The 70,735-nt window shown below is 47.8% G+C and overlaps 2 protein-coding genes and 1 pseudogene across 3 annotated transcripts; 2 read left to right on the top strand and 1 right to left on the bottom strand.

Moving 5' to 3' along the window:
* The window catches only part of LOC138070727 (heat shock transcription factor, X-linked member 3-like), a 1,467-nt pseudogene extending 1,323 nt beyond the window's left edge, over nucleotides 1-144 (top strand).
* A 913-nt stretch (nucleotides 145-1,057) lies between these two features.
* LOC138071674 (protein EOLA1-like) lies at nucleotides 1,058-2,550 on the bottom strand. The gene is made up of 3 exons (XM_068963140.1): nucleotides 2,298-2,550; nucleotides 1,299-1,545; nucleotides 1,058-1,136 (listed from the first exon to the last, which is right to left on the bottom strand). Exons 1-3 carry the CDS (start codon nucleotides 2,548-2,550, stop codon nucleotides 1,058-1,060), a joined length of 579 nt encoding a protein of 192 aa, XP_068819241.1.
* Nucleotides 2,551-25,550: 23,000 nt separating this feature from the next.
* Nucleotides 25,551-44,654, top strand: IDS (iduronate 2-sulfatase). 2 transcript variants are annotated; one of them, XM_068962057.1, is made up of 9 exons: nucleotides 25,551-25,666; nucleotides 26,082-26,218; nucleotides 26,785-26,962; nucleotides 29,647-29,735; nucleotides 31,399-31,599; nucleotides 33,002-33,172; nucleotides 35,298-35,424; nucleotides 37,242-37,415; nucleotides 40,067-44,654. In XM_068962057.1, the coding sequence occupies exons 1-9, from the start codon at nucleotides 25,573-25,575 to the stop codon at nucleotides 40,537-40,539; spliced, it is 1,644 nt and encodes a 547-aa protein (XP_068818158.1). In that variant the 5' UTR covers nucleotides 25,551-25,572; the 3' UTR covers nucleotides 40,540-44,654. The 2 variants fall into 2 exon arrangements, with proteins under 2 accessions (XP_068818158.1, XP_068818159.1); XM_068962058.1 differs by lacking the exon at nucleotides 25,551-25,666 and having other exon boundaries at nucleotides 26,205-26,218; nucleotides 26,829-26,962.
* Nucleotides 44,655-70,735: the final 26,081 nt, after the last annotated feature.

Genomic DNA, 70,735 nt, shown 5'->3' with positions numbered 1-70,735 from the left:
CACAACACCTGTTACTCCATCCTGATGGCGGGCCTTTTAGTCATGGCCCCAAATGAGGCCCTTGAGGTGGAGGAGGAGCAGGAAGAGTCCTCAGATTACAAGTGTGCCCTCTGTGAGCAGTTCAAGGACAACCCCAATCCCTGAGCTGCCAGGTCCCTAGGGCCACTCAAAAGCACTCTCGTAATAAAAAATATATTTCTGGCTCTAATAAAGTACAGCAAAATTTCACAGGAGTAAATAAAGAAGCAAAAGAGAGCTGCAAGTCTGTTCTTTCTGTCTGTCCATGCTATTCACACGACACTGGGTGAGCCAGATGAGGCTGGAAGCCCACTCCCCAGGCAAGCTTTGGTCCAGTCCACATGGTCCCTTTTCATCTGAAGCAGCAGCATTTCACACACAGCCAAGGGTGCATGCAGCTCATGAGCCATGAGGCCAGCTCAGCTCAGGCTTGTCCCTGGCTGAGAGATGGTTTGCCCTGGGCCTTGGCTGTCCCTCAGCAGACGGCTCAACCGGGCTCCTGACCTTGGGGTTGTCACCTTCCATGAGTCATGCACCCTGAAGCAGAAGGGACTCCTCTTGGGTTCCCCGATGATGCCACAAGTTTCTTATCAGCAGCTGAGCATCTCCAGCTCCCGATCCAGGGCTGGCTCACTGGAAAGCAGTGTCACCTCACCCGCCAACGGCCTTACAAGCACATGACCCCAAAGACAAGTACAAGGTTTCCCCAAGGTGAACACCAGCCCTTGCCACTCTGCCCTCACAGGTGTATTTTGGAGCCTGTCTTTGGATGCAGAGCGGCCAGGCACTGTGTTCAACACACACATTTTGTGAGCCAAGGGACACTTTACAGCAGGGTAAGGGTCACCTGCAAGGACAAACCACGGCTTGTTTCTGGGCCTGTGGGCCTCTCTGCCTGACAGAGTCCTCGCCGGCTGCTGATGCTCAGCCCAGCCCCCAGCCTTCCCCCATCACCCCTGGACACTGTTCCAACATTGGGGAGTTTGAACCAAAACAGAGAGGGAAAAACACTAACCGGTTTCCTAACAACACATTTCTCTCAACCGCCCAGACCCAGCAGGGCCAAAACGAGTGGCGACATCATGTTTTCGTAAAGGTCAAAGCCCTGGAGACTCTCGCTGAGGCCAGAGCAGCACGGCATGAGGGAAGTCCTGGCCCCAGACCCCATACCAAGTGGGCAGTGCACCCCAGGGTGGGGCCGATTCAGACTGAACCAGACAGGCACGTCCAGGGCCTGGTGGCAACTGGATAGTGTCACTATGAGCTGGTCTCTTGGTCACCTTCCTCTTAAGAACCCAGTCTGGACAGGCCTCCTGACAAAGGGGATCAGGTGCTCGGGGATGTCCACCTGGAACATGTCCTTTCCAGCCCACCCCAGGATGGGCTGCAGCAGCCAGCAGGGGTTGGTAAGCACAGTCAGGTACTTCTGTCCCAGAGCTGGTAGCAGGGCTTGATTCTCCAGCTCCTTCACCTCGTCATGACCTATGTTTTCTGGGCACAGCAAAGTGTCCCCAATGTCCACCAGACCTGTGTGCAAAGACAGGACACAGAAAGAGAACAAGGTGATTCAAAGTCATGCCTGCTAGAGAGTAAGACCGTATCATGGAGAGGAACCAGGGTGAACTGGGTCCTCTGGCTCAGCATTTCAGATGGGCTCAGCTCAGCAAAGGGAATTTGGGGTGAGGCCAAGCAAGAGAGAGAGCCAAATGAAAGGAAGAGGTCTGGTGCTCCACGAACCCACCAGGACATGGGCAGCTCTCGGTCTGCCCACTGAAGGCTGCAGGGACAGAGCAGGAGGGCCCCGGTGGGGAGCTTGTGGACATCAGGTTCCCAAGCAATTCACCAAAAGACAGGTGTTGCTGTGGGGCCTCACCCCTGGGGAGTCAGGGGACTTGCTCAGGCCTGGCTGCAGGCAGTGGGGTTAGGGAACCCAGGCTGGGTGCTGTGGTGCCTCTCATGGTCTCTGCTGGGCACACAGATACACATGGGGACACACACACACAGACATATGTACAGTCACAGAGACAAGTGCCATGTGCAGATATGGACCCACCTCTGCCTTTCAGAGCACAAATGGGGACTGAGGCCCAAAGTGGTGATCAGGCACCTGGGGCCACTGTTTCCCAGTCCAGGAACCCTCGCTGCCCCTCTGAAGAAACCCCAGCCCCACCCCACTCCCCCACCAAATGGTTCAACAGAAAACAAATGAGCACAACCCAGCTGAGATCCAGGGCAGCACCGGGGGCCGTGCAGGCAGCACGGGGCAGGGAATCAGTTGCCCATGATCACTCCATGGCCGAACTTGTCCCCATCCCACAGCAAGGCCTGTATCTGGGCGGGGCTCATCCCCAGCATCTGCTCCAGCAGCTCCCGCCAGGATGCGTCCTCCCAGTCCCGGTGTGCGATGTGGGCTGCCAGGATACAGTGCCAGTGGCTGCATAGGATGGGCTGCCACCACATTTCCAGGATCTTGACACTGTTTAAGACGAAACCCGTGGAAGGCTGTCGGGAGGACAGACAGCTGAACTTCATCTCCCCAGGCTCCCATGGCCTCATGTGGCTGCAGAAACACAGAACCACAAAGGCCAGGAACCTGACACAGAGGCCTCCAAGCTCACAGCCCTGGGCCAGACATCAGCCTCATGTGTCCGAGCATCCTCCAAGCCTGCTGACACAGAGGGGAGGGTCCCAGAGGGCTGGCTCCTTCCATCCATCTCCATGTGGTCTGCTGACAGGGGGTGGTGACCCAGAGGACCCAGCCATCACATGCAGTCCGTGGGGAGGTCAGGAAGGAGGGCAGGACAGTGGGAGAGAGGCACGAGGTGAGTTCCAAGACAGAGGGGATTCGAAACTCTGGGAGCACTGAGGAGGGAGCGTGGGTCCCCTGGCTTCACAGCCCAGTGGCCAGGCTCTGGTCCTCTCCCAGCACAGTAGACAGACACAGTCCTCTTGACAGACACAGTCCTGGGCTTGGCTTCCCCCACTCCCAGCCTCCACCTCACCCCTCAGCTCCCCAGCCCCCAACCCTGCCCATGCTCTGCAGATATCCCTTCAGCCCAGGGCTACTGAGTGCAGATCCATGCTAACCAATCTGGCCTTGGCCCTGGGTCCCACACCTTTGGGAGCCACCTTCTTCCCAGCCATTCCCATACCACGGTCTCCACTGTCAGCAGATGCCCCAGCCCCTGCACAGAGCTAGAGAAAGAATGAAGGAGAGCAGGAACTAATGGGACAGGTGAGCTCCATGTCCTTGCCAGGGCCTGGGACAGTGCCATGCAGGGATCACAGAATTCAAACCTCAAATAACCCGCTAGATTACAGTCCTCTTGTTCAATGACTGAGGAGGCCCAAGGGATAGAGAGATAGCCCATGAATGCAGGGGATCTGACCACATGCACCTCCATCCTCACTTCTATCCCTGTACCTAGAGGGGGGTCACTGTTTACTGGACAAGGGGCAGGCAGAGGAGCAGAGCCACAGGCCTGAACCTCAGCAGGGTTTCAGCACCTCGCAGGGAGCCTCCATTTCCATGTGGCTGTGAGGACAGGGGAAAGTCTCAGAGGAATCAGCCTAGGGCCTCCTAGGCCTTCCCTTCCCCGAGCACAGCAGAGCCACAGTGTTCACAGGCCCACGAGGCCCCACGTGATCTGGCTCCTGCCCTGGCGGCCTGCTCCTCGCCCCTGGATTCACCCCCAGGAACTATAAAGGCCATCCTTCCATCCTTGGAACATTCCAGTGTGTTCCTACCTCAGAGCCTTTGTAGGGTGTGAGGAAAACATTGCGTCCCCTCAGATTCAGGTGCTGGAGTCTCAATGCCAAGTACCTCAGCGTGACCTTACAGATGAAGGAAAGGTCTTCACAGAGCTGATGGAGGTCCAGTGAGCTCATTAGGATGGTCCCTCCTCTAACAGGACGGCTGTCCCCATACAAAAGACAGATTTAGAGACAGACAGGCACACAGAAGAACTGGGTTGAAGAGGAAGGTGGAGCTCTTCTGGGTTGAAGAGGAAGGTGGAGCTCTTCAAGCTCAGACACACCCACCGTGGCCAGCAATGCCCCCGGAAATGATGGGGGAGAGATGGGACAGACTCTCTCCACAGCCCTCATGAAAGCCAACGTCAGTTGACACCTCAGCCTCAGCTGCCGGTCTCCTGAACCAGCATGGTTCATAGTTTGAGCCAACCAGCTTGTGTGATCCTGACGCAACTGCCGGAAAATGAAGACAGAGGGTCAGCTCTGTCCAGACATCTCTTCCCAGTGGCAAGAGGGGAGTGGGAGGATGACTTTTACACTCCCAGCACCTCAGGCACACTCCTCCATGTTTGCACAACTTCATATGTCTGTTTTCAACCTTACATGGTGTCTGTTTATACCTCCCAGTGTTGGGGGTCCCACAAGTTACTGACACCTCCCTCCTGATAGAAGGGAAGGGAAAAATTCTGCCGATACAAGTACTTGATGTGACCACACACTCACTGACTGAAGGGCCATGCAGGAGGAGGCCCAGGGCCCAGGGCACACACCCGAGGTGCTGACACACACCAGCAAATGGCCTTCTGCAAAGGCTCCCCTGTGTCCACTCCCCCAACCACAGGCAAAGGTGCCATGTCCTCATGCACTGGCTGGCCCCGAGCATCATCATCCTGCTGAACCTTTCCCCACCTGCTGGGTGACAAAGGGTCACCCTCTTTACTGGGTCTGGGTGAGTTACCAGGGAGCCTGGTCGACCCTTGGGGCTTGGCCACTACTATGTTCTTCTACTGGGGTATGTGACTGGATCCCAATTTCCGTCATTCAGTTTCTCAGCCAACCCAACCCCTTCCTCCTGGGCGCCACTGAATCTCAGCTGTGTAGGTGGGATCCCTGAGCAAGAAGGGGCTGCAAGCGCTCCTACCTCTCAAAGCAGAGGGTGCCTGCTTGGTGGCCAGGGGAGAAAACACTCTTCTGCCTGCTTGTCTGGGTGTCTTCACCTGCACAAGGAGGAGAGGAACAGGGAGAAAATCACCTGTGACAAGACGTTTTGAACACCAAGTCACCAGTCTTCTCCTCTGCAGGCACCTGAGACCACAGGGATCCAGGAGGGCCCAACTGATGAGAAACACACGTGTAGATTCCGTCAGGGTGGGTTCTGCTCATCACAGCAGCTGGCCTGTCCTCACAAGGCTGGGACAGAGACTCCATGATGCCTTAGCACGCAGCACAGAAACCCATCCCCCAGGAGTGATAGTGATTTACAGACCAGGAGACCCCACAGGGAACAAGAGAAAATGACTCCTCCCCTCACACTGCCACTCTGGAAGGATCCACGGGCCGCCACAGTCAGTCAGCCGCCCTCCATGAACTTGCGGTTGGGCCCCACCAGGAGGGGAACCACGGACAAGCAGCTGAACCGTGCAGGGTCAGAGCCTGGTGGGGGTGGCTCGCAGGGGGCAGGTGGGGCTCATGTGAGGTCACAGCCCAGGGGCAGAGCAGTTCTGCCCCTAGACCACTGGCTCCTCTTTCCCTGACAACCTACTGTCCTCCTTCCAGGCACGACTGAAACATCCATTCCTCCATCTGCCCGAGTGTCAGGTGCTCTCATGTGGGAGCTCTGGGGCACCCTGCATCTTCCTGCTGCCTCCTGTCTCCCCCTCTTCCTCTCAGGCTGTGGCTGCTGTACACGAGTCTGGGCCCCCGAGGGTCGCCGAGTATCAGGAAGGCAAGGTTGGTGTCTCATTGGTTCCTGTTAGCCGGGTACCCACACAGCTGTTGCCATGGGAATGTTGAGTCAGAGCAGAGCTTTTTTTTCCAGCATGCAGCCAGCTCTCTCCTTGCAGAAGCCTCCCAGACACGAGTTGAGGGGAAAAGGCTGCCTCCTGGATTTGAGGCCTCAGCACTGCAGGGACACAAGCGATCACCACACCCAACTCCCTCGTGCTGGTATCCCGCTCTTCACCTGAAGAGTGGTTACCAGCTGCCTCCAGAAACCTCAGAACCTCCTGGCAGTGGTTTCAGATCATGAGGGAGAGTCCTGTGAACAGATTGTGGGCTTCTGCTGTTCCTCCCAAGTCCTGGTTTTGAACGAGACCTCGCCCAGTGAACTGGAGACCTATGACGTGTGGCTGCTGATGGGGAAGCTGTGAAGCCCTGCTCCGTGGCATTTCTCCACACGTGTCCCTTCCTTGCTGCTGGCCCCAGCTCTCCTCACATGCCCAGATGTGAGGACCGAGCCATGGGGAGTGCTGCCTCCCACCCCACCTGGGTCTCTGAGGCTTGGTGAGGGTTCCACGTTGCTCCTGCTGTGTATTTGCGGGCAGCACTGACCTGGGACGAGCTTGACCCAGATTCTCGGTTTCCCTCATGTCCTCCTTGGCCGATGTGGTTTCCTCTCTGAAATGCCTGTTGCCCATCTCTCCACTGAGCTGTGTGTCCTTTTTGTGCCGAGTTGTGGGCATTCTTTTGGGGTCTGGGTGCTCATCCTGCCCTGGTTGTTTGTGATACAGATTCGTCCTTTTCTGTTTGCAGGCTAGTGGCAGACTCAGTAGTCACCTGGTCTCTTGGAGCTTTAAGTGCCCCAAAGGTCAGTGCATGTCCCTCAGGCCCTCCCGTTGGGGGCTGCCATCCACCCCCAGGCTTGGCACCTGGGGTGAGCAGTCCTCAAGGAGACACTTCCCTGGCGTCCAGCACTCTGCCCCTGAGAGGGCTCCTTCACGTCCGTGTCAGTCCCTCGGTCCCTGCCTAGCTTCAGTTCTGGGCCTTGGACTTCCGCATGCTGGACAAGCCCAGGGACAGCTGTGTAGCTCTGGGAAGTCAGCCAGACTTACTTCCCCTCTGTCCCCAGGGCAGCTCCCATTGACCGCACCTCTCTCCATATGGCCCAGATGGAGGGGCCAGCCTGAGAACTGGATGTGTTTCTAATTTCATCTAATTTCATCTCAGTTCCTCTGCGGTTCTTTGAGAGGATGCGGCACACATGGGACCTGCGGACACGGGTGACCACTCTGCTGCCGCTGCTCGGGTGCTGACTGCCCAGGGGATAGAGTCCCGCCCAGAGGGACCTCAGGAGCTTCTGTGAGCCTCTGGTGCTACCCCACTTGCATTCATGTCACAGGCCTTTATATCACATCTGACCTGGGAGCGGGAGATGCTGGTTTGCGCATCTCCATCACTCCCGAGCTCTGGGGTCTACGTGCTCTTCACTGTCTTCTGTCTGTGCAGGTTGTCCATGACCCGGGCGCCAGGCACCCCAGCACTGGAGGGGGCTTCCGGACAGCAGGCTGAGGCCCACTGAACCGATCCAACTGTTTAATTTGCAAGATTGAGGAGCAAGGAGGGCGGTCTGGAGTGTGCATTGCCATCCCATATCCATGGTTAGAGGACTTCAGTGAGTGGACTGATGCTCTGGGCGGGAGCCCTGTCTAGCTACCCTTTGAGTACTTGCATGCCCACCGTGGTGACTTGGCCAAGCACAGAGAGGGTGTGAGGAGTCAGAAGCAGAGAATGCCCATGAGGCGCCACCAGAGGTGAGAAGGTTCTCCAGTTCATGAGTGGGGCGTGTATCCCCTCTATTTTCTCTGTGTTTCTCTTTTACTCACTGGAGTTTACACGGGGTTTCCATTTGGCCTTACTGTCTTTCCCTCACATCACATGTTCCCCCAGGTTCTGAAGGACTCCTCGACAGACGTCTCACTAAGCCCTGCACCTGGCTCTAGGGGATACTGCATTCCAGGCCCTCTCAGTTCAAGACTGACTCACAAATCCTCAGGACTGGCCCTGTGTCCCTTGCCCCTTGATCCCCTCTAGTCAGAAAGCCCAGCCCAGGGGGTCTTCCCAGAGTGGCTGCAGAGTCAGAGTTAACCGGGTCTCTCACATCAGTGTCAGGTTGTCCCTGTGTCTGGCAACCTCCACCCCTCTGTTGTCCCACCTCCCTGATGTGGGGTCACCAATGCAGAGCCCGAGGTCCCTTTGGGAGGGACTGGGGTCGTTCCTGTGTCTGTCTGCTGTGGTGTGGCAGCGTCCTTCCCCCGGGGACCCAGCCCACCCATGCTCCTCAGTTCCAGGTCTGAGAACTGCCTTGGGGGCTGAACCTGGGAGAGGGACCTTGACCCATTTACTGGGGTGGCTGCCCTTGGTCTCACTGTCACTTTGGACTGTACCTTGGTCTGTTGCCCATCCATCGAGCCCCCAGGAGGCCATGTTGTACTGACCACCTGCCCCGCTCTGTGAGTTTGGCGTCCTAGGCAGTGGCAGCACTCGTCATGGCCCCTGGCTCCTGACCACTCAGTGCAAGCCCACGACCTCTGCTGCAATCCCTGGGCAGCGGGGATGGGGGGAGGGGTGTTGTCCATCCCCTCGATCACCAGGCCCGGTGAGCCTGGCCAGTGTTGTGCGGTGACTTTGCTCTGCTTGGTGGCCGGGCAGTAGGTGACCAGCTCTCTCCATGGTTCCTGGGCTCTCCTGCTGGTAGTGCTGTGTGTCCCACAGCAGATCAGGGTGGCCAGCTCCTCTGCTTCCTGGGACAGAGGCTACCTGGGCACCCTTGAGGGAGGGCTCCAGTGCCATTTGCTCCCTTGGGAGTGGAGGTAGGGGGTCACCAGCTCTTTATGGGGGTGGGTGGCTGGGCTGCTGCCACAGGCTTAGAAGTTCAGAGATGTCTGGGGAGTCCCAGTCTTCATGGGCCTGCCTCCCGGTCTCCCTGGCCCTCATGTCAGGGATGCAAGTTTTCCCAAGAGGACCTCTGATGCCAGCAGGTCAGGCCTGATTTGGCAGAACGTTCAGTGTCTTTGAGGTTCAGCCACTCCTGTCGAATTCTGGGCCAGTGTTTTTTCACTGCCTGAGGTTTTGTCAGCTACCAGGGAGACCCTGGGCCCCACCTTTGTTCTTACTGTTCTTCACCCTGAGCTGCTCATCCTCCTGCGGGCAGCAAAGCAGTCACTTCCCTCTATTGCCCCCACGTTCCACACACCTGGATCTTCTCACCTGCCAGGGAATTCCTCTCCCCCTGCAAGCCCAGCACAAGTTCTAGCAGCTGGGCTGTGGCCTTGAGCCCAGGGCTGAGTGTACAGGATGGGTCCTCATAATCAGTGAGGCAGGGGACGTCAACCCCTTACCAAAGCCCCATCTCACCACCTCTCCTCAGACCACTCCAGGGCCAGCCTCCTCGGGATGGGTCCTTCGTGAAGCTATTCCTGGGGGTGGGGTAGGGGGGAGTTGGTGCCGGAGGCTGGCTGGGGACCTACCACCAAGGGGACAAGGAGCAGGCAGGGGTGGGCAGGGCATCCCTGCACCTGCAATGTTGACCTGACAGTTCCTGCCAGCCCGTCGGGAGGTGCAGAGCACAGACAGGCATTGGAGGTGTCCACGGTGGGCCCCGGTGGCCGGGCCCTCACAGTGCCTGAGGCTCGTGATCACTATTGACTGAGAAGGAGAACTGACAAAAGGAATTGGTGCCTGAGCGGTGGCTGTGTGTACACACAGGACTCCAAGTGCCTTTGACTGGGTGGCACCACGCTCTGCCCTGCACGCAGCCTGGTGGGAGGGACTCTTGGCATCTTTTGCAGCAGACAACTGCTGGGTTGGGCAGCAGAACTGTATCCAGTGCTCTGGCCATCCAGCCATCTGCTAGCTCTGGTGTAAGCACAGCATGATGGGAGAGGGCAAGTCTGGGTGCCATACTTCACAAGGCAAAATGCATTCAAGTCCAAGGACACCTGACCTACAAGAGGCTCCTCCACCGTGCAGGGCATCAGGTGTCCACTCACCCCTGCATCACTCAGGGCTGGGAGATGGGGAGCCTGGAGTGCATCTTCTAGGCAGACGTGTGAAGGGCAGAGGTTGGGGAGCATGAAAAGTGGGAACCAACCACTGACTCACATCAAAGGACTATGGTGGGCTTTTTAGATGGGAGGGCCATCTGAGCTGTCTGGGCTGGGTCTTGTAGTGAAGAGGGTCTCGTTGGCTGGGAAATGAGGAAGGGCCCCCAGAAGTGTCAGACCCATGGAGGGAACTGAGCCCAGGTGTGTAGCTGGAGCAGGTGAGTTTGTGGAGGGCCCCCAGCCTGACACCATCAGTTCAGGTCCCCACAGGGAGCTTTGGCAAAGGATTTCTAGAGACTCTGATGTGCTGTGAAGTTTCATCCATTGCTTGCAGAGGCAAGGCTGCGTGCTGGTATGTGTAATGCTACCCAGGTAGGCTGGGCAGACTCTGGTCCTCCCAGAGGCACTGTGAGAGGAAACACACACTCTGCTCTGCCATCTCAAACCTGGATTGATCCGCAGCACCACCACTGCCGGAGTGTGAGTCTCAGCAAATCACTCCCTCTCTGAGTCTCCATTTCTTTATCTGAAGGATGAGCACAGTGTGAAATGTCCCCATTAGGAGTAATCCTATTTGTCAGTGTATGTGATGGGAGTGAGGAGGTCACCAGATGGTTCACATGAAAGCAATCTGTAAACCAGAAAGCACCTACTGTGAATAGTGGTTGAAAAGGCATCTTTTTTCCCAAGAGAGCTTTCCCCAGAATGAGTGGGAATGCAGGCTTGCGCCTTGAAGCCTGCAGCTGGGAGACAGGCAGACAGTGAAGAACCTCCAACTTGGAAAGGAGGAGAACATGAATACCATCAGCCCCCAGTCCCAAAGGTCCTATAGGATGTGGCCTGGGTTGGGACTTGAGGGCCATTGGTGGATTTTGAGCAAAGATGTATATAGTGGCCCCTGGGGACAGAAGGCAGTGTGAGCTGAGTCAAACTGACAGGCTTTGTGAACTGCGGGCTGTAGCATGACCAAGAATCCATAAAGCTGGGAGCTTCTTCCCTGAACTGCAGGAGTTCAACATCTGCATGTTGCCTCAGGTCCATGATCTGCTTTCCACCATTCCGTCTCCCAGAACACTTCAGCAGCCAAGTGTTTTCACCAGCTTGACCTAAACACTTTTGTTAGTAAATCCAAAAGTGGATGATATGAAGAAACTATTTATAGTATGCTGAGTTTTCCCTATGTAGCCCACTTGGTATTAACAGTCTCATTGTTCACTGCAGCCATGTCAGTGTTTGCCAGCCCCTGCCAGGGTGTTGATGATCTCTGCCTCCCTGTTAATGATTTCTAAATCCCTAAACTCTTGTGGCCCCCAAGGCTTTTGGACAGCATTAGGCACAAGTGATCCTAGCCCCAGTAAGAGCCAACATTTTCAGAGGACTGACGGAGGCCCAGGGGTACTGCATGTATTACCTTCCTCCAGCCTTCGGCCTGCAGGGGTGCCCTTCCTGGGACAGGCAGGACTGAGGGCCAGCCCCAGGTCAACCTGGGTGACTACACACCCCACCATCTGCCAAACTGCCTCAGGATGTGAAATCTTTTGGTGCCAGCCGTGGTCTTCTGTGGTAGAAATGGGAGGAACCTAGAGCTAAAAAGAGGAAGGAGCCTTGGCAAGCACATGTATTCACTAGTTTGTAATTCTGGGCACCTGTCCACCATCTTGTTTCAGGACATCCGGAGCCTGGTGCGGTCTCCCAGTACAGACCCACAAAACCTGGGTCCACCCACACAATTCTGGGGTGTTAACATGATTCAGGAGTCTCTGGTTTGGGGATACAGGCAATGACACCGGAAGCTCAGCAGCATTAGGCTCACCTTGTTGACTTGCTTTCATAGCACACTTCTCAAGCACCGACAGGAAAAGCAGGTAGAGGAGACGAGCAGAAAGGGCATTGTGCTGCTGCTGGTGCTGCTTGCCCTGCTGGGCGGCCCCCTCTGTCTCGGAGAAGCCTGTGCGTTAACTTTGGACAGGATGGAAAGCTGCCTTCAGGGAGTGGCACCCGGGCCTCACTTGCAACATGCTTGGTAGCTAGTCATATTCTTAGGATTAACTTGGACCCTAAATTACAAAGACCATGTTTTCCCTGAGCAAAATTGTGGTTTTCCATCAGCCCATAATCAGGAAGCTGTTTCTTGAATGCCCACCCTGGCTTCTGTGCCCTGGTGACCCTCCAGGTACCCCAGTTATCTGTGAGGGTGTATGGCCATCAGCCTCCCAGCACAGGGCTGAGCAGCTCAGATCAGTGTCCTTGCCTGGGTTTGTCCTTTGCATTGTGGCGTTGTGGCTCAGAGGCCAGGGTTTAAGATCTTGAGCCAGTGATGACCCTTTTCCAGCCTCAGTTTTCACATCTCTATGCTTGGTACAGTAACAGTGCACAGTTGCTAGGACAGCAGGGAGGGTTCTATGAGTTGAAAGGCTGGGATAATTTGGTGCTCAAAGATATTATGGGGAAGAGAACCAGGAAAATTATGCCAGGGTCTTTCATCTGCTTTCGGTACCTACTACTGGCTGACAAGGGCAAAAAAAAAAAAAAAAGTGTTCCATGCCACCTTGCCTCCAGCCTGCTATCCTGTCCCTCTGGAGTTCTGGGAACTGTTTTTAAGCAGCTTGCTGTTTACACAGCAACATTGCCAGGAGAAATAACAGTAACCTCAGATATGCAGATGACACCACCCTTCTGGCAGAAAGTGAAGAGGAACTGTGGAGCTTCTTGATGAAACTGAAAGAAAAGACTGAAAAAGCTGGCTTAAAACGCAACATTCAAAAAACTGAGATCATGGCATCTGGTCCCATCATTTCATGGCAAATAGATGGGTAAACAATGGAAACAGTGACAGATTTTATCTTGGGGAGGGCTCCAAAATCACTGCAGATGGTGACTGCAGCCATGAAATTAAAGACACTTGCTCATTGGAAGAAAAGCTATGACCAACTTAGACAGCATATTAAAAAGCAGAAACATTACTTTGCCGAAAAAGGTCCGTCTAGTCAAAGCTATGGTTTTTCCAGTCATCATGTATGGATGTGAGAGTGAGAACGTAAAGAAAGCTGAGCACCAAAGGATTGATGCTTTCGAACTGTGGTGTTGGAGAAGATTCTTTAGAGTCCCCTGGACTGCAAGGAGATCAAACCAGTCAATCCTAAAGGAAATCAGTCTTGAATATTCACTGGAAGGACTGATGCAGAAGTTGAAATTCCAATACTTTGGCCACCTGATGCGAAGAACTGACTCATTGGAAAAGACCCTCATGCTGTGAAAGATTGAAGGCAGGAGGAGAAGGGGGTGACAGAGGATGAGATGGTTGGGTGGGTGGCATCACTGACTCGATGGACATGAGTTTGAGCAAGCTCCAAGAGTTGGTGATGGACAAGGAAGCCTGATGTGCTGCAGTCCATGGGGTCACAAAGAGTTGGACACAACTGAGCAGCTGAACTGACTGGCATAGAAGACAAGTGACACTGGAAATGGGAGACCAGAGTTCCTCTGCTCATAGTTAGAAGCACCCCATGCTACAGGCTGTGGCTTCAGAACCAGAAACATTTCACTGGCCCAGCTGGCACCATCGCTGCAGCTGTGCCCCAGGGAGGCTGGAGCTCGGGTAGGCCAGGGTCTGGAACTCCACTGGCTAATGTCTGCTCAGGTGAACAGAGCCTTCTCCCCACACTCCCTGCTTATTGAGTACCTGTTGGATGCTGGGAGCAGACCCTTAGGTCATCTCTTTGTGGGAATTCATATTTCCTGATGCAGCAAGGGAAGTTTAGCAGTGGGTCAGGAGCACCCTGGGGAGCTAAGATTGAAATCACATCTATTTGAAGGCAGAGCCAACAATCATTGCCCCATCAGTGCCCACCTCATGTGCCATCACTCACAGAGGTGGGATACAGGCAACTAGCTGGAAGCAAACAGGCAATCAGGGACAGTCACATTTGTCAGTGGGTGGTTTCTGCCCAGGGCAAAAGGTCAAGGCTAGGACTGGGAGTTTCAACTTTTTGCTCCTTTCCGGGGTTCAAAGGCAACACTTGGCTTCCAAAATTCAACAGAGAGAAATGCCAGCTTTGAGAACTTTTGCAAGCTGCATTTTGCCTGTGAACACATATGCCCTTTAGTGAGAATCCTCTCTGGTATGCCTTCCACCCAAGTGCTTTTTTTGTGTCTTTGTTTTTTGGTCCCTTAGAGATTCTTAGAGAAGTTTCCAATGTTGATAGACTTTAAATGATGTTGCAGAAATGTCATGTTGCACCGCTTACACAAGGGATAATATCGGCTGCTTCCTTAGTGCCCCATTTCTTCAAGTAAAACACAGACAACAGCATGCAGTATATAAGGAAATCATGTCCTGGTGAAGACAATTTAAATTCTTGATATTTTTAGTATTCATACTGCCATAGAAAATGAGGGCTTTCTTTTTCTCACCAAGCCATTTGTTCCCCTTGCTACCTTTCTGGCATAAACTACTAACCACAGGAGGACACCTGGTTGACGAGGCACGTAATAATTTGCTGTATGGCTGAAGAATTCTTCCACACTTCAGTTTTTCCCCTGAAAAGTGCTGCCTTTCAAGCTGTCTTTAGCTGTTCCTTCTGTGGATGGACCCATTTGCACCTGAGGTGTGTTGCATGGCACACCTATGAGAGGGGCCCCAAAGGAACGTTAACCCAGGCCTCACGCTAACCTCCCACTTTCATTGGAGAGGGGCAGAAGGAGTGGGGGTTGCCCTGGCCATCCTGCTGTGGGATCCCCTTTGCAAGAAACACCCAGATGTCAGCAGCTGACAGTGCAGGTGTGCAATGCCCCTAGACTGTCCTGGGGCTGACCTACAGCCCTTCCCTTCAAGCAGGAAGCCCCCCACCCCCCGACTGTGAGACTCCTCCCTCCTTGAGACCTCCTTATTTCCCTTCCCTGAGGCTCTTTGTAAAGCTCTATCTAAGGTAATATGTAGAAATCCTCCCTAGATGGAAGAGGAACGAGGAAAACCAGGAGGAAGGGGGTGACCAAATAGAACCTCCATGTTCCCATGCATGCAGGGCAAATGTGGGGGAAAAAGCAGTCATACTTCACTCTATGCAATACGTGATTAGGCTTTTCTGTTTTGTCTGAAGTTTGTGTCTTCGTCTGTAATCAGCAGTCCCCAAATTTTTTGGCACCAGGGACCGGTTTTGTGGGAGACAATTTTTCCACCGATGGTTGGGGGTGGAGTGGGAGGTGGGGGAAGTGATGATTTCAGGATGATTCAAGCACATTACATGTACTATGCACTTTATTTCTATTATTACTATTACATCAGCTCCACCTCAGATCATCAGGCATTAGATCCCAAGGTTGGGGACCCTGGTCTTTATGTTGTTGTAAGGAAGTGAATCACCACTGAAGCCAGAGCTTGGGCAGCCCCTGGTGGAGGCTTTTAGAAATACTCCACTTCCTGACTGACTGTACTAGGGTTGCCTGCTCCAAGCCTGTCTGCGCATCCAGAACTGAGCTGGCCAAGTCAGTGAATGGCAGGATTAAAAGGTCTGGGTTTGAGCAGAAAGGAAGGAAGAGGAGAGGAGAGGAAGGGGAGAGAATGGAAGGGAAGGGAAAATTCATTCAGGATGCTGCAAGGTGTCCAGAAACAAACAGGACTGGGACCAACTTGTTCTGTGATGAGCTGATCATCTCCCCTTATACAGGCCTTGGTGGAGCATGTGACTTAGGGCAGTGAAAGTCGCTCAGTCGTGTCCAACTCTTTGCGACCCCATGAACTATACAGTATACAGTCCATGGAATTGTACAGGCCAGAATACTGGAATGGGTAGCCATTCCCTTCTCCAGGGGATCTTCTCAATCCAGGGATTGAACCGCACTGCAGGCAGATTCTTTACAAGCTGCACCACCAGGAAAGCCTGGAGCTCAGCAAATGTCAAGGCTGCAGTGATGCCCAGTCCTTCTTCTGAGTCTTCATGTTCCACTTTACTTCAACATCATCAGGTTCTGGTTGTACTTCAATTCACTTTCACTCCCCCCAGGAGTCCCCAGCTAGAAACCAGGCTGCGTGCATGCTAAGCCACTACAGTCCTGTCCTACTGTTTTTGACCCCATGGACTATATAGCCCACCAGGTTCCTCTGTCCATGGTATTCTCCAGGCAAGAATACTGGAGCAAGTTGCCATTTCCTACCATGGGGGATCTTCCTGACCCAGGAATCAAACCTGTGTCTCTCATGTCTCCTGCATTGGCAGATGGGTTCTTCACCACTAGCACCACCTGGGAAGCCACAGAAACCAGGCTAGTCCTGCTATATCATCCACCTCCTGGCAGCCCAGATCCAGGTCCATGCACCAGCCACTCCCCAGGCAGTTAGAGACCTGTCTGGCACATCCTGAGACAGCCACTGCCTGGAGCGGGGCCCTCGGTGCCCAGCACTTGCAGTAGCAATTGCAGTCCACATCGGGCTCCTCCATTCCGCTCACATGCCCAGAGACAAGGGTGCTGCCTGCTGCTCTGTGCAGGGTGAGAGCCCTCACTGGCAGCACGCTGAGCACAACCTGGGCTGCTCTGCCTTCTCACTCAAGTACTTCTGATTGTGCTGCTCATCCCAGTGATTCCTCGAAATCCAACAAATCGTGCCAGACCTGCTCATACAGCAGTGAATGGAAGGGGCAGAGGCTGACTTTGAGGAGTACCCATCTGAGGACCCCAGACTGGGAATTAAACAAGCCTTGAATTCTCCCCGAATCCTCATCCTTCTGCTGTGGCAGGATATTTGGGGATGTTGACCAACAGATGTATGTGTTCTATCCTCACACCCAGGAGTTAGGTGGTGTTCCTCCATACTGCCTTTGGTTGCTAGAATGCACCCTTAAGTAACCTTTTACTAAAGGATCAAGTAGGAGATAACTTTTTGAATTCTTGTATGTCTGAAAAACTTTATTCAGTTCTCATACTTACTTGATAGTTTGGCTGTATATAAAACTTAATGCTGAAACTTTGTATACTTTTTTTTTTTTTAATCTGTACACGCTTTTGGAATCTTTTCCTATCCTTGGTGTTCTGAACTTTCACAAATTATGCATAAACTTGGGTGTGTGTTCATTCATTATGCTAGATACTTAATAAACCTTTTCAGTATGAACTGGTTTTTCTTTAGCTCTAAAGTCAAGATTGCGGGGAAAAATATGAATAACCTCAGATATGCAGATGACACCACCCTTATGGCACAAAGTGAGGGGGAACTAAAAAGCCTCTTGATGAAAGTGAAAGAAGAGAGTGAAAAAGTTAGCTTAAAGCTGAACATTCAGAAAACTAAGATCATGGCATCTGGTCCCATCACTTCATGGGGAAACTGTGGAAACACTGTCAGACTTTATTTTGGGGGGGCTCCAAAATCACTACCGATGGTGATTGCAGCCATGAAATTAAAAGACACTTACTCCTTGGAAGGAAAGTTATGACAAATCTAGGTAGCATATTCAAAAGCAGAGACATTACTTTGCCAACAAAGGTCCATCTAGTCAAGGCTATAGTTTTTCCAGTGGTCATGTATGGATGTGAGAGCTGGACTGTGAAGAAAGCTGAGTGCTGAAGAATTGATGCTTTTGAACTGTGGTGTTGGAGAAGACTCTTGAGAGTCCCTTGGACTGCAAGGAGATCCAACCAGTCCATTCTGAAGAAGACCAGCCTTGGGATTTCTTTGGAAGAAATGATGCTAACGCTGAAACTCCAATACTTTGGCCACCTCATGCGAAGAGTTGACTCATTGGAAAAGACCCTGATGCTGGGAGGGATTGGGGGCAGGAGGAGAAGGGGATGACAGAGGATGAGATGGCTGGATGGCATCACCAACTCGATGGACATGAGTTTGGGTAAACTCCAGGAGTTGGCGATGGACAGGGAGGCCTGGCATGCTGTGGTTCATGGGGTCGCAAAGAGTCGGACACAACTGAGCGACTGAACTGAACTGAACTGCAAGTTATTTTTCTAATATGCCTTTAATTTCTTTCCCTCTATGCCTTTCTTCCCATTTCTAGAACTTAGTAAGATATTGCTCTTCCTAACTATCTCATATTTTATTGCACACTCCCTAGATTTTGTTTGCCTATGTTACTGAGGTATAACTTACATATAGTAAAGTGCACAAATCTTAGGCGTACAGCTTAATTTTTTTCATATGTACTCACCCATGTAATCACTAATCAGATAATATACTAGAACATTTCCAGCACTCCTGAAGATTTCTTCATGGCTCACTCCTGTTCCATACCTTCCTCCAAAGACAACCACTATTCTGACCTTATCACCACAGATTTGTTTTGCTCTTCCAGAACATCCTATAAATGTCATTGCACACTATATACTCTTTGATGTCTGGTTTCTTGCAATCAATGCTATGTTTTTGGAATTTAATTATGTTTTGCATGTATCAGTAGTTTGTTGTTTTTATTACAGCATTGTATTCCATTTTGTGATGATACATCACAGTTTGTCTACTCAAATTATTGGATACAATCAAAGGACCTCTGGGTTGCTTCCAGTTGAGGGCTGTTCTGAATAATACTTTGAACATTTTTCTCTGTTTATTTTGGTGGCCAGAAGTCTCACATCTGTTGGGCATATGCCTTGGAGTAGAGTTGCCAGTTCATAAGGTAGGCATATGTTTAACTTTAGCTTTTGGTAAATTCTGCCACAGTTTTCCAAAATGGCTGTATCAATGAACACTCTTACAATCAATGTGAAAGTTTGAATCGCTCTATATTCTTGCCAGCCCTTGATGGTGTCCTTTACTGTATTTCTGCTCAACATTGTAAAAGTTTCTCTCAACTTGACTTTTCAATTCTTTTATTGAATGTTGAATTTTGCAACTATAGTTTTAATTTCCAAGTGTTCTTTCATGTGCTGTTGGAATTTTTCCACAGCAATCTATTCTTGTTCCATATATTCAATTGCTTCTTAAATCTTTCTGATGATGTTTACAAAAGGTATTTTTGTTTGTCCTTTCAAAATTATACTTGGAGGGACTTCCCTGGTGGTCCAGTAGTTAAGACGTGGCACTTACACTCCAGGGGGCTTGGGTTCGATCCCTGGTCAGAAAACTAAGATCCTGCATGCTGCACGGCATGGTCAAAAAACAAATAAATAAATACAATTATTTTCTGTGTCTTAGTCCTCTAGGGACAGCTTTGCTGTTTGTTCTTCTTGGTATTTCTCTGTCACCTTGTATGCCATCCTCAAATGTTTGACCTCTCTTTGTCACCTGATTACACTGAAGAATGAGGATGGCTGGAAGCTCTGTGTACAGCGTGGGAACTATTCATTTGCAGGCTTTGTTTTAACATGAAGAGGCAGTGCGCTGATAGTTTTGTTGTGGGTCTGCAAAATGTCATAATATGGAGAGATTTTTTTTTTTTGTGGTGGTGTTTTCAACACTCATTCCAGCTTTCCTAGCCTTCCCCCAGAGAATTTATTCAATTTCTTTAGAGAAGAGCCCTTCTTTTTTTCTTTTTTATGCTTGGGTTAAAGACTGATTTGGGTGCTTTCTGGGGGAGGTTATCATCCATATAGAAACCTTCAATTAATCTCTCTGGTTTATGTCCCATGTCTTACCGTGCCCAGTATCATATCTGCTCTCTTGGAGTTGGGAGACTGTCCAGGCTAAGCTTGTTCCTCATTTGTTGAAATCCCTTTGTAGGTATTCTAGGCTGTGGCTTCATTAGTCTCCATTGTGGCAGCTTCTAGAAACTTGGTGAAATTTTTAAGCCATTGCAGGTCCCCTCCTGTTTTGTTTTTACTTTTTAAAAATTGAGATAAATTCACATAATGTGAAATTAACCATTTTAAAGTAAACAGTCTAGTGCATTCACAACTGTTGTACAACCACTGCCTCTGTCTAGTTCTAGAACACTTTTACCATCCTGGAAGGAAACTCAGTACCCATTAAGCAGTTGCTCCCCATCCCCTCTCCCCCAATCGGTGGCAACCACCAATTTCCATTCTGTCTCTACAGATTTATCTATTTCAAATATATTTTAGGGAAATGGAATCATACAATACATGACCCTTTGTGTTTGGATTCTTTCAACTAGCAGGATGCTTTCAAAAGTCATCCATGGTGTAGCATGCATCAGTATTTCATTCTTTTTATATGTCTACGTGATATTCCATTGTATGTATCTCCCACAATTCATTTATCTGTTCATCTGCTGATGGGTAGTGAAAGTGAAAGTCACTCAGTTGTGTCCGACTCTTTGCAACCTCATGGACTATACAGTCCATGGAATTCTCCAGGCCAGACTACTGGAGTGGGTAGCCATTCCCTTCTCCAGGGGATCTTCCCAACCCAGGGGTTGAACCCATCTCTCCCTCACTGCAGGCAGATTCTTTACCGACTGGGTCACCAGGGATATTTTCGCTTATTCTGCTTTTGGCTATTGGATGTGCTGCATGAACATGTGTGTGTTAAGTTGCTTCAGTCATGTCTGACTCTTTGCCACTTCATAGACTGTAACCCGCCAGGCTCCTTTGTCCATGGGATTCTCCAGTCAAGAATCCTGGAGTACCAGGGTGCCATGCTCTCGTCCAGGGGATCTTCCCGACCCAGGAATCAAACCCAGGTCTCTTACATCTACTGCATTGGCAGGCAGGCTCTTTAACACTAGCGCCACCTGGGAACATGCATGTACTTGCATATATATGTTTGGGTACCAGTTTAAGCTGGAATCAAGATTGCCAGGAGAAATATCAATAACCTCAGATATGTAGATGACACAACCCTAATGGCAGAAAGCAAAGAGGAACTAAAGAGCTTCTTTTTTTTTTTTTTAAAGAGCTTCTTGATGAAGGCAAAAGAGGGGAGTGAAAAAGCTGGCTCAAAACTCAACAGTCAAAAAAAACCAAAGATCGTGGCATCCAGTCCCATCAATTAATGGCAAATAGATGGGGAAACGATGGAAACAGCGACAGACTTTATTTTCTTGAGCTTCAAAATCACTGCAGATGGTGATTGTAGCCATGAAATTAAAAGACGATCCTTGGAAGAAAAGCTGTAACAATCCTAGATAGTGAATTAAAAAGCAGAGACTTTGCTGACCAAGGTCTGTATAGTCAAACTATGTTCTCCCAGTAGTCATGTATGGATGTGAGAGCTGGATAATAAAAAAGGCTGAGCACTGAAGAATTGACGCTTTTGAACTATGGTGTTGGAGAAGACTCTTGAGAGTCCCTTGGACTGCAAGGATATCAAACCAGTCAATGCTAAAGGATATCAACCCTGAATATTCATTGGAAGGACTGATACTGAAGCTGAAGCTCCAATACTTTGGCCACCTGTTGAGCTGACTCATTGGAAAAGATCCCAATGCAGCGAAAGATTGAAGGCAGGAGGAGAAGGGGATGGCAGAGGGCAAGACGGTTGGATGTCAACACAGACTCAGCTGACATGAGTTTGAGTGAGCTCCGGGAGATGGTGAAGGACAGAGGAGCTTGCTGTGCTGTAGTCCATGGGGTCACAAAGAGTTGGACACAACTGAGCAACTGAACGACAACCAGTTTTCAGATCTTCAAATCTTCTACCAAAGAGTCATATGGTCATTCCATTTAATTTTTGAGGAACTGAAATCTGTTTTCCACAGCAGCTGAATCATTTGACATTCCTAAGGGCAATGTATAAGGGTTCCAATTTTTCCACATCCTCATCAACACTTGTTAGTTTTAGTTTTTTTTTTTGGGGGGGGGCATATTAATCAGCCTAGTGAGTATAAAGTGCTATTTCACTGTGGTTTTGAGGTGCATTTCCCCAATAACGAATGATTTTGAGCATTTCTCCCATTCTATCTCACTGTTAGGTTATATTATTTTGTTGTTTCATGATGATTTCGAAGGGCAGAAGAGATATGAATACAGATATGTGCAACCTAAGCCCCCTCTCAGTGGAAGCCTTCTTGCCCCAGTAGCTGAGAGGGTGGCACTTCAGGGACATATGCACCTTCAGGGCTTGCCTCAATTACAGAGAACCTCCTTGCCCAAGGTCACAGCCCTCCGAGGGTAACCACATTCAATGACTTCTCAAAGTGATGTACAAATACTTGGCCATCTGGCCGTAGTTTGAGACAACTCTGAAGGCCAGTCCTAGCTCTATACTGCCCCGTGATATTTGCCCAGGCCTGTATCACTGCTCGATTGATCTTTCTGTCCACTCTTGCTGCCTTCTCACCCTTTCCACAGGTATTTTTCCTAAAAGCACTAAACATCCTGCACACTTAACTCTATTTTAGAGTCAGCTTTCTGATGAACCCATCCCATGCATGTTCAGTCACTTTAGTTGTGTCTGACTCTTTGTGACCCCATGGACTGTAGCCCACCAGGTTCCTCTGTCCATGGGATTCTCCAGGCAAGGATATTGGTGTGGGTTGCCATGCTCCCCTCCAGGGGATCTTCCCAACCCAGGGATCGAACCCACATCTCCTGCATCTCCTACGTTAAAGGTGAATTCTTTACCCACAGAGCCACCTGGGAAGCCCAAACCCAACCCATAAAAGACAATAAATGCATGTGTCTGGTTAATTAATTTAGTTAATTTAATTTGATGGTGGTACCAATAATTATTTCTTTAATATTCCAGAAATGTATTTAAGATGTGCTTGTATAAACTATTTTATATAGAAAGATTTGGGGCTGCGTGCTTTGAATGCCCTTATGAAATCTCATGAGCTACAAAGTAGTGCCAATCTTGATACACCCAAGCTCTGATTTTATGTTTCCACCTAAATATTTTAATTTTTATGGAAACTAAGTTCAGTTCAGTTTCTCAGTCATGTCCAACTCTTTGTGAAACTAAGTCATTCCCTTAAAAATTGCTCAATGAATTGGAGCCAGTGTATGAGTGCAGCTGATATGGAGGAGGGCATTTCACATTCTGGTCTGTTGGGGTGTTTAAGTACTTAAAAAATTAGTTTTGAAATTTTAAGTCATGAGAATCATTAAAATCAAGGGTGTCTACAGCAATGAAGGCTGCTTTGTGTTCCTGAAATTGGATTATGTGTTCAACAATGTCCGTCTTCAGCATTTGCTTTCACTTTCCTCCACTATCATCTCCCTTTACTTCTGCATTTCATTTTTCAAAGCTCTTCCACATCTGCTTGAGTTTTGTTAGGGTCTCCCTAGGAAGGAAGCTGACCTTGCAGTCAAAGGGCCTATTCATTATATGAATGAAGAATGTTGTATTCATCTTGTATTGTTTCACAAGTTACTGAAAATTTAGTGACTTAACACAACACACATTGGACTTCCCTGGCAGGTGAGTGGTAAAGAATCTGCCTTCTAATGCAGGAGACATGGGTTTGATCCTAGATCTGGGAGGATCCCACATGCTGCAGAGCAACTAAGCTCATATACCACAACTACTGAGCCTGTGCTTCAGATCTTGGGAGCCACACTACTGAGCCCATACGTCCTAGAGCCTGTGCTCCACAACAAGAGAAGCCAAGATGATGGGAAGCCCACATACCACAACTAGAAAGTAGCCCTCACTTTCTACAACTAGAGAAAGCCCATGCAGCAACCAAGACCCAGCAGAGCCACACATAAAATTTAAAATAAACAAATAAAAATTTTTTAAAAACACCCCACATTTATTAGTTCACAGTTTCTATGGATCAGGAGTTCAGGCACAGCTTAGCTGGATCCTCTGCTCAGGGTCTCACAAGGCTGCGTTCCCTTGTGGAGTGCAGAGTCCTCTGTCAGGCTCACGTGGTTATTAGCCAAATCCATTTCCCTGTGGTCCTATGACTGAGTTCTTTTGGCTTCTTAATGAATGTTGCCTGGAGACAGCCCTCAGGTGGCAATTTTCTAAATAGACACTGGGGTCCTTGGGTCAGCTCAGAGCTTCCTGAAATGAAGGGGCCAGACTTTGGGGAGGGAAAAGGCAGCCACCAATGCAAGGGCTAGAAGGAGATCAAACCAGTCAATCCTAAAGGAAATCAGCCCTGTATTCATTGGAAGGACTGATGCTAAAGCTGAAACTCTAATACTTTGACCACCTGATGCAAAGAACTGACTCATTGGAAAAGACCCTGATGCTGGGAAAGATTGAAGGCTGGAGGAAAAGGGGACGACAGAGGATGAGATGGTTGGATGGCATCGCTGACTTTATGGACATGAGTTTGTGTAAGCTCCGGGAGTTGGTGATGGTCAGGGAAGCCTGGCATGCTGCAGTCCACGGTGTTGCAAAGAGTTGGACACAACTATGCGACTGAACTGAACTGAATGCAAGTGTAATGTCAGCATGTGGAGGGACAGCTGAGATGCCACCTCAAGCCTGGCAGCTTGGGCACTTGGCTGGGCTGGTCCATCCCAAAGGATTCAACATGGTCTAGTCTGGTGAGTGCAGGTGGAAGCTGGCCCTTCCTGGGCAGGGCCGGCAAGGGAATGCCAGCCGGGCTGCAGTGTGAACAGCCACCCTGCGGGGACCTGAGGAAACAGCAAAGCAGGTGCTGCGGCAATGGTAGCAGGCCTCCTGCTATGACTGCATTGTGGCTACCAACAGATTAGGTTCCTTATCATGGAAGTTCACCCTGCGCCTCCACTTCCTGGCTGTGTGATAGAGTGAGTGATTTAGCCCCTCTGAATTGCAATTTCTGGATCTGTGAAATGGGAATGATAGTAGCATCTAGCTCACAGTGTTCATGTGAGGAGAAAATTAGCATGTGGTCTGGTATAGGAAACCCTCAATGACAATACTAACATGTATGGATTATTGTATGCAAGAAAAGATCTCCAATCTGCCTGGCAATCTGCTAGGTTCTTATACTGGGAGAGGTGAGTCAGAGACAGAGAGAGGATTGTGACATCCTTCTCAACTCTAAGCCCAGGCACACACTGAATGATTTTTGCCGTCAAAGAGTTGTGACCTTCACTTCTCTCACCTCTTACCTGGCCCCCATCTCCTGTTTCCCCTCCGGCCACACCAACCACTGTGCCATTGGCCCACACTGTCAGCATGCTCTCCACAATGAATGGTCCCTCACTTCCTTGTTTTTGTTCAAATGAGACTTTACTATTGAGGCTTTGCCTGGTCACCCCATAGAAAATAACATGAAACTCCCCATGCCCCCCACCCCACATTATTTGGTCGTTTATTGTCCACAAGCTCCACCACGGTAGGGACTTAGAACTCACAAGCCACCAACAGTGCTCGGGATACATATCTGGTGTACTTAATAAGTGTTGAACAAATGCATAGGAGAAGAGTCCTTTTAGATGGAGCAAGGTGGGCTCTCAAAGGACACCATGGAAGGAGAATGGCATGCGGGCTGATCTGCAGGGAAAAGTATGACTTTTATAGACAGAAGAGGGAAGGGAAGGGAAGGGCTTCTAGGTGAAAAGCATTGCAGGAGCAAAGGCAAAGAGGCGGGAAACTGCTGGTTGAGGACAGTGGTTGCAACGGATATCTTTGAGGACACCTGGAAAAAGCCACTGTGCTCCTGTCTTACAGGGGCGGTAGGCCACCGCGAGACGCTCGAACAGGTGGGCGGAGCCACCACTCCCCGCGAGGAGGTCGGCCAGGTGGGCGGGGCCGCGGGGCGGGGCGGCCGCTGCGCTAGAGTCAGGGCTCCGCCCACTGTGGCCCGGATCTCGCGCAGGCGTACTCGCGCTCGCCCCGGTGCCAGCTTGTGCGGCGGCTACAACCGCCTCGCTGTTCTCCTGGGTTTCCGATGAGGGACAGGCGGCGGGGGCGGCCCGGCCCTGCCGAAACCTGTCGCCGTCGCCCTGGAGCGGATGCTCTGGGGCAGAAATGCCGCCACCCAGTCGTTCTCTACTATGGCTTGGCCTGGTCCTGGGTGCTGTCTGTGCCTCCCGCGGACCCACGGCGCCAGGCAACGCCACAGGTGCGTCCTTCGTCCCCATTGCGCGGCTCCGTCTCTCGTCCCCTGGCTACGTTCCTCCTTAACTCCCTTGCTCCTTCTCTCCTACCATTCCGGTCCATCCTGCCTCCCCTCCCTCGTACGGACCATCGCTTCTCCCCTCCCTTCTGCCCTCCCTCCCTTCTGCCCTCCCTCCCTGTTCTTTCTCTCCTTCCTTCCCTCCCTCTCTCATCCAGGCTTGAGGCCACAGCCAGAGCCTAACCTTGCCACCCAGGACTGGGGCTTCCACTGTGCGTCCGCTTCCACTCTCCCTGGCTTGGCTGGCTGGGCTGTCAAGGCTTTGGTGCCAGCTTTAGGCCTCTTGGTACCGTAGCATCTGCCACTGGTGGGGGTTAGGTGTCAGTCCAGGTGATCTCACTGCAGCCCCTCCCCCATGCAGATCCTCTGAATGTCCTTCTCATCATCGTGGATGATCTACGCCCCTCGCTGGGCTGTTACGGGAACAAGCTCATAAGGTCCCCAAACATCGACCAACTGGCCTCCCGCAGCCTTCTCTTCCAGAATGCCTTTGCCCAGGTATGTCTGGGCACCTCTGGGTGTGCCCCCCTCCCACTGTGCACTGAGGGTTGTGGGATGGCATCTCTTTATTAAAGGGGAAGGAACATGGTCTGGAAAATGGTGGTTGAGAAAACCTGGTTGTCCACTGGCAAGACATCTGGTTGCCTTCAAGGGGTACTTCTCCTGGGGTGGAGGGTGTGCCCTGGTCCTGTCGTGCTCAGGCCAGCCCTGCTCAGCTTTCTTCCCCACATTGGAGATTGCCTGGTGCTGAGAAGGAGGGGGTGCTGCCATGGTGGTCCTCCCCCCTGTGCCCCCCAAGACCCTGCCTGTTCCAGGCCCCTGAGAGACGCCATCAGGCAGAAGGACACAGTCATCTGCTGGATGGAGGGGCTAAGGCCTTCCGCTCCTCTCGGGAAAGACTTCTTTCTGGCATAAGGCCCAAATCCAGCTTGTTGGCTTTGAGATCTGGATGACTCAGCCAACAAGCTGTTAGCTGAGGACCCGGGAGGTTGCCTAGTTACCTTTTAGCTGCCAGACGTTGTTTTCCTCTGAGGACGTGTCCTTCTGCTTCTGCTCCCTACCAGCAAGCTGTGTGCGCCCCGAGCCGCGTGTCCTTCCTCACTGGGAGAAGACCAGACACTACCCGCCTGTATGACTTCAACTCCTACTGGAGGGTGCATGCTGGAAACTTCTCCACCATCCCCCAGTACTTCAAGGAGAACGGCTACGTGACCATGTCGGTTGGAAAAGTCTTTCACCCTGGTACTGCTTGCCCTGCAGAGTCTGGGCTCTCTCTTCTTTCGTGCCTGGGGACTGGAAACCCCTCCTGGGATTGGAGCTCTCTCTGTAGAGGCCTTTTTGGGCTCGGTGGACACCTTGTTAGTCACTGACGTCTTTGTCCAAACTAGCACTTCTCACCTTGACTTTGTGTTCTCACCCAAAGTGAGAAATGGTAGAAGAGCTTTTTCTTCCTTTCGGATACTGGTGATAGGGGGAAGGAAGCGGGGGCCAGCTGCCCGTGAGTCCAGCTCTGCACCTGACCCCCTGTACCCCAGGCTCCCTAGCAGTAAAGTAAGATAAGGGCAGCTCTGTTGACTTGCCCAGTGAAGAGGCTGCAGTTTTGTGGGGGTTGTCTGCCTACTGTCTGTGAGTTAGGTCAGAAAGAGGAGAGTGAGCTGGTACCAGGGTCTCTGACCTTCAACACTACCGGGTAACTGGCTCTCTTTAATGCCAAAATGAGAAGGATGAAGCACATACTTTAATTTTCTTTCTTTTTTTTTTTTTTTTACCTTGAAGTAATTCATGGTTATTTTGCAAAAAGTTGGGTGGAAAAGAAGGAAAGTATAAACTACTGCTGCTGCTACTGCTAAGTCACTTCAGTCGTGTCTGACTCTGTGCGAGCCCATAGATGGCAGCCCACCAGGCTCCCCTGTCTCTGGGATTCTCCAGGCAAGAGTACTGGAGTGGGGTGCCATTGCCTTCTCTGAGTATAAACTAAAGAGTATAAATTACCTGTACTTGTGGCACATGGAGAAGAGCTGTATTTTGATGACTGCATTATTTTTCTGATTTGAGATTTGCCTGTATGTACAGTTATATACTGTGAGTGTTTTAAGCACAAGCATTTCCCCACGTAGTGACTCTTGACGCCATCGTTTTTAATGGCAGCACGGTGGTAACAGAGACATGTACAGTAGTTTAGTCCTTGTTTTCAGGCTCTCTCACTTCCGCCTTCCATGGGATGGGCATCTCTGGAGGCAGAGTGAACTGCTGATGAGCAGTAGCACTGGGGTGCGGGCCCCTGGCTTCCAGTCCCAGCTCTGCCACTGCTTTGTTGTTGTTCCCTCATCCAGTTGGGTCCAGATCTTTGTGACCCCATGGATTGCAGCACGCGGGGCTCACCAGCGTGAGCCAACGTGCATCACCAACTCCCGGAGCTTGCTCAAGCTCATGTCCATTGAATCGGTGCTGCCATCCAACCATCTCATCCTCTGTCGTCCCCTTCTCCTCCTGCCCCCAGTCCTGCCACTGCTTAGCTGTGCAGCTGACCTTGGGCAAATCTTCATCATCTTTGATCCTCCCATTCTTCCTCTGGGAAGCTGGAGTGGCAGCTGCCTTGATTCCCTTCCCAGGGAAGCATGGGGGTGCATTGTGAGCCCAAGCTCTGTCTCCAACGGAGCACTTATCAGGAGGGGCTGCAAACTTGGGCCCAGTTTTGAAGGCGGATCTGCCAGGAGTCATGTTGCGTGGCCAAAAGGCTGGCAGCACTAGAACTGTCTGCTCCCATCTTGACACCTTCGCCTGAGCACCACTGGAGGGAGAGCCAGGGAAAGGAGACACAGTGGAGGGGAGATGGTGCTTCAGGAAGGGGGCCTCCTTCCTCCCAAGAATGAGCTCATGGAATTGTCTTAGTGGGGACGACAAATGCAGCACTGCAGCCCTTGTGGAGATACATTTTTCAAGAGGGTCTTTGTTCTCAAGAACCGGTTCTGTCAGGGAGGGGCCTGCCCGAGGCTGACTTGGCCTCCTTGACTGAGTGCCTGGCCACTGCCCTGATCCTCTGGCAGGCTGGGGGTGGGGTTTTCTCATGGGTGTGACTTCCCCAGGGAGGAAACTAAGGCTGGGTAGGTCAGGTCACTTGCCCAAGGTTGCATGGGCACGGAGGCCAGTGTTGGGGTTTGGAGCAGGTCTGAGCCACGTCTTGGTGCCTGGGGTGTTGAGAAGCCCTCTGCCTGCTGCCCCTTTGCCTCAGGCCCACCTTGCCCAGCTCGTCATGGCAGTCCCCTTGTGTGCCTGTGCTGCCCTGTCACCTCCTCCCCGCTGAGCCACACAGGCTTTCCCTCCCTCCCTCCCTCCGTCCAGGGCCCTCACTACGCCCCCTGCCTGGACCCATGTCCCCTCTGTGCCCAGGGCTCCCCGCTTCCACAGTGCTTCTCCTCCCCAGATGCCTGCTGTCCTTCCTGGGTGTTGCACGTTGTTATTTTGTTTTCCCAAATAGACTGTGGACTACTGAGCTTGGGTGGGTTTCTGCGTCATGAATGAGCACTGGACCTGACGTCCTAAGGCAGGGGTTCAAGTCCCATTCCCCTCGCTTCCTGTCTGGTTGGCATCCAACAAGGCACCCCTTTCGTGGAACCTCCCCTGGCCTAGCCATCCCTGGTTGTGCCCATGCCTCTGCTGCCTTCCTCGTCGGGTGGGGAGAGGTGCCAGCAAGGGGTCATCGGGGCCAGGTCCAGTGCTCAGTGCTCAGGAAGAAGCCTAGAGGGACAGCTCTTGTGGAGACTTCTTGTCATCTGGCCTAGCTCCTGATCTTATAGATAAGGAGACTGAGGCCAGAAGAAGGGTTTGGCCCTTGCCCAGTTGTGTGCAAAGTGTACATTTTGGGTGGGGAGGGCATTGAGGGACTCGCTATGCTATATTTAATGACTTTTCCTTTTCCCCCCAAGGCATATCTTCCAATCATAGTGATGATTCTCCATATAGCTGGTCTGTTCCACCTTATCATCCCTCCTCTGAAAAGTATGAAAACACCAAGGTGAGGCTCTGAAAGGGGTACTGTTCTGAAGAGGAACCTCTTGTTCTCTGTCTAACAAATTAAAGTCAACTATTGCATGTATTCTATGTTCTTTCTAGCTGGTTCTATGGTGAGCTTTGTGGCTTTGGTTTGTGATCATGAATTGACAGAGACAAGTGTTAGGATCTTTAGCATTAGGTCCAGTGGAGAGGTGGCTGAGTTTTTAGAAGCTGGCTGGGATGTGTCGCTCTAGAAGCTTCTGCTCTAATGTGTATGACTTATTTAATGGCTCTTTTGTGTTCCTGGATAAAGCTCTGTGCAGAGGGTTAGAGGAGATGCTGAGACATGGAAGGGAGAAGACAGACCTGTGCTCTGAGCGCCTCAGCCCAGATGGGGAGAAAGGCTTTCCAACTGTCTGTCTCTCTGTCTTGGGCCTAATGGATGTGTTCTGGTGCTGAGACCTTTGATAGGGGCTTTAAAGTTTTAGAGCATTATGAAAAAAAGGACTCTATAAGGTAACTTAATGATGGTTCAGAGGAACACCCCCCAATGTATAAATGCAACTAAAATTCACATTTAAGAAATTCAGAACACCAGCTAGAGCACTGAGAAATTACATGTTTCTCGGAGGTTTCTAGAGCCACCATGTGGGGGAAGGGTGTGGATTGGGGGAGGTTGGTGGGGTGCAGAAGAATTTTCTAAATTTGTGGCAATTTTCATTTCAGAATACAGTGAAAGCCAGAGGGCTCTGACCTTTGGCCGGTGGCTTGAGTGTTAACAGAATGAGGTTGGAAGACTGCATCTCAAGCCTTCTGTTCCCTGAGATCATCTCCCTACTTTTAGTGGCCTCACAAATGCCAGGTCCCTGAAGCCATCCCTCATGTCATTCTCAAAGCGATGAGTCTGACTGCACTGCATCCCCAGGGGTGCTGGGGACCATGTGAGCAAGGCGGCTGAGTGGGTGCTGAGAGGCAGGTGCTGGCTTCCTGGCAGGGCGGCGTGGGCAAGGCAGGTCTCTGAAAGGATGCTCCCCAGCGAGATATGGCAGCAGCTGCCACTGCCTCTGCATGTTTGTGAGGCAGAAACCATGGTCCAAACTGAAATTGGCCTTGTGGCCGACGTGTCCACTTTAGGAAATGAAGCATTAGGTTCAGTTCCATCCTGTGCATGATGTACATGAGGACCTTGAAATTCTACTGACTATCACTTTATCCAGTTAACTGCAGCCCTGTCACTTAGAAGCTTTAGTCTGGCTTTGAAATTGAAAACATTTTTTTTTTTCATTTCCCTAATGACATTAAGTATCTCTACATGTAATTATTGGCCATCTGTCTATCTTCTTTGGGGAAATATGTATTCAAGTCCTTTGTCTATTTCTTTTTTTGTTGAGTTGGAGACAGCTATTTTTTTTTTAATCATTAGTTTACTTGGGTTTCCTTTAATTAATTATGACATAGAGGCAGAAGATACACAACAGGAAGCTAAGTGCTGATGGACTTCTGGCCTCTGTCTGGAAAACAAGAAACACTTCTGTGTTTCGGTACTGCTTCCTGTGTGCCTGTCTAGTCTGGATGACTAATACTTAATGTTCTGGAGGTGAAAAAGCTGAATTGGTTGTGTGAAACTCTCACGGCTTCTGTTTCTTGCATTTAAAAAGCTGATTTTATATGTTTTGTTTTGAAAGACCTGTAGGGGACCGGATGGAGAACTCCATGCCAACCTGCTGTGCCCCGTGGATGTGGTGGATGTGCCTGAGGGCACCCTGCCTGATAAGCAGAGCACTGAGCAAGCTATACAGTTGTTGGGAAAGATGAAAACATCGGCCAGTCCTTTCTTCCTGGCTGTGGGGTACCATAAGCCACACATCCCCTTCAGATACCCCAAGGTGAAGAGCTGGCTGAGGGCTGATCCAGCACAGCTGTGATAGCTGGGTCATCATAAAAGTGGCCACATCTGGCTGACCCCAGTCACCAGGGCTGCCAGATGACACTGGTGTACTCAGTGGTGGGATGCTGGGTTTCAGAGGTCAAGGGTAAGAAGTAAACTTAGGATAGTAATCTAGTTGGAAACGCTGGGTTTTCTGCTTCCTCCACTGGAGGGTTTTTTCCTTGGATACAGTGAGTCGTGTAGTGGTGGATGGTGAAATCATCATGGAGAAGGGCGGTAGAGCTGGCCACCCTAGCTCACGGTAAATGATGGTCCTTGAGACACCCCTCCAGGGGCTATGCAGCCCTAGTCAACTTAACTGCCTTTCCCCCGAGCTTTGAAACACAGGCCCCTGTATGGCTTGTTCGAGCCTCAAATCCTGTGCTTACATGCATATTATTTAGAGTATGTAGTCACTTCTTTTGCAGACTATTTTTCAGTTTTCCCTATCATGTTTTCCCCGGGCCTAAGCAGCCCATCCTTTTGGTTTCACAAAGCATGCCCATCGTTAGCGATGGGAGTGGAGACCAGAGGCCGCTCTCTGATGCTGTGGTTGTCTGCCTTTGACTGGCCCAGGGCATCAGGCCTTCCTCGCAGGACCTGTCAGCCCCCTTGCCAGAGGGGGACTCACTTCTGTGTCCCATGCAGAAGGAGTTAGCCTACCCCTGGGCCTGCTCATGAGGTTGGACCTTGGCCCAGCTTTGGGGAACCTGGCTCCTGGGAGTGAGTGTTCTCCCCTCTCCCAGAACTGCCGAGTTGCTCCCTAGGCCTGGACTGTCCACAGAAACCCCTGCTTTCCTGCCTCAAGTCTGGGATTTTGATCTGTGCAGGCAGAGGGTACCTGGGTGACCAGCCTCGTCAAGGCCTTGGGCCCTGAGGCTTTCATGAGCCTCCGCTTCCCAGCTGGCAGTGTGGCATAAATGTCAAACAACTTATTGCTGGGGGAATGACTCACATCCTGTGTGACTGCACTGGGGCTGTTCCTGGTGTCCCCCAGACTGTCCCCTTTGCTGTGTCTCGTATGCTTTCACTGTTATAATCGTAGCCTGTGAGCTCTCCAGTGACTCTCTGAACACGAGAGTGGTTCGAGGAGCTGGCAACACCTCTCCGCATGTTTTCTAGTTGGAGGGGAGGTGGTGACAGAAATAGGAAGGCCTCAGTCCCTGTGAGGGAAGAGAGCTGTCACTGATTGGTTTGCAGGAAACCAGTTGAGTGATTGCATTAGCACTGGCGTCTCAGGACAGTGACTTTCAGAGGGGGAGACACCTGTGTCAGTGCATCACAGATTGAGAGAAGAGGTCCAGCACGTGTCTTTGCCAGAAGAGTGACATCCTGGTGGCTTTGTGTGCTTTTCCCCCAAGGAATTTCAGAAGCTGTATCCCTTGGAGAATGTCAGCCTGGCTCCTGACCCCCAGGTCCCCGCTGGCCTTCCTCTGGTGGCTTACAACCCCTGGATGGACCTCAGGCAGCGGGAAGACGTCCAAGCCTTAAATCTCAGTGTGCCCTATGGCCCAATTCCTGCTGACTTTCAGGTACCAAGTTTCTATGTGTGAGGAATCCTGTGGAGCACAGGGGTTGGGGGTGGATGTGCTGGGTGGATCGAGAAATCTCCCCTTCAGCATCCCCATTCCAAAGAAGGGGATTTTCAGGAGACTTGGGAACTCACTGGCTGGGGCCCCAGAGTGGAGGTGAGGCCTGGGTGACCCTCACTGATGGGAGATGATGTTGAATCCAGGTGACAGTCTGTCAGGTGGAGGGTGGTTGGCGACTCCTGTGCCAGCTGAAACTCTGGGTTTGCTGGTCCTGGTGAGTCCCCTCTGTGGGAAAGCTGACACTTGCACCTGTTGGTGTCAGGAGTGGCTTAGTGAGTGGGGCCTTGGTGCAGAGCGTGCGGGACACATACATGGCCAGTGCTGTCCAGCTGCTGTGTCTGGGGTCCATTTGTCATGATGTGGGGGTAGAGCAATTCCAGAGTTGGAATCCTTATGCTGACTTGCCAGCCCCCCTTCCCTGAAGTGCAAAGCAGATGTTGAGGACACTCTTTCTGGAATATTCCATATGTGGCCCTGCCCTTCTGTTACCACATGAACACTCCAACCGGGCCCTCTACATGGGAAGGCAAACAACAGTGTTTTCACACTGTCTTCCTGTTGGAATCGCCAGGTGTGCTTTGTGGGAAATGCAGGTTCTCGGACTCTACTCCCAGCTTCGAGCTTTCTGAGTCAAAGTGGGGCCAGGACACCATGCAGCCCACAAGTCTTCATGGGGATACTGATGCAGGCGGCCCAGGGAGACACTGAAAACACGATCTCCTTCCTTCCCGTGAAAAAGGCAGGGGCAGAGTCAGGACAGCAGGCAGCTTCTGCTCCAGGAGCCACTCGGGCTGAGAGTCTGGGGAGGGTGCACTGTAGGCAGCTTGTTGGAGAGAACGTGGCTATGATCTCCTGCCAGGTGACAAACAGCCCAGAGGAGAGGCCTGCTCATGGCCGCCCTTAGGGTTGAGTTGTATCCCTCAGGAAGATCCATGACAGTCCTGACCCCCAGGGCTTCACATTGTGACCTTGTTTGGAAAATGTGACATGAGTGAGCTCATGCTGCCATAAGCCGGGCCCACATCCACTGTGACTGGGGTTCTCATGAGAAGAGAGAGACAGCAGAAGGACTCCACGGGTGGCTGGGGCAGAGGCTGGAGCCCTAGAGATTGCAGCCACCACCCTAAACTAGAACATCCTTCTCCTAGAGCCTTCAGAGAGAGTCCAGCCCTTCCTACACGTTCAGTTTAGACTTCTGGCCTTCACAACTGGGAGACAATCCGTTTCTGTTGTTTTAAGCCACCAAGTATGTCATACTTTGTTAGAGCAGCCCAGGATATGAATACAGCTTTATGGCATCTTTGGCGTGACTCTCAGAGTTTGGGACGGTAAAGCGTCTGCCTATAATGTGGGAGACCTGGGTTCAATCCCTGGGTTGGGAAGATCTCCTGGAGAAGGAAATGGCAACCCACTCCAGTATTCATGCCTGGAAAATCCCATGGACTGAGGAGCCTGATGGGCTATAGTCCATGGGGTCACAAAGAGTCAGACACGACTGAGTGACCTCACTTCACTTCTCTTCGGAGTTTGGGAGGCTGAGGGGTCAGTTTCTGTGTACATGGTCATCTCCTGAGACTCATAAGGATATGTGAAGGAGACAGAAAAGAATAGTAAGAGGCACATCCATCCAGTGTGATCTGTGCCCCAAATTGAAAACTGATTTGCCGATTTGCCTCAAAAGTGGGAATTTGGCTGTGGCTATGGAAGGCACTAGTGGTGAAGAACCTGCCTGCCAGTACAGGAGACGTAAGAGATGCAGTTTCAATCCCTGGAGAAGGGAAATGGCAACCCACTCCAGTATTCCTGCCTGGAGAATCCATGGACAGAGGAGCCTGGAGGGTTATATTCCATGGGGTCACAAAGAGTCAGACACGACTGAGCAACTTAGCACACACACACGTGGAGGCGAGGGTATGGGGAGGGAATGAGTGTTCTGTTCTTGTTGAAAATGTCACCAAGGGCGCCAAAGGGCTGGGGCTCAGGAGGGGCGCTCAAACAAGCACTGTATCTGGGTATGCCATGCACTTTAAATCGTAGTCACTTGCATTACTATTTTTATCTGCAGCGGAAAATCCGCCAGAGCTACTTTGCCTGTGTATCCTATTTGGATACACAGGTCGGCCATCTCTTGAGTACTCTGGACGACCTTCAGCTGGCCAGCAACACGATCGTGGCACTTACCTCAGATCATGGTAAGTGTTTTGAATGGCCTTGGTGAGTCACTCAAAGCATCTGAACTTGTCTGTGAAAACTTCCCTAACTTGCGTGAAATAGGTGTATATTCTCTTCTGTGAATCAGGAGTGCCCTGAGTCTGCAGTCTTGGCTGCTTTTGTGTCCACCTTGTTAGACCCAAGACTTCTCTCCATGGAGGCCAGGCCTCTTTTGAGTCAAAGAAATATCTTGGCTAGTGGAGGTGGGTGGGCGGGATGGACTTCATACTAACTTTTCTTTCTTGGTGAACTCAGCAGGAGCCCCCATATCTCACCAAGAGAGTTGGAGGACTCTTGGTTTGTCTGAGGAGGGTGCAGAACAATGCTGGCAGAGCCCAACATGGCCTTCAGACCTGACCCCTGCTGTCCTCTCTGCTGGGATCCCAGGGCTCACTACTCTGGGTCTCTAAGGAAGTTTCCCACATGTTCCAATAATGAAAATATCTTTTTAAAAGAATTCTTTTCTGGGGTGTGTTTGGGGCCAGTGAGCCCCTTTCCCCATGTCCCTGTGCCTCAGTTATCTACTCACAGCAGTCTTGTTGGTCTCATCCTCACGCACACCCCCATCCCCAAATTGTTTTGAAGCCAGGCTCAGGTAGTTCAGTTTTCTAAACAGTACCTCTAATAAATTTGGCTCTTTTGAAGTTTGACTGTACTACCATTGTCCTACTTAGAAACAGGAAAATAATTCTCTAATATTGTCAGATATGAAGTGGGACAACTTCAGATCATAGCATGTGTTCATTGTGATGAGAAAGAAGCACACAGAGCACACTGCCCTTTATCCTACTTGCCCAGAGCTAACTGGTGCTGACAGATAGGCATCCATCCTTCAGTCATGCATATACAGGGGACTCGATGTCATGAGTGTGTGTGCATAATGTATAGCCGTAAAACATGGCAAGATCAATAGTGCTTGTGTCCTGTTTAGTTCCCTGGTTTGTTTTTTCCACTTAATGTCATAGACAGTTCTCTGTGTCATTTCTCACAAGCCTACCTTACGCCTTATAAAGACCCATATTATTTTGTTAAGTATGGAGGTGTCATAAGTTTTCACTGTTTCCGTAATGATCTGCCATCAGATTATTCCCACTTCTTAGTGCCCAGTTTCCTCCTCCAGTGCTACCCTGGCCCCTGCAGCCCTGTGAAGGCCAGGCAGCTGGAAGCTAGCTTCTGCTCTGAGGCAGTTGCACTTGATGACAAATGGCCCTTCCTAAAGGGCCCTCCTGGGACTGCCTACATCCGAACCACAGAAGCCTTCTTGAACCTGTACGTGGCAACTTGACGTGATTTTGTTTATTTTTTAATATGAAATACTTAATGCACAGTCTCTCTCTTTTATATTTTTTATATCAAAAAGACACTCAAAGTGATTGGAAATTGCCTACTTGGGGTATTCAAGCTGTCTTTTACAAGAGGTATTTTAAAGGAGACTTAGGAATTGTTTTTAAATCAAGGTAAAGCATGTGCAACCAGAAGTTATTTTCTTTGGTCTGTCGTATTTCGTAAAAATTGAAAAAGATACACATGTCTTTTTAAATGTGAGAAACTGTGCCCCAGTCTCACAGATCTTGTTTTTGTGGTACACACTCACAAGTGCAGACCTGAGCTTGTGTGATTTGAGTCACAATGACCCTACCTCCTACCTTTCTGTGTGGTAATTCTAGCAGAATTTCTTCTAGATGCTGTTTTTGCTTCCTCTGGCTTTTACAACAGGGAATGAAATGGTGTCTAACTGAAGTGAGCAAGCCGTGAGGTGCTGATTCATGTTCTGTCATGCTCTGATTTTTATGACCAGGATGGGCTCTGGGTGAACATGGAGAATGGGCGAAATACAGTAATTTCGACGTCACTACGCGAGTACCTCTGATGTTCTATGTTCCTGGAAGGACGGCCCCACTTCCGGTGGAAGGCGAGAAGTTTTTCCCTTACCTCGACCCTTTTGATTCCATCTCAGAAGTGCCAGAGCCAGGTATGGAAATGCAGAAGTGATGCTACTTGACAGCAGGGATGCCTTTAGTTGGTACAGAAACCCCCTCACCACCCAGCACAGGCCTTTCTACCTAGGGCAGGGGAGCGGCAGGGCTAGAGTTGATGAGGGTGGCCCCTGTCCATGAGGGGCTTGGAAGGGGGAGGGGCAGAGCAGGGGCCATCCCAAGATGGGGAGAGCCATCATGGAGGTGAAAGGTGTGTGCTCTGAGCTCAAGGCAGGAGGCAGGGGCTTCCCCATTACAGGTGAGCAGAAGTTCATTACCTGCGTCTTTCTGGCTAGGACTCAGTCCTCTGCAAGGGGACGATAGCCACCTCAGCTCCTCCATCTGGTGTGGCGCCAGGTCTGTCCCATCAGTGGCTCTTGTTTAAATTTTTCTTGGTTCTAACCCATCATTCTGGCCTTTCTGGATCTTTCCAAGTTTGCTCTCAACTGCCCAGTTTTTTTCCGAACCTTTGATTTCTGTGTGCTGCATGCACTGTCTTCTTTCATGTCATTGATAAAAATGTTAAACAGTTTGAAGACATGACCGTAGCCCTTTATTTGCTGGGAGAAATCTTCTGACAGGTTGAAAATCCTTTTTGAAACTTCAGAGGGGAGGTGTTGAGCAGCTTATAAATTGATGTTGCTGCACTGTCATCCCATTTCTTTTCAAATTTTCTCTCAAGCCTGTATATCTTCTTTGATCTTTGGATTTGGATTTCCAACAGCCAGTCTAACGTGCCCAAAGCTGAATATTTGACCTTTGACTTTAAGCCTTTGACACTCTTCCCCTTCTCAGGAAATGGCAGTGGTTGCCCAGGCCAGAAAACCATGCTGATAGTGGCCCATCTTTTCTCTCATGGTCTGTGCGCGATGAGCAGTCTTTCAGCCCTCCTGCCACTCTTCATTCAGAATCTGTCTACACCATTTCTCCCACTTACCGCCACTATCATGCACCACACTGCCACTTTCTCTTGGTAAAACCTCCTGGCTTGTGCCCTTGATCCCTAGAGTTTTTCTTCAGTGAGCCTGATGTTAACAGCTTCAGTGAGCCTGTTAAATCCCAAGCAGGTGGTTTCAGAACCCTGCTCTGGGGCCTCCTACACGCCTGTCTCAACTCTGAGTGAAAAGTTATTACAGTCGCCGGCTGCCATCTGGGCCCCTCATATCTCCCTGAACTCAGGTTTTTCAAGTATCCAGGGCAGCTATATTGTACAATGTTCTGCAGTCTGGGTTTGTCTGACTGCTTCCTGAGAGCTAGATTCAGGGTAAACCTTTTGGATACATGCTGCACCCTGTGAGGTTGTGGGTTCCACCTGTATACCATTGGGGACACTTCATGGTGGCCTCTGCCATTATTAGTGATGTCAGGCTGGACTGTCTGGTTAAGGTGGTTGTGTTACACAGGCCTTACCATTGTAAAGGTATCTTTTAAAAAATATTCTTTACCTTTATTTTTATTTTGCTTACAAACCCAATGTGTTGGAAATAAAATTGAGCCATATAAAGCAAACTCTTAAAGGTCCAGAAAGGCTAGAGTTATGGCCCAGAGTCACAGTAAATTTTAACAGGAATCACAATAAAGTGCAGGATTTAGCCTTTAAAGATAAATCAACAACAATGAGATATCATTTCATACCTGTTAGAATGGCTTTTATCAAAGCAGACAGAAAACGGCAGCGCTGCCAAGGGTGTGGAGAAATAGGAGCCCTCAGGCCTTGCCAGTGGCAATGTGAAATGATTCAGTCCCTGTGTAAAAGTTTGGTGGGTCCTCAAAAAGTTAAACATAGAACGATTGCGTGACTTGGCAGTTCCACTCTTAGGTATATATCCCACAGAACTGAAGCCAGGTACTCCAAGAAAACCATGTAGAAGAATGTTCATAGCATTATTAGTAGCCCAAAGGTGGGAGCAACCCAAGTGTCCATTGACAGATGAACAGATAAGCAAAATATGGCACATCCATACAGTGGGCTATCGTCCAGCCTTAAAAGGGAAGGAAACTGACGTGTGCTATGACCCGGGTAGACTCCGAAAACATGATGCTAAGTGAAAGAAGCCAGGCACAAAAAGACAAACGCTATGTGATTCCATGTCTGTGAGGTGCCTAGAGCAGTAGACACACAGAGACAGATAGTAGAAGGGTGGTGCCAGGAGCTGGAGGTGTCATTTCACAGGGACAGTTTCAGCTGTGCAAGGTGACGATAGTTCTGTGCTGGGTGGTGAGCATGGCTGTACAACAGTGGGAACGTCCTGAGTGCCCCTGACCTGGGCACAAAAACCTGGTCACAGCGGTAAATTTCATGTTGTTTGTATTTTACAACAATAAGAGGGAGATGGATGAGATGCAGATACCCAGAAAGGAGGGATCGGCCGGGTGATGCTGTGAGGCTGGGAACAGACTGTCCTCAACAGACTTTCCCCAGCAGTCTGGGCCTTGCCTGAATCACCAACACACTGGTGGGTCCTACATTTAAATCGTTTCTAAAAGTGCCAGCAAGCTGAGGGTACCTTCATTCTGCCCTGCTGTTGGGTGAGGACCTGAATTGGTTTTGTTCCTAAAGCTCTTGGGCTAAAAATAAATGCTGTAAAAGAACACAAGTCAGCATGTGGGGCTGTAACCTGCTCCACGGGATGGCTTCCTCTTTCAGGCTGGCAAACTGGGGACCTGGTGGAGCTGCTCTCTCTCTTCCCCACACTTGCTGGACTTGCGGGGCTCCGTGTCCCTCCACGCTGCCCCATCCCCTCGTTTCACATGGAGCTGTGCCGAGAAGGTCGGAACCTCCTGAAGCTCTTTGAAGGCCGTGGTGAAGAAGAGGAGCCCCACGTCCGTGGTAATCCCCGGGAGTTGATCGCCTATAGCCAGTATCCTCGGCCTGCAGACTCTCCTCAGTGGAATTCTGACAAGCCGAGCTTAGAAGATATAAAGGTCATGGGCTATTCCATACGCACGGTAGACTACAGGTATACTGTGTGGGTGGGCTTCAATCCCCAGGAGTTTCTGGCTAATTTTTCAGACATCCATGCAGGGGAACTATATTTTGTAGCTTCTGACCCTTTGCAGGATCACAATGTGTATAATGATTCCCGGGGTGGAACCCTTCCCCAATCATTCATGCCTTGAGTTCGCCAACCACAGAGATCATATATAATGCCAGTGAGAGAAGGAATTAGAGCTGGTTTTTCATGATTACCCATACTATCAGATTCAACCCCAGGGGCAGGGAGTTAAAACTGCATCAGTAATTTGGCCTAAGAATATGTAACAGCCACAACTTTTGATTTTGTCATAATTGGGCTGAACCTTTTCTTTCTTTTTTATTTTTTTTTGGTAACAGTCATAGCTTATTTATTGAATGAATAAGCACAGAGTGAGCAAGTTGAAATTGTCATAGCTTCAGCTATCAAGAGCATAGTAACTGAACATAGCACTGTACTCAAGAAATATAATACTTCAATTATTTGTGAAATGTAGTACATTTCAAAGTGTAACCACATGTCAAATTAGGTTTGACGCTATAATTCCTGGTTCTTTTGTTTATAATTTATTAATATATCTAATTTAGCCTGATATACTCAAAATATTATATCAACATGTACCCTAGGTTTTTTTTTTTAATGTAAACTTAATAATGCTAGATGCCAATACCTGAAAGTCTAGCTCTAACTTTTCCAAGATTGCAAATCTTCAAATCCAAAAATAAAATATGCATGAGGTGATTACCATGGAATTTCTATATCAAATAATAAATAATGCTAAGTAAACTAGAGGCATGCCATGTATGAGAAATTTAGTTAAAAATTTTGAGAGACTTTCTGGCACAGACAATACTTTGTTAGCAAGTAATATGACCCTTGATCACCACGGCCATCTTTAAAAGGCATCTTTATTCACAGTGGAAAATAGTTGAAGGCATAACTGTATCCCTGAATTGAGACATTCAAAACCATTAGCATTCTTCTTCTCTGGAGATTGTTGGTTGCAGACATGTATTTATCCAGGAGGCAGGAAGGAAATAGTCCACTGTTAGTTGCTATTACAAATAGCATTAATTTTAGTAAATTCTAAATTATTTTGAGAACTGTGAAAGCTATTCATTAATATCATATTAGGTGATTTCTAATTCCCCAGATGGTAGTTCTGTATTCACTAAATAAAGTAACCAGGAAAGGCAGGTAGTAGTAATAAGCTTAGCCTATGTCATCTTAAAAATAATAGAATATTCACAAGTCATGTTCACTACATGTTGATCAGTCATCAGTAGTCATCAGAAGAGTGAAGCACTCTGTTAATAAACATTAATGTAGTCCTGTATCAAAGTAACTTCTTGTAATTCTTTACATGTGCTGCTTTGGTGTTTAAAAGGTAAATGTTTGTGAACCAAAATACAGCAAATTAATTTACTGCACTGTATTACATTGTAACCAAAAAGGCAAGATATTATAAGATTACTTCAAATCAGTAAAATTTCAAATACAGATTTTTGTTTTTACTAAGCCTACAGTGGAGGCGTATATGGTGACACAACAGTCTTCTAATTGATTCAGTGACTTCATGTTCTGCCAACAGTTTGTACTTGCGGAGTGAAGGGTCCTGTTCCTCTCTGCTGATCCCATCTCTCTTCTGGAAGCCTCCGCTTTTGTGGATGGTGTCCGTCAGCCTTTTCTTTTTCCTTCTCCATCCTCTCTATTGCTCACATCACTTCGATGCAGAATTTTACAATCCAGTCCAGTTTCCCGTGATGTCTTTTCAGGGTATTTAGCTTTATCTCCTTCTTTACAGTTATAAAGCTTTTATTTCGAAGCTTTTATTTTGAATTCCTGGTTGACTATCATCTGTACACTTCATCGTTTTTTCTCTTTATTTCTTGAAGCACATTTTAGTATCAGAAAATCTCCAAATTGTCCTCCTGCTGAAGTTGTAAGCTGAACTGTGCTGAAAAGAGCAGAGTGACTTGCATTCTGGCTGTCTCTCACCTGGGTGACAAAAGCCACTGCTGGGTCTGCTTGGGGGCATTTTGCATGTAGATCTGACTCTGCAGGAAGAGCTTCTGTCTTCTCTTTTCTTGGTGAGGGCGCAGACTCAGAATGCTGCTTCTCTCCTTAGGTCTTAGCTTTCCTTGGCCTCCCTTTACAAATGTCTCCTTTTAGAAACTCGGCTGCGTTTCACATACAGGGACATGCTCTTCTAAATCAGCTCACAGGTGACGGTTGCTTTTTGTGTTTTTGACACTCATGCCAGGGTGGAGCCACTTGTGCACGTCTCCAGCATTCATCGAGACAAGCAGCTGCTCTCTGGTTTTCACAAATCAAAGCTGACCACATTCCTTATCTTGACCACGCTTAGGGAAACCACATATTTGTTGCATCACGTAACTTTTCTCCAATCCTGCTGAACTGGACACATTATATGAATGGTTCTCTAGTCATTCTTAGTAGAAATCCCTATTTCACTTGAGCCAGGGAGTCTTTCATGCAGTTTGCTTGAAACCCAGACCAGTGATTTCAGAAATCTTGAGTGGCCCTAATTCAGAGGCTCAGATACATGATGGGGCAGCTTCTGCTTCAGGGTGTCTGGGCGGGGGTCTGAGAGCCTGCACTTGTGACCCTTCTCCTCCAAAGAGTGCCCTTTGAGAACTATTGCCATGTGTGTGCTGACCAGTAGCCACTAGGCCCCAGTGACTTTAAATTTCAATGAATGAAATTACAGCCAACATTTTAAAGGCAGAATTTCTGTTGCACTTGCCCTATTTCAAGTGCTCAAGAACTAGTGTGGGTAGGGCACTGGGCCACTGTATCAGACAGATGCTACAGCCTTTCCATGTGGCAGAAAGTGCAATGAACAGAGCTGCCCTAGGTTAACTCTGAACTGGTTGACTTGATCCGCCTAGCTGTTGACAGGTTCCTCCCATGGGCTGATTGTCTCCTGTTTGCCTGCAAAAGCTTGTCCAGCGAGGAGCCACGTGTGTTTGGTATAAATGCAGAGCAGGGAGTTCCCTCTGCCAACTGATCTCTTCCTCTCCACCGCCATCGCTATCACCCCAGCCCTTCCCTCCTCCTTCCCAAGTAGTTTACCTCCCCCCCTCTTTCCTTCCCTGCTCCCCTCAAAATCCATGTGTCTTCCTGAAATCCCTCTTTGATCCTGCCCTTTGAGAACACCGTTAGTGCCTACTTCTGGGTCTATACAGACCTCCGCTGAGCAGTCAGAGTCTTCCCTGACTCCACAAAGCCCCTTTCCTTGGCTGGCCAGTCTGTGAGCTGGTGCCTGACTCTCCTTTGCCGATCCCTCCCTCCCGGCCCGCCCCTAGGTTCTTCCCTCCCCCCTTCACCATCCATCCATACGTAATCATCTGCCTCAGCCTGCTTCTATGCCTCCACTTCCAAGAGGGTGAGGGCACTGAACTCTCTCGACTGCATTCTTGGATGAGATGAACGTCACTGAAGAATCTTGTGGGCACCTTACTTTAATAAAAGGTTGTTTGTTTTTTTTCTGATTGTAAAATTAATATGTTAATTTTAGAAAAAAATGGAGAACAGAAATGTAATAAAAGGTGAGAAAACACATCAGTATTTTACACCAAGATAGTCACTAAATATCTTGCCTTTTTGGGGTATAAATTTTTTACACTGTTGTAATCATACCATGTCCTTTATCGTGCAGTTTTACATTCCTATTTTCCTATGTGGTTATTACAGATACTTTATATTGGTGGTAGTATATTGTGTTGTGTAGTTTTATCCTAATTTCCTAAACTTTCTTTCAGTTATTGGCAATTTAGTCAATTTTCAGATTTTCAGTATTGTAAATAATGTTGTGATAAGCAACTTTGTGAATAAAATGTTTTTGTGTGTTTCACATTAATCCCTGAGGATGGGAGCTTAAGTGCCAAGTTGCCGAAAGCATCTCCATTTTAGTCCTTTCCTGCTCCCTTACGATAGTAAAACTGAAAATAAAGCAAACAGGCATAAAGATAATACGGACCATAAAAACAAACAAAAAAACTCACCCTCCCAATAATAGCTGAAAGTACAATCCTATTTGAGCTTTGAATTATTTGCTTATTAATGGCCTTGATCATTGTTCTCTGTGTACATTTGTTGGGCATTTGTATATCTCATGTGAGTTTGCCTTTAAATTTCGGGTTTTGCTTTCTTAAGTAATCAAACAAATTGCTCTTTTCCTATGTGATTTCTTCCTTGTCTTTTCCTATTAAACATGAGACCCATCCCAATCTAGAGATTTAATAAATATTCATATTCCTCTCCTTTTCTTGTGGTTGGTTTTTATACTTAATTTACCCTGTCTCTCCATCGCATGATCAGAAGAGTATATATGCTCATTTTGTAAAATTGGGAAGGCATGGGAAATGGTGAGGATGACCAGTAGCCACCTCCGACACCTGGACACCTACCACATTAAATCCTGTGTTCAGGTGTTTTGGTCTAAGGTAATGTTAGCCTGCTTTTTCACGTTGCCAGCAGTTCTTGGTTACAGTTGTCATGACTGCACCACCCTTCCTACATTAATCTTTTTTTTTTTTTTTGACAGAAATTCTCAACTTCTGTATGCTTTAAAAAACTGTAGTAAAATGCATATAATGTCCGATTTACCATCTCACACATTATTAAGTGCACACACTGTGGATTAAGGACAGTCAGTGTTATGCCGCTGTTACCAGCATCCATCCTCAGAACTCTTCCTCTTGCAAAAGTGAAACTGTCCCCATCCAACAGTTACTCCCCATTCTTTCCCTCCCCCAGCCCCTGGTAGCCACCATTCTACTTTTTGTCTCTGAATTTGATTACTTTGTGAACCTCATATCAGTGAGATCATGCATTTAGTTGCATTTCGTGCCTGGCTTCTTTCGCTTAGAATATCTTTAAGGTTCACCCACATCTTAGCAAGTGCCTTAATGTCCTTCCTTTTTAAGGCTGAATACTGTTCCATGGCATGGATAGACTGCATTGTGTTTATCCATTCATCCCTGAGGGCACTTGTGTTTCTACCTTTTGGCTGCTGCAAATAATGCTGCTGTGAACGTATGTGTACAAATACCCAGCCCATGCTTAACTCTAAGCAGTTAAAAATGGTGGGGTATGCTGAGAGATAAGACTCAGCCAGCTACAGAAGGCAGGATTTCTCCAGACCCTAGCAAGGGGCTGGCCCTCCTCCTTCAGGCCAACTTCAGTGACACCTGCCAGGTGTCTAAGCTGTCCCACCTCACTGTGAGAACGAGAGTGTACACATTCCCAAATGAGGCTCAGCTTCTTCCCCAGTGCCCAAGTCCAACCGGTTATAGCTCCTCCTCTGAGTCTCAGATTCTGGCCTGGGCTCACATTGAGCTGGAAGCCAGCTGCCCATGTCGGCCTCTGCCCATCGTCTCTTTGGGCCTTAGGTACAGCCCCTTGTGGTTGAACCTGCTGTCAACCTCACCCCTCCCACCCTGTGCAGTTTCTCTTCTGTGAAAGAGACCTTGAAGCTGAGAAGGCTGTCACTGATAGGGATGCTCGGGTCACCATACTGTTGTGATGCTCAGAGCCTTCACTTCTGTTGGGGACTTGCCCTCCATGTGCTACCGAAGCTCCTTGGGTATCTCTTCCATGTACTCACTTGCTGGGGCAGAGGCTGCCTCCCTGTCGAGTCTCTGATGTGGTCAAAGCCCACCCTCAAGGGCTTTTCTTTGAAACAGTTTCCTGCCCAAGATGGCTGGGAGCCAATGGCCCTAGTCACCAGACGATGGCCATACTTGGCTCTGGATTCGAGGCCATGATTCTGGGCCTCCGATGGAGACAAGTACAAGCTGGAGAGGACAGTTGTGGTTTGGCTTGGCTCTGGATGAGGTACCTGCACAGGATCACGTGGCACAGCCTGGGCAGGAGGAGCAGAGCCCTGGGAAACAAAGATACGAGGTCTAGTGTACTTGGCACTGGCCAGAGAGCAAGAGTTAGGATGTGAACAAAGGCCAAGAGTTAATAAAGGCTTTTGCTTTTTCCTGCCTGCAACAGGCACTGGGATTTATGCAGGGAAGAGGGTTTGCAGCAGGACCTAGGCTGCCATTTACCAAACCCTTGTCCTAATTTATTGTTGTTTCAAGTGTTTTGAAAAGAACCTTTTGCAAGTGATTTATATTCAAAACTCATTATTTACTTAACAGGTTTTATCAATTAATCTCTTCCACGCTATTGAAAATGTGGCCTTGTATATGTGTTTAAGTGCACCATGAGTTATTGTATGAATAAATCACATAAATTTGCCATTATCAGTGTGTGCAATTCTTACTGCTGCTTCAGGATGGCTTGCTGCTGCCCTTAAATGAATAAGGCCTTCAGCAGCTCTCAGCGCTGCAGTCCAGGTGTGCCGTGGGGTGGCTGCAGGAGCTGGATTCATGGTGAGAGAGGTGAGTTGCACCAGAGTGTTCTAGAAACACCATTCTGGGTGGTGATACTTCTGCCAGCTTGCCCTGCAGTTAGAGACTTCCCAGAAAGAAGGAGGCAGCAAGCGAGGTGGCCAGTTGGTGGGTCTCTGTTTAGGGAAACCAGATACGCAATAGTAATGACTTAGAGGAGGGCCAACTTGTTTTCTTGAATGAAATGGGTGGAATCCTGGGGTCCCAGCTGCAAAAGTCACCACTCAGTACCTTGATTTGAAAATACCTTGGTGAGCCTAGCCTTGTCTTTTTCCACCTGGCCTCGTGGATGGCTTTAAGTAAAGAATTGGAAGGTCTTTGAGGATGAAAGTGAGGACTCTGGAAGATCCATCATCCCTTTCCAAATGGGTCAGGACAGATTGGATGGACTGGGTGACCCTAAGCAGGTGAAGTATGTCCCATGGGTCTATTTGCTGTCTTGTTTACTGTGACCAGGGAATATATGCATGCAGCAAGAAGTTTACAAAGCACAGATGTGTATGCAATCTTCATTGTGTGCAATTCAGTTTCTCTTCCATCCCATCCCTAGCCACCCTGCTGTCCCCTGAGACAAGCATGGTTACAGACTTCCTGTGAAGTGAAATTTGAGAAGGATAAACATAGTCCTAAGGAGGCAGGGGGAGGGTGTGGGTGTGGGGAGTGATGGAAGAGAATGGTGTCACACAAAGCTTCAGCGTTTTGGCCAGCAGCTCAGAATGCTGTTCTGGTGTGACATAGCTGCGAACTACATGAACGAGCATCCAAGAGGAGGGAGGTGATCATGATCACTCCACGGCCAGCCAGCACCTGAAGCATCATATGTAACTGAGGACCTGACGCAGTCATGGACCCACAGAAGACCCAACCTGTCCTGTTAGGGACAGCTGAAGAAGGAGTGCTCAACTTGGGAGAGAAAAGATTTGGCAGCAGGTGGAGGAGGGCAGTGGGGAGCAGAGCAGGGCACCATGTTGATCTCTGCAGAAGCATCATAGGAAAGGGAGATTGGACACAGTTGCTACCGGCCCCAAGGAAAGCTGGAGGGAGACAGATGGTCGCTCAGTGAAATGCTGAACTCTCCAACAGCAACTCCAGGTTGGAAAAGCTTGCTTATAGGTGTGGTGAGGTCTCTGTCACCTGAGGTATGTAAGCAACACTTAGGCCAGTGGTTCTCAATGCGAGTTATTCTTCCCTTGGGGACATTTGGCAATGTCTGGAGTCACTTTTTTGTTGTCACAAGTTGGGGGAGAGATGCTAACACTGAGTGGTGAGAGGACAGGGAGGATAGGAAGCATGCACAGGACAAAAGTCAGCTGGCCCATGTGGCAGGAATGCCAAGATCCAGAGACCCTGGCAGGTAATCATTTGCTGGAGCGCAGCTGACTCCAAATACCCCTTCTGTCTCTGGAACTTTTATGATTTGGGGAAGACACATTCAATTATTAAAATAGTGTGCTGGCTATATAAGGGGAGTGGCCCTTTGCATATAGCTTTGAAAAAAATCTTTCAAGAGGGCAAGGAGTTTTCAAATACAGATGAACATGTTCAAACAACAACAAAAGGTTTCTATGGTAGTAATTAATTGGATTACTCCTTTCTTCCTGTCCAGAGATTTTCCCATCTCAGCTTCCTCTCTGATAACAAAAGAGTTATATACATACTAGGTCATTTATTTTAAAAAATAAGATTGAATTCCTCCCTTATTGCAAAAGTATTGACATATTTATCACAGAAAATATACCAAGCAAAGATAATCTAACACTATAACACTATTATAACACTATAATCTAACACTATAACACTATTATAACACTATAATCTAACACTATAACACTATTATAACACTATAATCTAACACTATAACACTATTATAACACTATAATCTAACACTATAACACTATTATAACACTATAATCTAACACTACAATAATGTAGCCCTTCCTGTGCACAACATATGCAACGATTGGACCTTGTTCTGCATCCTATTTTTCTCCATATTTTACAACCTGCCTTTCACACTGTATGATCTCTAAGGGCTTCCCTAGCCCCAACTTTCTGACATGCAATTCTGACGCATTTCCATGTGAGCACGTGATGCTGTTTCCTTGAGGACAAAGCCTGAAAACTTGGTGTGTCTTTTCTCATGACTGCCAATCCATGTGGCTATTTCTACAAGGGTTAACACCAAGACTGCTGCTCTGCCCAGCCTTGACCTTCATATTGTCTGTGCTGCCATCCCCAAACATTTGGATGCATACCCACTTCCTTGGGTTTCCTGCTCCTTCTGCACCCCAGTCCAGTTCACACAGTTCTGATCTTTGCAAAATGCAAATCTGTTCATGTCACCGTTTGTACATCCCTCACAGGCTTTCCTGGTGGCTCAGTTGGTAAAGAATCCACCTACAGTTCAGGAGACCTGGGTTTGATCCCTGGGTTGGGAGATCCCCTGGAGAAGGGCATGGAGACTCACCCCACTATTCTTGCCTGGGGAATCCTATGTACAGAGGGACCTGGCAGGGTACAATCCATAGGGTTGCAAAGAGTCGGACATGACTTAGTGACTAAACCACCACCACCACCTCCAAATGTGTCAATGGCTTCCCAGTGAAATGAGGGCAAGCAGAAAATGATTTAACCTGGCCTTTCTGTAGGTCCTTCATGGTTTTGTCCCTACAGACAGGCCTCCAGGTCCTGATGCCTCCTCCTCTTTCTTTAGGGCCAGCTGGACCCTCACCTCCCAAGAGCCTTCTTCCCTGCTGCCTCTGACTGGGCCAGGTGGCATCATGCCCACCCGACTCCTTCATAGCCCTCAGCTCACTTGTACTTTCACACTTGCTTTGGGACTGATTTCATTTATATCTGTTTCCCCAGGAAGCTCCATGGGGGCACAGAGTGTCCATTTTTGCACTCTTATCTCACGGTGCCTAGTACATGGTAATATATACAACAAATATTTGTGGGATAAATGAGTACCTGTAAAGTATTAAGATAATTCTAAATGATTAAAATGTAGAAATGGAATTTCCAGGTCAACGTGTGTGTGGAGGACATTTGTCATGATTTTGGCCACCAACATCACCATCTTGTGGGGCTCTACTTTTGGGTGGAAGGCATAGCCCACTTGCCATTGTGGAGGCACAAAATGTTGGATGCCCACCTTCCCTGTGGCTCCCTTGTGTCTAGAGAGCAGATGTGTGACGTCCACCCAGCTAGGCAGACCCCCTCCCCCTCATTTGGCCGTAGGAGGTGATGGTGGCACAACACACAGGCTCTGCACCCACAGCAGGCAAGTGGCAGCCACCAGTGCCTGAATACTTCATAGTGCGATTTCAGCTATGGTCGTGGCAGCTGCCTGCTCACCTATGTGCCTACCTGAGCCTGAGACTGCAGCCTCCCCTAGGGCCCTGTGAGTTACTCCATAGCCTTAAGGGAAAAAAAAGCCAGCATCTTTTCTGCTTTCAAGTAACCAGGACTCCTGACTCATATAAGGTATGCATGTGACAATCTGGAAGCTGATGCCAAACTGGCCTCTGAAGGAAGGCCCAAATTTGTACTCCCATCAGCAGGGCCGTGCACCAAGCTGATCCCTCTCCTCAGGTACACTTTCTGTCACTTTGCAATGACCTTGTTCTCAGGAAAGGGGCATTCCCTATTCATTTCCCTATGTTAAGCCTCTAACCCAGAGCCTGGCACACTTTAGGCACACTCATGTTTGTGAATTCCCATCTCTTTCAGAATTTTCCACAGTTTATTGTGATCCACACAGTCAAAGGCTTTGGCATAGTCAATGAAGCAGAAATAGATGTTTTCTGAAACTCTTGCTTTTTCGATGATCCAGCGGATGTTGGCAATTTGATCTCTGGTTTCTCTGCCTTTTCTAAAACCAGCTTGAACATCTGGAAGTTCACAGTGCACATATTGCTGAAGCCTGATTTGGAGAATTTTGAGCATTACTTTACTAGCGTGTGAGATGAGTGCAATTGTGCAGTAATTTGAGCATTGTTTGGCATTGCCTTTCTTTGGGATTGGAATGAAATTAAAAGATGCTTACTCCTGGGAAGGAAAGTTATGACCAACCTAGACCGCATATTCAAGAGCAGAGACATTACTTTGTCAACAAAGGTCCATCTAGTCAAGGCTATGGTTTTTCCAGTGGTCATGTATGGATATGAGAGTTGGACTATAAAGAAAGCTGAGTACCGAAGAATTGATGCTTTTGAATTGTGGTATTGGAGAAGTCTCTTGAGAGTCCCTTGGACTGCAAGGAGATCCAACCAGTTCATCCTAGAGGAGTTCAGTCCTGGGTGTTCATTTGAAGGACTGATGTTGAAGCTGAAACTCCAATATTTTGGCCACCTGATGCAAAAAGCTGACTCATTTGTAAAGACCCTGATGCTGGGAAAGATTGAGGGCAGGAGGAGAAGGGGATGACAGAGAATGAGATGGTTGGATGGCATCACCAACTCAATGGACATGGGTTTGGGTGGACTCTGGGAATTGGTGATGGACAGGGAGGCCTGGCATGCTGTGGTTCATGGGGTTGCAGAGTTGGACACGGCTGAGCTACTGAACTGAACTGATGTTTGTGAAATGAATGAACTAAAGGAATTAAAAACAATTTGAAGAAGACTAAACGCATCTTGGAGCTCCTCAGGTGGTAAAGGATCCTCTTGCAGTGTGGGAGACGCAGGAGACGCGGGTTCAGTCCCTGGGTAGGAAAGATCCCCTGGAGCAGGAAATGGCAACCCAGTCCAATATTCTTGCCAGAATAACCTCATGGACAGAGGAGCCCAAAGAGTCCAACAGGACTGAGCAACTGAGCAGGCACCCACGCACAAAGGCTCCAGTGCATTGAGAGAGACTAGACTTGGGAGGACGCCCACGCAGCTCGTTATTCCACGAGGGGAAGCTGAAGCGCAGAGCCCGGCAGCCTCTGGGCCAAGGACTTGCAGGTGCCCCAGGGGGCAGGCCTCAGACCCAGGTTCACACACTTCTCCCACCACCTGTAATTCAGTTCTCCTTGGCCCCCTGCAGGGGCTGCTGCAAGGGCATCAGCTCCTCTCCTTGGGTCTCCCCACACAGGAGGTAGATTTCAGCTGAAATGGTGTGCAAACGAGCCGGCTCAAAGCTGTGGCGCTGCCAGAATATCATACTGTGAAAGGGGAAAGGCGGGTGACCACCCATTCGGAAAAGTGCCTTTGTATGTGCCTGGAAGATTCACGTGTATGTGTGCCTGTGTGTGTTTCAGGATCAAGAGCCAGCCCCTCTATGGCCATATTTTTCATTTCCCTTTATTCTTTGTATTGCTTTCAAATCAAAGGGAAGCTGCAGCAGAGAACCTTTTGCCCCGAGCTGCATATATGAAAATGAACAAGGTTCTGGGAGTCGTGTGTTTTCAATAATGGATCGGCCGGTGCAGCCCTTGCTCGGAAATGAAGCGAGACTGTTGCTAGGTTGGAGGTAAGAGGCAAGGGGTGGGGGTGGGAGTCCTCATTCCAGTGGTTTTACTTTGCCCACATCCTCCAGCTAGCCCTTTAAGTATCACCAACTGGTAGAATAAGAATCAATTCCGAGGCCAGTCTTCTCTCTATTTAAATGATTTTTTTGACGTTTCCATCATCAGGACTTGATAGTTAAAGAAGATTCACAAAGCCGAGTCCATTTGGAAGAGAACGACTGTAAAACTGGGTCAGCAGACGCGTTCCACATTGGCACGCAAGATGAAATATAACCTTGGTCTGGTTGGAGCTTCACAGCCACAGGCAAGAGCTTTATTTCCACGTGGCGCACTTGGATTTATGCCTTTCGGCTGAGATCCTCCCACGCATCCCGGGCCCGGAGGTGTCTCGCCTATAGCACTTGCGAGGCCGGCCTCGCGTTTTGGCCGGCGGCGGAGACCGACTGCGGTTTCTCGATCGACCACTGGAGGCCACTGTGGCACCAAGAACGCGCGGAGGGCGCCCAGTTGGCGGAGCGAGAGTCCCTTAGGAGGACTGGCACACTCACGCACCAACAGTTCTTGAATTCTAGTCCAGGATTTAAAAGATGGTGTTATGAATTAACGAGAAGAAAAGACTCGGCAGATGAAGCGCGGGTCTCAGCTTCCCTGGGGTTGTTTTCTAGCTACTTTCTAACTTATTTTCCCCCTCTGGGACTGGGTATCATCTGCATCCCACGAGATGCAGGCTTTCTGTATGGTGAAAACGCCCTCCAGAAACGACACAAGGGGAAGAAAAACCGCGGCTGCAGCCTGTAGTATTTTATCCCCCAGTACTTTTGCAAAGCAGGATATTTTACTGTTTCTCCAGCAACCAGTTTGGCGGCAGGTGCCAGCCACGAAGTGGGCTGTGGGAGTAGCACTGCCTGATAAAATCCAAGATGCCCGGTTAAATATGAATTTCAGACGAACAGTGAATACGTAGCTTACTATCAGTACGTCCCACATGTCACATGGGTCATGCTTAACTAAACAATGATTTGTTGTTCACCAGAAATTCCAATTTAACTGGGGATCTGGGATTATGATTTGCCCATTCTGCCCACCCTCCGCTGGCAGGATGACTTGGGTAGGGTAGCAGTGAACTGCCCTGAGGGGACTTAGAGCCTTGGAGTAGTTAGGGCTGAAACCAGGCACTGAGAGCTCTAGTCCAAGCTGGGCAGTGATAAGCACCACGTGTTCATTCAGAGAACATACAGGTTCTTAGACCCACCTAGCAGATGGGAGTCTCAATTAGCAGAAACAACTAGAGGTATTGTTTGACTTTTCCCTTTTTGTTTACTGCTCTCGATTTAACACCTACACAGAGATACCAGTTTCAGGGGACTTTTTTCTGAGCTCAACCAAGTTCAACCATTGATCACCCGGTTATGGCTCCGGGAGGCCCTGTGCACACAGGATGCACTGCTACAGGCCCTGCCTCTGGCATGGGCACCCCACAGTGGAAGAAGCAGCACTGATTTAAACCTGGGTGGCCTGAGAAGGAGGCGAAACCTGCCAAGAGGCATTTGCCTGGTATTACAGGCGGCAACAGCAGGCATTTTGAACGTGGGGCTCCTGAGATCACGGGGTCCCAACACATTCCTGCTCACATCTCCAGACTCTTCACAAGGCTCTCCCATCTGACTGGAGGGGTCCAGGACTCAGTGGGGATGCACCACCACAGAATTTTTGTCTTCTGATTTTGGCAAGTAAATCAGATTCCCAAGCAGCACCCCGTCTCTGGACCCCTCTTTGGGTCAGCTTGAGCCTTTAGATGTCTAAGCAAAAACCCTGGGAAGGTCCAGAAGAGCCCACACAGGTCAGGGTTGATCCCATTCCACCACGTGGAGGCTGAATGACCTTGTGCAAGCTATTCCCCCTCCAACGTGTGACACCCTCCCTCCCCATCGCCCAACTCCTGGCAGTATCTGGCCTCTTTTTCCAAGCTGCATGAGATCAGGGACCCTCTTGAAAGTGAGAAATCTGTGCATTCCAAGCTGTGACTGCTGGCATAGGAATAGTAAGAGGGACGGGGGTCTCTGGTCAGAGGATACTTTTGCAAAAAAAAATAGCTAGGTAATAAAATTACTCTAAGTATTAAGGTCGATGGCAATTCTTTGAAACATTTCTTCATTGTTTGCCTGGAGGTCAGGGATTGTGTTTCCATTTCTACCCTCCCAGGACTGACACTGAAACCCTGACCCTGACCCTGCCCATGACTCATGGGGTGACCTGGAACAGATCTCCTTTCTGGGCCTGGGTCACCCCATCTGGGGCTGATCCTGCCCAGCTGTCACCCTCAAGAGTCCTGTGCAAGGCCAGCTCTTCTCCCCACAAGAGCTGTGTTTACTATGAGCAACAACATGATCTCTGGGGTTTATTTTCCTTCTTTCTTTATAAACTAGGGTTGGATGAATTTAGCCTCAAGCCAAACTCTCTCTCTCTCTCATACACACACACACACACACACACACACACACATTTTCTGACTTCCTGGGGCCACAGGGTCCAGCACTGGCCTGACACCATGTCAGCCTGCAGCTTGAGGGGCACTTCCAGGATGGGCTCCCAGCCTGGGAGAGGCTTTCTGGTAGAAGAGGTGGGGTCATGGGGTTACCTTGTAGTTCCTCACCTCCTGAGGCCAGCCCCTGATCTGGACAGCCCAATTGCCTGCTTCCCTGCCTATCCAGTCTTCAGACCTGCTGCTACAGATTTCTCTTGTCTTACTTGGCTTTGCTATTTTTGAACTTGTTTTGTTCTCACGAATGGGTCATTGTACGTTTCCCTCACTGGAATATCAGATCCAGAAAACAGAGACCTTGTGGTATCTCCTTTACCATGCCTTCTCACAGTCAGCACTCAGATCAGGGCCTCGAGGGTCTTGAGGAGTACTGGGTTGGCCAAGAAGTTTGTTTGGGTTTTTCCATAAGATGTAACAGAAAAATCTGAAAAAACTTTCTCGATATTTGTTGCATCAATTTTTGATCACTGTCTGAAAGCTTATAAGAGAAACCATGGAAGGTGAGAACAGACCTGATTTCAGAGTGAATTCTGACTCCCCTACCCTCAACTAGCTGTGTGGCCTTAGGTAAGTGCATTAACCTCTCTGAGCCTTAGTCACCTCATGTGTAAAATGGGATGATACATCTGCCTGTCTTACTGGGTTGTTTCCAGGATTTGCTCAGACCACTGATCTGTACAGACTTTCCAAACCCAAAGCCTTAGAGAGGTTCTGCTACTGTGACATCACCCAGCATGTGGAGAGTCCTTGACACCGTGTGTGTCAGCTTGGGGGTCGGTGGCCATGCTGACACTTGGACCCTGGTTTCCTAATCTTTGATCCAGGTGGCTTTTGGTTCACTGCTCATGGTCTCATCAATGTGACCTTGACAAACTATGTATATGTACCCACGTAGGAGAACAGCTGAATGGTTTTCCCACTGGGAACAGGGACCCTCAACTGGTGCTGACCAAAGCAGGTCAGACAGGGGGCAGTAGGGCTCAGAGGCTCGGCCTTGTTTGCTAAAGTATTTCCTCTCATGGAAAGTTCCTGCTGTCCTCATCATCATGTCCCCCTCGACCTGCCGCTAGAGCCCTTTCATTGTCTTCTTTTCCTCTTTATGTGCTGCAGCTGTGTGTGCTGCCCACCTACAGCTTGGATGGGGGAGGGGCCAGCTGTTTCCACACCTACCTGCATCTTCCAGGAGTGGCCCAGACCACGTGAGAAGTCTTGTCTCCGGGGGCAGTCAGAAGATTCTCAGCTGGGCCAGGGGTCCCTGCACCAGCCCCCTTTGTTTTGCTGCTCTTAACTCCCTAGGGTTTGCCATCTCTGCTGAGTTTATCTTGTGAATCCTCTTGCCCAAATCTGTGGCCTTAGAGTCCATGACAAGAGAAGTTGCAGCATCTGTAAGCACTTGGGCGAATATTTGAACAAGCTCTAGGCTCATGAGTGAGGACTTGAGAAGAACAGGATCAGCTCTGTGATACTAGTTTGTTCTTTTCTTAGCTCTCCTAAAGGCCACAGGAGGGGGAACCTTGGAAATAACTCCCTGTGTTGTTTGTTCCTTCCTGAGTTGCTTTTCTCAGCCCATCAGTGTACAGTACCACCTCTTCCTGTCAGGTCCACACTAGAACCCTGCTCTGGATGGACTGTCAGATCTGGGCTCTGGGTATGCTAAGTCACTTAGTTGTGTCAGACTCTTTGTGACCCCAAGGACTGTAGCCTGCCAGGCTCCTCTGTCCATGGGATTCTCCAGGCGAGAATACTGGAGTGGGTTGCCATACCCTCCTCCAGGGGATCTTCCCAACCCAGGGGTTGAACCTGCGTCTCTTGCATCTCCTGCATTGGCAGACAGGTTCTTTACCATGAGTGCCATCTGGGCTCTGGGAATGTTACTTCATCACAGTTCAGTGTCCTGGGCATGGGTATTCAGGGGGGAATGTCAGGAAATGGAGTAGGTTTGAATGGGCATGTAAGTGTGTGGTGGGGGTAGGCAGGGTAGGGTGGGGCTGGAAGGCACCATTGACTCCAGTTTCAAGTTGCTGATGAGGCATCAGAGGCAGGGAGAACTACTCAGACTCTGCCAGCTGCTGCCAAAGTCAGAAAGCACAGCCATGTGTTCCAGAGAGGTTCTGAATGCTGTCTGAAGAGGGACCGTGAACAGTCTCTTCTTGTACACCAGGCCCTACCGACTGCAAAAGGCTGTCCAAAGTGAAGCTTGAGGAAGTTTCTGAAGATGCGACTGGGCCCAGAGGAAAAGATCAACTCACAGTGTCTGCATGGACACAGGAAGAGGTGGGCGAGGCAAGCATTTGCCAAATCTTCATAAGTTGAAACAATGCCAGCGAGGAGATGGGGTTGCTCATCTGAGCTCTACATCAAAAAATTTTGTGGCTTCACTAAGTCACTTAGCTCTATTTATCTATCCAAATATGTGTGTGTGTGTGTGTGTGTCTCTGTGTGTGTGTGTGTGTATAGATATAGCTACAGATTTATGATGTATTTTAAGGATTTGGGGGCTGGAAAGTCAGAAATCTGCAGGACAGGACAGCAGGTCAGAAATGCAGGGAAGTATTTTTGTTGGAACTCAAGTCTGAAGGCCATCCAGAGCAGAGTTCCTTACTCCTTAGGGGAACCTCAATCCTTTATTCTTAACACCTTCAACTGATTGAATAAGGCCCACCAACATGGAGGGGTGCAATATGCTTTACTCAAGGTCTACTGAGTTAAATGTTAGTTACATCTAAATAATACCTTCATAGAAAATGTAAAGAGATGTTTGACCAAACAACTGAGCACCATGGCCTAGCCAAGTTGACATATAAAATTAACCATTAGAGAAGTGATCTGAGAAAACATCTACAGAGGAATAAAAAGAGGATACAGGGAAGGAAAGCAGCCACCAAAGGGTATGTTATGAAGTCAGTCATCACTGAACAATGAGAGCTTAATCCTTCTGGAGTTCTCTAGGTTCTAGAGTAGAACACCTGTCTCCAAGTGGTGCAGCCCAAGAGGTGAAGGACTAGGTCATTCATATACCGACTCCCACCAGTTATGGGTTCAGAGTTGCTCCCAGCATAGGGTGAATTCATCATCCTTCAGGACTGCCCCATGGGCAGGTGGAGCAGATGCTAGTGGTCAGAGACAGTGCCCAGGCAAAGTAACTGGCAGCTGGAAGCAGGGCCAGTGTGCATGAGGGCTGAGGGACAAAGAGGAGAACCCTGAAAATGTCTACAAAACCAGAGAAAATAATAGTCACATTCTCAGTCACCTTAAGTGAGTGTTTATAACAGTAAAATGAGAAAATAGAAATGAAAGTACTGGAATTTTAGTCTTTATGAATGAAGTACCAATATACTTAATTATTTACTTTAAAAGCTAGAAATTTCAATTTACCTAAATTCATTATTCCTTGAATATTCCATTTAGTCAAGATTTTACTGACAGATGCCATGTCAGGTTAATTCCTATTCATCCTTCTGATCTCAGAGAGAATGTCTTATTTTCTCTGTCCCTTCTGGGTAGGTCAGGTCCCATGTGATACACTCTCAAACCACCCTGTTCTTTTCCTTCAGAGCACTTCCCAGCCTGGAAGAAGGAACCACATCTTTCTCTCTCTCCCTCTCTTTTTTTTATGCCACTGATGCCCCATCACCTAAGAGAGTACCTGAAGCATAGTAGGTACTCAATAAATATTTGATGAAAAAAATGAAGAGGATATAGTGGAAAACCTTTCTTGGAATCCATTATGGACCAGCAATTGTACAATAAATTCATTCAATGACTCAGACCAGGATCAGAAGTTATCTTTGAGAACTCGCTTTAATGAAGAGACACTAAGGACTTCTTATCAACGTGGCAATTGTTGATTAGTAAATGGGTAGTCTTAAAGTTCTTGAGTGAAGTCCAAAGCTTAGAATTCCTAACTCCAAAGAAATTAAAGCCCACAATTTCTTCTCTCTAATTTCTGAGTCTTCTTGGTCTCAGCCACAGGCTTTCTTCAGCAGCTGCTGCCTAGCTGCCTTCCCCTGGAGTGGATATTGTTCCTCGGAAGCTGAATTAGCCTCTCGTGTGCTCTGCTTTTAAGAGTGCCACAACTGTGGCCATGCTGGTCTTCTCAGCATACGCTGAGTTGGCCACACCATGGTAAAGAATTGGTCTTTGTCCCAAGTGCAGCTCATCCTTTGAAATGTTTTAAGAAGGAGGTTGACACGGTGATTGATATGAATTTTACACAGATCCTTTAGACTACAGAGTGGAGTGTAATTGGAAGGGGAGTTGAAACAGATGGAAGGAAGACCGGTCATCAGACTTGAAGAGGTGAGGCTGGAGTGGATGACAAGATGGTGGCAGTGGCAATAGAGGAAGTGGAGGAATGGCTTTAAAGATGTTGGGGAGTAAAATCAGCAGTATTGATTTGATGTGCAGGAGGAAAGAAAGTTCTCTTTTTCATGCAATGACTATGTAGTGCTTTTTCTTTTTCTTCCTTCCTTCCCTCTTTCTTTCCTCTCTCCCTTCCTTCCTTTCCTTCCATGCTTTCATTTATTCTTTCATTGAAAAACATATACTGGATGCTGCCTACATTGACTCTGTTTTTCCTGAACTGTGCTCTGTGCAGCAGGGAGATAGAAAGAAGTATCTTCTCTCAGGAAACTCTGTCCAGTTGAAGATGCTCGGAACAGTTTCAAACAACTATGTGGTCATAATAATGTCTACCATGTGCTGACTCCTCTGTACTGTGCCAGGCACTTGACATATTCAATAGGACTTTGGTATTTAGGGGTATATATATTTTATGTGTTTTCAATGACTGTTCCAGAATATGTTGGCATTTGCAACTCTGATGGAGGCACTGGGAGGTTGGTAAATGGAAAGGAGGCTAGCCCAGGATCCAGCATCTGCAGATTCACATGGTTTTGCCCCTCTCTACCCATCCCTGCCCACAGAAAAGCTCTAATTAAGGATTCAAAAACGCCCATTAAATTTCCCAGTGATACCTCTTTTTTCTGGGGACTCTGTGACTCTAATGTGTTATCGTCATCTTTGAACCCTGATTCTGTGATGGCAAGTCTTCTGGGAGTCATAAGTATTCATCATCACCTCTGACTTTCTACTTGTCCCCAGTGGGAGACCAGGATCGTGAAAACACTCTTGTGCAGGGAGTGACTGTGATTCACTGGGCAGGAGGAGAGGACCAGATCTCCTCCTTTATGCTAAGCACACCCTGCAGATATTTCACTACTGGAAAAAAGAATGAGGAGGTTTCATTCCCACAGGCTCCACATGGACTTGAGACCATTGTTCTGGCCCCCTAGGAATAATGGACTCCTTCTTTGGAGTCTGGACCCCAACTGGCCCAGCTGCTGAGACTTCTGGTGCCCTTATCTTTCCCTTAGCCTCCTCTCAACCCCCCTTTCTCCCTTCTTCTCTCAATGCACTGAAACCTCGATAATTAGAAATTGTCTGAGTAATGAAATTTGGTAACAACCAGCCTCGGGTAGAATCAACCCAGTGACCTCAAGGGGAAAGAATTTTTTTAAGTGACTTTTTTCTTTTATGTTTTCAAAGGAACAAGTACTGGACTTTTCATTTCACACATCACAAATTTACATCTTCAAAAGCAGGCAAACGTCAACACCTTGGAAAAACAGAGTGGAAAATCTGTAGATATCTGCTCGCGTGGAGTGGCAGTGATCACAGAACTGTGATCTTCTGGACCAGGGCATGACTCGGCTTCAGGGCCTATGATCTAACTTAGAGCCATCTTCAACCTTCTTAGCTTCGTATAACACACAAGGCCAGGCATCTCATTCCCTGAATTAGGCTGCTCGTGAAACCAGAACCTTATTTCTATAGAAAGTCAACAATGAAGCTGTTGTGTTTGACTGGAGTTAGACAGGCTCAGAGGAGCTCCACTTCCCACGGTGGGGTAGCACGTTCAATGGGGCCTTCATCTCCAGTGCAACCCACGGAGATGGGAGTCAGAATTTTCAGGTATTTCCTGAGGGCCCCTGTCACAGTTCCCTCTCAACGTGTGCATTCATGGCCAGGTCATTTATCCTGCCTGCCACCTTGGGCTGATGAAAATGTTACTTTGACTTATGGCTTGAGCACTTCCTCAGAAAGTTGTGGACCCCGAGTGAGTTCCACTCTGGACTTTCTTCATGGAAAGGTTTTCATTGTTTATAGTCTGTGAATTTTGGCTGGCAGCCAAGGCCCAAGCCAAGAGGAAGGCATTCTCTGTGGGATTTTGCCTGCATCCACCACTATGATAAATATGTGATGTTATTATCAGTATATTTGACTTTCTATAAATGCTTTCTTTGTCTGAGAGGAAATGTGTGTGGTTTGCAAGTTCATACATTGTCCTCTGCTGTTCACTGGTCATCACAGATTCATTTAATTGTTAGGAGATTACTGCAAAAAAGATTACTGCAAAAAGATTACCTCTTTTTGAGCTCAGATACATCACATGGTGAAGAACACCCAGACCTTTTTGGATTAAGAAAAGCTACTCTTCCAGTAGACCTCTCTTATAATTCCTGGAAGATGAGTCCATTGTGCTAAGACCCAACAGTATAGAAAAGACAAACTTTCTGTGGAGTGAGGCTTGGTAGCAAATAATAGAATTATTATTTACTTTGAGGACAATTGTTTTTTGGGATTGTAACTGAGAGAAGTGATAGAATCTTTTCTGACAGTCTTTAGGACTAAAAGACATGGTCCCGCCTGGTATAGTTTAGGCATTGTGTTGTTGCAGTTTAGGGGGAGGCAGTGATGCTGTCTGGGGAAGATCCCTTGAAGAAGGAAATGGCAACCCAGTCCAGTCCTCTTGCCTCGAGAATCTCATGGACAGAGGAGTCTGGCAGGCTACAGTCCACAGGGTCGCAGAGAGTCAGACATGACTGAAGCAACTTAGCATGCACTCATGCTGTCTAGATACCTACGTGCCATCTAGGTGGATGGCTAGTGGTGGTGGGGTTCCTCAAAAGCAGCTTCTTGGTTGGGTCACCCCATTATAGAGAAGTGATTTTTTAAAAGCTTACTATTACTGGTTTCTTATAAAGGGCCCAACTCAGAAATAGCCAAATGAAAGAGATGCATAGGGTAAGGTATTATTGGTGTAGGGTGTGGCATGGACCTTCTATATGCTCTCCGGGCAAGCCATCTTCCCAGCAGCTACATGTGTTCATCAACTGGGAAGCTACAGATGTGTTTTTCAAATCAGTTTTGGGTTTTGTTTTTGTTTTTTTAACTTTCTGGCAACACTGTGTGCCATGTAGGATATTAGTTCCCTGACCAGGGATTGAACCCATGCCCTTGCAGTGGAAGCATGGATTCATAACCACTGGACCCCCAGGGATGTTTCAAGAAGTGGTTTTGACCCTTTTTTGAGTCATGGGCCACTTTGGGAATCTGAAAGATTTTTTTTTTTTACTTTATATCACTACATGCTCATATGCACCTGTGCACACATTTATACATGTAACTTTATGGAATTCCTTGAACTCCTAAAGCCCTCTCCTAAAAGGACGTGAACCCTAGATGTAGCCTCCAGTTTCTGCAGTCGAGTTCTCAGTCTGAAGCTGTGTCACATCAGGGTGCCAGAAGTGAAGACAGACTCATGCAAGCTGAAATATCAGCAAGAGGTCAAAGAATCTATAACGGTATTTCCCTCTTTAAAATAACCGGTGTTTTTGTGTCTCCTTCTTGGTATCCAGAGACCTGAGGAGCAGAATCATTATGCCAAATATTGCTTGGAGAGGTGGGTGGCTGAGATGGGCATTTTATTCCAGCACTGAGGGACCATGCTGCTCTGTTCCTGTCTTGAGCAATGACCAAGCTCAGATACAGGAGCTCTGTCCTTCAAATGGTGCTGGATATACATGACAATCTGCACTTCTTTGAACTTGATTTTCCAAGCTGATTGGTCCCCTCGATGGATTCATTCTTTCTTTAGAAATTTCCTGTTTCCTGGAACCCTGGAGCCATGTGTGTCCTCCAACTAAAGGATGCCCACAGTCTTAGCTTCAAGATCACAGGTATGGAAGGTTCATGAGAGCTGAGGATGGAGTCCATCCCTTGTGTTCATTGCCTCTAGCTGTCCTAGGTGCTTACAAGAAAACTGGAAGGAGCTCCTGACAGTTTGATGTGGTTTGTGGCCTTCGTGTTTCCTTTGTGTCTACCTCAGCCCTGCAGTAGAGTTGCGCTTGGGACAGGAGAGGACAGCAGCCTGTGTGGTCAGGGAGGCTGTGATCTACCATTTTCTCCAGATGACTGATTCAGAGCATTTATATGCCTGTTTTAATATGGTGTGTTTGTACTGCAGACCATATTTCCAGCTACTTTGCCAAAAATCCATCTGCATAGTGTGCCCCACTGGCTTCCATATTTGAAGATCCAAGGGGCCTGCAAAATGAAATAGCTGAGTGCCAACTTTGGGGGTTGCATAGCCTCCTGAAGTGCTGATGTTTGGGTATTCTTTGATATCCAAAAACACCTTCATTGACTCTTGTAACCTATGATGGTAGAAGGATGCTTTTCTAAGCCCACATGAAGACTCCCTTGGGATTTTCTGAACCCTAAAGGGGCAAGGTTATTTTGGCATACAAGGGCACCTGGGAGAATTGGTCTAGTAGCAATGCCTGAGAAGGGAACCACCAGCCCAAGCTTTTATTCATCAGTAGGTGAGCTGGCCATCTGGAAAGATGATGAGTATCTTAGAACAGTTATTACCTCCCTGTCGAAAGCTTGACATTTGAGCTGGGGCCTAATATTTCTAACAGTAAGAGCAAAATGTTGCAGACTAATGACTGGTCCTGGAGAAGAAGGAGTGTCGCAGCACAGAGCACTTGTCCCTGAGGCACTACCTTGTATTTTCATTCTGTAGACTAGCCTTACACCTCATAAATCTGTCAGTCTTTTCAAATAAACTTTCTGTTTGTGTTGGGCAAACCATTTCCAGCATTTTATCAGAATGACCTGGCAAACTGGTGAGTCAAGGAAGATTGTATTCCATGCTGAAATGAGGAGAGAAAATGAGTTTTTATCTTAACTGATCATTTCTTTGCTACCTCTAATGCTGCACACCTATTAAAAAGCTAGTGTCACATTTCCTTCAGATTGGAGAATTTAAGTTGAATCTTCTCATTTGGATTGCCATCTGGTGTGCTACTAACAGTCTCAGGGAGTAAGAGGCCATCTGTTAATACTTTTTCCAGGAAGCTTTTTATAGAGCAGTGACGTGGCAACTCTCAAAAACACATTGTAATGACTTACAAGATTTTGGCTATCTGTACAAGTTTAGGCTGATATTTTGTTTCTACCAACAGTATTTTTTTCCATGGAAGAGAGAGGAATCAGTAAATATAGTACATTTTGATGCAAAAAAATATTTATCCCTGATATGTGGAGAGCCATAAGGCTACCAAGTTATCAGTCTTATGGTATTTCAAAAGGAGGATTGTAAATATATACACAGAAGTAATAATAATGATGATGATGATACTGATAGTCATTGAACATTCACCATCTTCCACCCACTGTGCCAACCATTTATTTCCATTGTATTCCTTTCTCCTTATGAGAACCCTGAGAGGGGGAAGGTCGAAGATGGTGGAGGAATAGGACGGGGAGACCACTTTCTCTCCCACAAATTAATCAAAAGATTATCTGAACACTGAACAAATACCACAAAACAACTTCTGAATGCTGTCAGAGGACACCAGGCACCCAGAAAGCAGCCCATTGTCTTCGAAAAGAGGTAGGATAGAATATAAAAGAAAAAAGAGAGACAAAAGAGTTGGGGACGGAGACCCGTCCTGGGAAGGGAGTCATAAAAGATAAGTTCCCAAACACCAGGAAACCCTCTCACCAGCAGGTCTGTGGGGAGTTTGGGAATCTCAGAGGGCAACATAACTGGGAGGAAAAAATAAATAAATAAAACCCACAGATTACGTGCCTAACTGCAACTCCCAGCAGAGAACTAGCCCAGACACTTGCGTCTGCCACCAGCAAGCGGGGGCTGAACAGGGAGGCATGGCTGCATTGCTTAAGGTAAGGACCAGGCCCGAATGTCCTGAGGACAACCTGAGGGAGCTATGTGAGATAGCAACCCAAACTGTGGGATAGCCAGAGAGAGAGGGGGGAAAAAAAAAAGAGGAAAAAGAGAGAGAGAGAACTTTCCTGTGAAAAGCTCTAACCCAAGGCACTGCTGGCCCACTCACAGAACAAAGGACTGAGCGAATACCAGAGGAGAGCTAGTCTGCAGAAGACTGGCCCATCCGCTACCTGCCGGAGGCAGGCAGACAACAGCCAGAGCCGGAAGGCAAGGGACAAACTCGGCCCCAGATACAGCATCCTCTACCCAACTGCGAGCAGGCTCCCAGTTGCTAACCAAGTCTTCCTAGGATCCTGGACAGTCGACATACGCCAGGAGGGTCGCAGCCAGAGATCAGCTCCCCAGAGGAGACACAGGGCACAACTGAGACGGCGCTCCTGCTGTGCACCCAGGAAACTGAGTGACCCAGACAGGGGAAGTGATAAGACACACCGCACCTGGGGAGAGTGCACTCGCCAAGCACCTGGTCACCTAAGCTGCTCAGACCTGGGAAGGGCACAAAATGCAAGCCCAACCGAGTCTGTGCCCTTGTGGAGTACCTGAGAACCTGGACCTGAGCAACACAGACCTGGTATGTGCACACAACCTAGGTCCTGCCTTAGACAAACAATAAATGCTAGAGAGGGTGCGGAGAAAAAGGAAACCTCTTACACTATCGGTGGGAATGCAAACTAGTACAGCCATTATGGAGAACAGTGTGGCGATTCCTTTAAAAACTGGAAATAGACCTGCCATATGACCCACCAATGCCACTGCTGGGCATACACACTGAGGAAACCAGAATTGAAAGAGACACATGTACCCCAATGTTCATTGTAGCACTGTTTACAATAGCCAGGATATGGAAGCAACATAGATGTCCACTGGCAGATGAATGGATAAGAAAGCCATGGTACATTTACACAATGGAATGTTACTCAGCTATTAAGAGAATGCATTTTAATCAGTTATAATGGTGTGGATGAAATTGGAGCCTATTATGCAGAGTGAAGTAAGTCAGAAAGAAAAACACCAATACAGTATATTAACACATATATATGGAATTTAGAAAGATGGTAACGATGACCTTATATGCGAGACAGCAAAAGAGACACAGATGTCAAGAACAGACTTTTGGACTCTGTGGGAGAAGGTGAGGGTGGGATGATTTGAGAGAATAGGATTAAAACATGTATATTATCATATGTGAAATAGATCGCCAGTCCAGGTTCGAAGCCTGAGACAGGGTGCTCAGAGCTGGTGCACTGGGATGACCCTGAGAGATGGGATAGGGAGGAAGGTGGGAGGGAGGGTCAGGATGGGGAACACATGTACACTCATGGCTGATTCATGTGAATGTATGGCAAAACCCACCACAATATTGTAAAGTAATTAGCCTCCAATTAAAATAAAGAAAAAAGAAAAAAAATACAAGAAAAGATTTAAAAAATAAAGGGAAAGGAAACACACACACACACACACACAAAAGAACCCTGAGAAATAGTTGCCATTACTATGCAGTTTACAAGATGAAAAAGAATTTGTGCTTGGAGACATTAATGACTGGCCCATGGCACAAAATAACTAGAAATAGCCAGGACTTGAATACGGTTTTCTTAGTTTTTCAGGCTCCAAAGTCCCTTTGTGTTCATCAGGCCACAGTGGGGAGATGTACACAGGAACACTTTTTAGGCAAGTCAGCTTGTCCTGGTTAGACAGTATCACTTCTGGAGGATTGGAAAAATAAGCAGTAATATTTAAAATATCTGGGTTTTTTTGGTAACGCCACAGGGCCTTCAAGATCTTATTTCCCTCACCAGGGATCAAGCACAGAGTCTTAACCACTGGACCACCAAGGAATCCCTAAAAAATCTGTTTTATTTTATTTTTGTTATATTTTCTTTTACATCTACTGTTTATGTCTTAAATCCTTCATTGGGGTCCGATTGGCATTAAAAGCTGTATATATCAATATTTAATATAAATAACTTGCTGAGTTTGGAGACAAGTATACACCCATGAAACCATTACCACAATCTATGTCATAAACATATCTGTTACCTCCAAAAGTTTTCTACCACCATGTTTATGTATTATTTTTTATGATAAGAACATTTAACAAAAGATCTATCTTCTTAGCAGATTTTAAGTATATAATATAGTACAGTTAGCCTCTGGAACAGTGAGAAATGAATGTTTGTTGTTTAAGCCATCCAGTTTATGGTACTTTGTTATAGCATCCTGAACTAAGACAACCATGTTTTCTTTATCCATTCATCCTAATGGGTGTGAGGTGACACCTCTCTGTGGTATGGATCTACTTTTCCCTGATGATAAGTGATGTTGAACACCTTTTCATGTGCCTCTTGGCCATCTGTATGTTTTCTCTGAAGAAATGTCTATTTAAGTTCTTTGCCATTTTTAATTGAATTATCTGTGGGTTTATTTATTTATTTATTTTTTGCTACTGAGTTTTTAGTTCCTTCTATATTTTGGATATTAACTGTTTATCAGACACATGGTGTACAAATATTTTCTCCCATTCTGTAGGTTGTCTTTTCACTGTATTGTTTCTTTTTCTGTGCAAAGGCTTTTTAGTTTGATGTAATCCTACTTATTTATTTTGCTTTAGTTGCATGGGCTTTTGATGTCCTAGCCAAGAAAATCATTGCTGAGACCAATGTGAAGAAGCTCTTTCCCTGTGTTTTCTTTTAGGAGTTTTACAATTTTAAGTCTTGTTGTTGTTCAGTTGCTAAGTTGTGTCCGATTCTTTGTGACTCCACGGGCTGCAGCATACCAGGCTTCCCTGTCCCTCACCATCTTCCAAAGTTTGCCCAAGTTCATGTCCATTGAATTGGTGATGCCAACCCACCATATCATCCTCTGTTCAGGTCTTACATTTAAGTCTTTAATCCACGTTGACTTTACTTTTGTGTACGGTGCAATAGAAGGGTCTAATTTCATTCTTTTGCATGTAGATATCCATTTTCCCCAGCATCGTTTATTAAAGATACTATCCTTTCTCCATGTGTATTCTTAGCACCCTCTGGAAGATCAGTTGACTATGTAGTTGTGGATTTATTTCTGGCTTCCTTATTCTGTTTCATTGGTTTTATATATCTGTTTTTATGGCCATGTGATACTGTTTTGATTACCGTAGCTCGTAATATATTATGAAATCAGGAGGTGTGTTGCATCCAGCTTTGTTCCTCTTGCTTATAATTGTTTGGGGTATGTGTAGTCTTTGGTGGTTCCACATGAATTTTAGGATTGTTTTTTCCTATCTCTGTAAAAATTGCTATTAGGATTTTAATAGTGATTGCACTGAATCTGTATATGGCTTTGGATTATATGGACATTTTAGTCCATGAACATGAGATATTGTTCCATTTATTTGTATCTGCTCTAATTTCTGTCATCAGTATTTTATAGTTTTCCTTGTACAAGCCATTTGCCTCCTTGGTTAAGTGGACTCCTAAGTATTTTATTCTTTTTTGATTACAAAAGTAATACAGGTTCGTTGTTGAAATTTAGGGAAATATAGCAAAAAAAAAGTTGTAAAAAGGAAAAATCACTAATGATTACCAGTGAAGTGAAAGTAAAAGTAAAAGTGAAAGTGAAAGTGAAAGTGAAGTCGCTCAGTCGTGTCCGACTCTTTGCGACCCCGTGGACTGTGGTCCACCAGGCTCCTCCGTCCATGGGATTCTCCAGGCAAGAATACTGGAGTGGGGTGCCATTTCCTTCTCCAGGGGATCTTCCCGACCCAGAGATCGAACCCAGGTCTCCTGCATTGCAGGCAGATGCTTTAACCTCTGAGCCACCAGGGAGTGAGATCCCATTAGAATAATAATCACTTTCAATGTTTAGAAAGAAACATAGTTCTTTTATATGCTCTTCTAACCACCCCCACCCTCCTAACAAAGCAGTCCCCCTTTGTGTTCTAGAATGCTGTGCTGTGCTGTGTTTAGTTGCTCAGTCATGTCCAACTCTTTGTGATCCATAGACTATAGCAGCCAGGCTCCTCTCTCCATGGGGATTCTCCATGCAAGCATACTGGAGTGGGTTGCCATGCCCTCCTCCAGGGGATCTTCCCAACCCAGGAATTGAACCGAGGTCTCCTGTTTTGCAGGTGGATTCTTTACCAGTTGAGATACCATGGAAGTCCATGTGCTAGAGTACTAACCTGTAATATTTCTTTAAGATACTTACTGAAATCTGTAGTTGTATATTTATTTGTGTACTTGTATGTCAAATACATCTGCTGCAGCAGTGTCAATGCCACAGATCAAGTTTATGGCTGAGTAGTATTCCATTGTACATATATACCATATCTTCTTTATCCATTCATCTGTGTATAGACACTTAGGTTGCTTTGATATCTTGCCTATTATAAGTAGTGCTGCTATGAACATTGGAGGTACATGTATCTTTTCAAATTAGGGTTTTTGTCTTTTCCAGATATATGCCCAGGAATGGGATTGCTGGATTGTATGGCAACTTTAGTTTTTTAAGGAAACCTCCATACTGTTCTCCACAGTGGGGACTCCAATTACATTCCCAATAACAGTGTAGGAGGGTTCCTTTTCCTCCACACCCTTTGTAGCATTTCTTATTTGTAGACTTTTTGATGGGGCTTCCCAAGTGGCTCAGTGGTAAAGAATCTGCCTGCCAAGAAGAGATGCAGGTTTGATCCCTGGGTCAGGAAGATCCCCTGGTGAAGGAAATGGCAACACACTGCAGTATTCTTGCCTGGGAAATCCCATGGACAGAGGAACCTTGTGGGCTACAGTCCATGGGGTCTCAAAGAGTTGGACACGACTTAGTGACTAAACAACAATAGCAACAGACTTTTTGATAATGGCCGCTCTGACCAGCATGAAGTGGTGTCTCATTCTAAATTTGACTTGCATTTTTTCTAATAATGAGCAATGTTGGGCATCTTTTCATGTACCTGTTGTCCATCTGTATGTTTTCTTTGGAAAAATGCTCTGGCAATGTGGGTTCTTTTGTGGGTCAATATAAATTTTAGGATTATTTGTTCTAGTTCTGTAAAAAAAAAAAATGTCATGGGTATTTTGATAGAGATTGCATCAAATCTGTGGATTTCTTTGTGTAGTATGGACAAACTAAGAATATTGAGTCTTCCAATGTAAGGACACGAGGTATCTTTCCATTTCTTTGAATCACCTTCAATTTCCTTCATCAATGTTTTCAATCTTTCACCTCCTTGGTAAAGTTTATTCCTAGGTATTTTACTGATATTTTATTTTTTGATGCTTTCTTTTTTTCAAAGTAACCATCTTCTTGAGGCAATTGTAAATAGGATTTTTGTTTGTTTGTTTCTCCGTCTACTATTTCAATATTAGTGTATAGAAATGCAACAGAGGGCCTTTCCTGGCAGTCCAGTGGTTTAGACCTTGTACTTCCAATGCAGGAGACACAGGTTTGACCATTGTTAGGGAACTAAGATCTCACATAATGCTGGACATGGCAAAAAAAAATGTATCAGATTTCTAAATATTACTCTTGTATCCTGCACTCTTTGCTGAATTTATTAGTTCTAATAGTTTTGGGGTAGAAACTTTAGGATTCTCTCTTTATTCTGTCCCAGTCTTTTTTCCTGCTTATTTGTAAGCACTCTTTACATATTAAGGTTATTGATCCTTGTCTTTCACATATATTACAGTTTTTCCCCAAATTTGTTACTTCTCTTATTCTTATTTATGGTCTTGTTGAGGTAAATAAATTTAAAATTTCAATGCAGTCAAAACTATCACTCTTTTCCTTTATAGCTTCTACCAAATTATGCTTTAAGAATTATTCTTTCCCCTGGGATTA

Source organism: Capricornis sumatraensis, chromosome X (assembly GCF_032405125.1).
Source record: "Capricornis sumatraensis isolate serow.1 chromosome X, serow.2, whole genome shotgun sequence".
NCBI classification, from domain to species: domain Eukaryota; kingdom Metazoa; phylum Chordata; class Mammalia; order Artiodactyla; family Bovidae; genus Capricornis; species Capricornis sumatraensis.
The sequence above is the reverse complement of the archived record's forward strand: the minus strand, read 5'-3'. Positions and strand labels throughout refer to the sequence as shown.

Excerpts from the sequence above, each read along its gene's own strand:
- LOC138071674 (XM_068963140.1), bottom strand. The coding sequence starts at position 2,550 with ATGAAGTTCAGCTGTCTGTCCTCCCGACAGCCTTCCACGGGTTTCGTC. Across the intron at positions 1,546-2,297 it reads CGGCCATGGAGTGATCATGG|GTCTGGTGGACATTGGGGAC; the intron begins GCAACTGATTCC and ends CTTTGCACACAG. Across the intron at positions 1,137-1,298 it reads ACTGGGTTCTTAAGAGGAAG|CGAGAGTCTCCAGGGCTTTG; the intron begins GTGACCAAGAGA and ends CTCTGGCCTCAG.
- IDS (XM_068962057.1), top strand. The coding sequence starts at position 25,573 with ATGCCGCCACCCAGTCGTTCTCTACTATGGCTTGGCCTGGTCCTGGGT. Across the intron at positions 29,736-31,398 it reads AAAAGTATGAAAACACCAAG|ACCTGTAGGGGACCGGATGG; the intron begins GTGAGGCTCTGA and ends TTGTTTTGAAAG. Across the intron at positions 35,425-37,241 it reads GGCACTTACCTCAGATCATG|GATGGGCTCTGGGTGAACAT; the intron begins GTAAGTGTTTTG and ends TTTTATGACCAG.